Raw genomic sequence first — 61686 nt, forward strand, 5'->3', positions numbered from 1 at the left:
TAGCTCCTCAGGATGATTAGCTTGGAAGAAAATTCATTTGGCAATTTTGTTATCGTCATTAAACTCTATAATCGCCAATAAAGAAAATTGTTCACACCCAGATAGACACACACACTCATCTGATTGATCTTTTCTGCCAAACAAGCATACATAATCCCAAAATTCTTAGTAAATGAATTCTAATCAAAACAAACTACTACGCTCTGCCATAAATTTACAATCAAAACAGTCGATACGATAATTTTGCTCACATCACTGGGCTAAACTCTCCTTTAACAGTAGTAAGACGTTTTGTACACGTCAACGATACACAGTATTTCCACGAAGAAATTTTCGCGTGTAGCAATTGAATTGAAACTTTGCACCCCCAACCCAAGTAATAAATTTAAATCTTACAACCGATGATTATTGAAACCAATTGAGATACAGAACTTCTAGGAAATCAATTCAAAATTTTGTAGAAATGGAGTTCCATTGCACCACACAGCTTGAAAGCAATATCATATACAATAAGGTGATTTCACAAAGATGTTGCCAGACTTACGAGCCACCGTTCTAGTCACCGCCGGAACATTTTAGTCGATCCAGAATGCAAGCGCCTTGGCGTCCACTAAAAAATTATTGAATCAAAGCTTCAAAGCACCTCTTACGGTCACATAAGTCATATGACAAATTGACATCGAGGACAATAACAAGCAAAAGCTCTGGCTATTGTGGTATCTTATAGCAAAGTGAATTGTTAAACAAATGAAGTAAAAGATTTTGTTTTCAATCTATCGTAAACACACAACAGTGGTAAACGGATCGATAATTTACCTTCCGTCCGCGAAAAATTAAAAGAAAGAAGTGGTTTTCTGACTTAAGGAAACGGCTTCCACATCTGGCTGTCAGAGCAACGATACTGCACCAATCAGACAAATCGCATTTTGTATTCAAATTTTGTTGTGTCAATATCAGCTATCATATCGGGGATGCGTCTACCGATCTGTGTAAGAGCATCGAATATATTCGACGGTAATTCGAATATCGCGGAAATTCGTACACAATATTTCATTTATAATTTCATCATATTCATAAGTTCACTGAAACGCCACTTTGCATAATTTATGTTTTAATAATTTAAAACATAATTTACAAAACTTTCAAAGCTTTCATCATCCGATGCTGTTCGTTTCTTCGTTCGCGTTTCCTCTTATTATTTACTTGCAGTCTGTTTCAATGAATCTCATTTTAAAATGGAAAATATAAATTCATCTGTTGGGCATAACAGAAAAACAGATACCTACTCGCTGTCTCGCGGCTCTGCCAAAACGAAATCTTTCCACAAACCCATTTGCATTTGGTTTACGGGGTTTTACGTTATTAGTTTAGTCAGGTTACGTCTTGTTCTGCGGGAAATGAAACTATGAGATGTAAATGCGTGGAAATGAAAAAGAACTTAGTGCTGAAACAGTTACATTAAATGATGTGATATGACAGCGTGAAAGTTTTTTTTTTTTGCTATCTTGAAACAGAAACGGAAGGAATGGTGCCTCAAAGTTATTTACAAGAAGTTTCTACACCAAAATAATTCAATGTTGTTTGAGATTCAAAGGACAATGGAATCGTATTCATATTACGTCATGCAAAAAGGCCGTCCGAATTTCCGATTTTTTATACCCCCACCACTTATCAAAATACACGTCCATTTTTCTGTACCCCAACACCCCTTTGGGTGAAAATAGTTACTTCTTTACCGGAGGAGAAAATAGGGAATTGTTTCAAAAGCAGGTTGGTACCACAAAAGAAAAGCAGGAAGACATTATATTCAAAACCAATGACTGTAAAGGTCCTTTTGAATGTGTCCTTATGATTTCAATGACTTCATACATTGATAGTTAAGCCCCAATATACTTTTGTTGGACAGTAGTCAATGAATAAATTCTCAAGTTACAACTATGGTCATTGCAATGTAGCAATGATATACTTGACTTCAGTTGACTTTTTACCACGGCAAGCGGATACAAGTGTTAAGAAAGCTCGGAAGCGCACAGGATTAGAACCTTGTCTAAAAAGTCTTGAAACTGTTTTGGCCTGACCTAATATGAGACGAAATGCGACTAAAGTAATCACCTGACCTGACAGATTTGAATGAACGGGTAAAGGTTTTGCTTCTAAAATTGCCTGACCCGATGTGAACATTCACGTAAAAATGGTTTTTGGATGCGGTTCCAACTCTAGATCGTGAACGATTTCACATTTTCTTAAATTTTGTAATATTTTTCTGAACTTTTCCGTATTTTCTAATAAAATTCAAATGTATCAAAATAAATTTTTGAGAAAAATAAGGAAAAACTTTCTAAATTTTCCGTCATTTTCCCGAATTTTCCTAAATTTTCCAAAAAAAATATTTTGGAAAAGTTAACGAAAATACTGAAAAATCAAGTAAATGTGTGAAAATTTAAGAAAATATGGGAAAACATTGGTCAGTCCTCATTAAGTAATCCACGCGGCTCTTTCTCTTACTAACAGCTAGTTTTGAGGGTGTCATTTTTTGTACGAGAAAAAGTATTTTTCAGTTTAATCCGAACGACATTGTTGGCTGCGGCACTTTATACCGTATTCGTAATGAAAGAGTTTAAACAATTTTTCGTTTATTTTCATTCACAAAGTTTTTGTTTTCTTTTTATCTATTTTTTTCCGTTAAAATATAAATAGAAACAGTTGCAGAGGGGTACAAAAAAGCAGAGACTCGAGAAAATAAAACGAATCCAGTTATAAAACTTATGCTTTCACATTACTTATGTATGTAATACGAAAAGAGCGAAAATACAAGACATACACCCGAAAAACTAAACAAACAGATCTTTGTGGAATAAATAAAAGCACCGCCTAATGGCAAAGTTTTCGTTTGTGTAACTACTTCAAATAAAACTGACGTTAATAGAATTTATTACAAGTTCTCCTCTCGTTCTCTGGGTGTATTTTTTTCGGGATGTGTAGATAACCAAAATATCTTTTTCATTCGAAATGGCAGAGGCATAAGATATGGGACGTGTTTCTATCCCGACTGTGTGTGTATACACAATTCTATAAAATGATATCTTTCAAACTAACGCTCTATATACATATTTATGTTGTAATGCCAGCGTTGGTGGTGGTTATGTGTTTAGAAAACTTTATTTTATCATTCTTCGATTTAGGGAAAAGCTTTTAAGCTTTTTATATAACTTCCCTTTTGTCTTTTACTTTTTCGATATACATCTCGCACTCGTTTCATCCCGAAAAATAAAACGAAATTGTGCAACATAATAAATTTACCTTCGAGTCACTTAACAACATTCTCTTCAATATTGTATACGTATAATATAGGCGATGGAATGCGCTGTTCCAACGCACTGCTACTAGCATGAACACTCCTTTGACAAATGTCCAATTTGGAGGCTTTTGTGATGAGAGCTACCGCTTAAGATTGATTGTATTGTGTGTTTTAACTCATACAACGAAAACTAGTCATCTATCTTTACGAAAGAAACGCAGTGCCTACTGTGACTTCATCAGCCTCCAAATATTTCTTATGTTCATGCTAGGAGCAGTGCGTTGGCTGTTCTAACTATTATGCTGTAACGAATAAATGTGAAAGATTTAATGAAGTATGAAGAATGAAATATTACGTTTTGTCTTGATTCAACTGAATGGAAAATTATGACAAAATTTCGCCAAAAATTTTTCGGGTTATTTTTTTGTCGTTTTTGTTTTGTCTTCGGAATATAATGTGTCATGACAACATAATTTACTTCACACCGCAATGGGTTTTTGGTGAAAAAGTTTTTAGAGTTAATGCAGACACAAGAAGTTTTTGTGCGGTGAGAAGACGAGTGGTAATAGACACGACGGAACATTTTATTTTGATTCACTCAAATTCATTCAATTGTAGATCCAATGGAAAAACTAGTAGATAGACGTGACAATGGCTCCTTATGCTCGTCGGTGGAAAATTCGAGATTCGAAATTCCGAGTACAGTAACACCCACTACGGTAACTCAACACTTGTACTTTACAACTATTACCCGTTTTCGCTGAGGATCATACAACAACCCCGTTTGTGTGTGTACAGTGTTAACGAAGACTAAAGATCAATTAAATTTAACTCGAGCGTAATGTCAAAACTTATGAATGAAAATAGAACCGAAATTCAAAGTTTGAAATTTCTAAGTATGAATTTGTATGAAAGCCCACTATGGCCGGTGCGGGCCTGAGAACAGCCAAATAGTCCATTAATGGAAATTGTCGGGATCGGGAAGTGATTTATCGTATTCTGTTCTATTGAATTGTTTGTATCGATATCGAAGATATTCTGTATCGTTCGCTTATGTAACGTAGAGTAAGACTATCAGTCTGTAATAAAGTGTCAAACCCAAAAGATCCATCGATAGGGTAAATTAGTACACACGAAGAACGAAAATTCGGAAATATATCATTACCACACACACAACGACAAAATTTTTTAATCACAACACAAAACAAAGCGAAGGGACATTCAAAAAGTAGTGTGGGTTCTTAGCGATTGCATAGTGTATTTTGTGACAAAGGTCTGAAAATTTGGCCATCGGTAAATATGGACTTCGAGAGTCTAATGCGATGTGGAGCCCAAAATTTTAGCCCCTCCACTTCTCCTCACACCTCTTTAAAGTTTACGGTGCAGAGGTACGTTTGATGAATTATTGTGAAGCCATGACTCCTACCATAGCTGTATATAGCTCAAATGAAAGAGTAAAGTCCAAAGTTTTTTTTAACACCCTTTGGTTTTCCAAATTTTCCATTTTCATTGGACTTTTCCGAGCTTTTCCGAAATGTCAGAAAAAAAGTTGAGTTTCAAAATGAGATAACTCGTGAAATTTAATTTTTACAAAGAAACGATGTTCAGAAGGTTTGTTCGTCATGAAATTCTCTACGGAAATAAGGTATCACACTCGTTCCTATCTTTAACGGTGGCGGATTTTCAAAATTTTCACAAAAGTTAAATTTTTATTTTGTTAGGAAACTTGCTGTTATGATACAGAAAGTTGTTTCTGTTGTATATGATGTCCCCAGTCGAGTCCAGAGGGTCCACCAGTCAGAACTCTGGAATTTTGCGACTTTTTAATGCAATTTTTGATTGTGTTATGGATTTGGAAATTTCAAAAGCTCTCCAGCACAAAGCACCCAAAATTTCATGATTCGTCAATAATCCCTGACATCCTAGCTTATTATCCTGATAGGATATAGCTAGGAACAGCGTTGGAAGTGTCACATATTTTTGGTTTCTCAGGGATTTCTTGAAAGAACTACATTTGTCATGTTAAATAAGGAAGAACTACAGACCCGTATATCCTGTATATAGTCCTGGCCTCTTTCTTCCGCTCCCAATTCGAGAACTGAAAGTTTTAAAGGACGTGCCTGAATTTTTTGGGGGTTCCTCTGGTACTTTTAGGATTTCCTAGTTCCTAAAATTCTAACACTCTACATGGTCCAGCATCTTTCCAGTTCTAGAACTCTGGGATTTTAATGGATAACTCAGTTTTTTTGTATTTTCTTCTGGCCTAATGGGATGATGAAGGTAGTAGTTGGTTGATTCCTAAAATTCCATCATTCTCCATGGTTCAGTATCCTCCTGGATTAAGAACTTCAGCATTTACCGGGATCTCAAAGGCCTTTGAAGGTGTTCTTTTCATTTTGGGAAGCTTTAGGGTAATAGAAAGTAAGTTCCCACAATGGAAGAAAAGTCTACCATTTCCTGGTGCTTGATTTTTGCGTTAAACTTCCTCTCTACCTGATTGGATGCGCTACAAATGTATAAGAAATATGATACAACCTTGAACTACACACCGGCACCACCGAATAGGAATACGCTGGAGAGAAAAATATGGTGTTATTCTTCTCCCCATTTCCCATTCATTTTCTCCATCCAATGAAATCACAACATAACAATAAAAATAAATTCAACGAAAAATAATCTTGAAGAAAAGGTAAAAATCTAATCTCAATCTATTGGAAAATACGATTCGGATGTAAACTTTAACGACTTGTTGGCGCCCCAATAAACCAAATATAATATTTTTATGTTGCCTTGTTTTGACGTGGAAGTTTCGAAATATATTTATAACACTGCTAGAGCTGTATATATCGAGTGAGTGGGTGAGGGTGAATATCAGGCGTAAATTATATTGTTTGAAGCAATAAATTTTTATTACATTTTTCACCGAAAATCACAAACTATTCGTCATGGCAGTAATAATCAATGAGTGTTCGCGTCAAGAAGTAAAAAAAAATGAGATGAATTGGTTGACAACAGTTATGTTATTCCTTCGGATAAATTGTGTTGACGTTTTTATGCGATCGACCATAAAAAAAAATTGTTTGAAAAGAATTCACATTTCAGATAAACGATATAAGATGGGGATGAACGTACATACACTTTAACGGGTGATAAAATCCCAATCAATTGCTACTACTACTACACACATTCATATAGGCTACACACTTGTATGCCCTTGCTAAACGTTTTGTTATTGCTGCTAACACTAAAGGTGTGTTTACCACAAGGTATTTTCTTTTATGGATTGTTTGTGATTTAGCAATTTGTAAAATGGTAAAATGGTTTGGTTATGGTTGTACAAAGTGTAATTTGGAAGCGCAGATGAACATTCATGGGGGTTGTTTTGGAATGTGATTTCTGCTGTAAGAAATCTGGGTTGGAGTTGTGTTTAATTGACAAAATCGACTGAATTATTGAAATCAACGAATTTAAATCCTACACCTAGAGGTCACTCCAGGTGAACAAATTTATTATTATACAGGCACGGTAAGGTACACTTACCTTCTTCACTGTTTTTGACAGTGAAAATGCACCTATCGTACACAAACATGTAAAAGATCTTATGTCCTTGCTTGTAAGTTTTTTTTTTCGCTTGTGTGTTTACTTTCCTCGCCTTCGACTCGTTCCGCATAGCTCAAACTTGCCAAAACAACACACTTACAAGTAAGGACGTAATACACTATTTATGCACTTCTGTCAAGTAAACAGCCTCACTATAAGCAACACAAACTCTATAGAGTAACAGTGGTTGAATGAATTTTTCCACTTAATTTCGAAAAACATGCAAGTGGTCCTTTGTATATAGCGTCCGAACAACAAATCCTAAAGTAAAGTGTAAAGTGGTGTTATGAACAAATGTGTTTGTGTTTGTTATGAACCAGTGATCAATTCTTCTTGACGTGTGTGCTGTTGGACCACAAGTTTCGGCAGAAAAAGGTGGTCTTTTAATGCAAATAACACAAACAACAAAAATAACATTTGGTATCCAACAATAGAAGTAGCAGATTTAATCGTCGTGAATCACTGAGATGTAAAAATAGTTTTTGTAAGATCTCACTGGTGTTCGAACATTACCACAAAAAAGTTTAGTTTATCGAAATATGATCGACCCTTTCAGTGGAAAGAACATATCAAATCAAACTACTGTGATAGCCTGAGATTCTATGCGCATATATGTAAGATAACCTATATTGTTACAGTACTTGAGTATATAGGGTGACATTAAGGTAGAGATGAGTGGGCCGCCCGCAAAAACGGCATTGTGGTACGGGCATTATGTGCTTATAGTTCGTTGGAAATGAGATGGGCTCCAAGCCGATTGACGGAATCATGTTCAACAACTACTTAAACCTCTTAATTCTTCTGTAAATACACCCGAGTGTAAACCTGATGCATCTAAACACGACGATATGTGTAAAGAAAGTTTGTGGACTGGGCCTCAGAATTTTATTCCTGGACATCGGTCTGTGGGTGAGCTTTTTATCCTAAGATAGACTGTGGGCAGAAAGTATGTGCTATGCCCACTCATCTCTAATGTAAGATGTTCGTTCCACACTATGTTGTAAAAATATTGACTGGTCATTTGATTAAATCCCTCCTAACTCTGTGTAAACCAGTGTCTTTTGTAGCGAACATTGAATGGAAATATCAAACATTTTCAAACTCATGTAAAATGGGAAGGTCCTAAATTCATTCTGCGGTACTTTCATTTTACTTTCTTCGAATGAAATTTCGAAGCCAAATAAGTAAATGAAAGACGAATGAAAAACCCTTGTAGCATTCAGTCTCAGCATTCATAAAAAAAAATTGAGCGAACAAAGTCTGTGAAAATGTCGGTGAATGGCTTTGCTTGTAAACTTAAAATATTTTTTAATTTTTTCGTTTCTATAAAATTTAATTTTGTTTCTATATTACACAGAGGAATCCTCATCTGAACAAGCAAGGAAGTAAAAAAAATGTGAACACACAGCACATACATCTATATATACGGTACGGTACACAAACATTACGAATAAAAAACACAACATTTTTCAATGTTAAAAGAAACTTTCTAACCACTTCAAATATTGAATGCAATTCAACCACAAAACATAATGTTACATTTCGTTAATTATTTGCTCTGGGCTCTTATATGAATTATTATTTTCCTCTAATGAATTTAAACGGGAAAACTTTCAATAGGGATCGTGCTGGTATAATGACTTTTTTTACGGGGTAAAAATAAAATATTTTTTATTTTTATTTATTGTCATTAATTTACTTGCTTGAATTAACTGAACTCGAATTATTTCTGTGGAATGAAAACAATTTTTGATGAGTTTGAGTTGTAGTTGAAGAGACATTATTATTATCCGGCTATCCTGAGACACTGTTATGTATACTAAACGTACATACACTCACATTCGGAGGAAGGGCTTTTTTATTTGCAACTTAAAAATTCTATGAACCGTCTGAGGAATGAAGTGAATTAGCTACTTAGACTTTATATTAATACTGAGTGAGGAATAGTTATTTACATAACACGGGGTAAAAAGTTGAAAAGTAGGTAGAGTTTTCGTGTGAATTTTGTTAATCCGACGCGAAGCCAAGGTCAACAACCACACGAAAACAAGACTTTTCAACTTTTATCCCGAGTTATGTAATGGATTTTACGTGCTACATGTGTCGAAAACATTTTTTCATGTTTCAAGCACTTCTTTCGACACGCTCAGCATGTAAAATCCATTACATAACTCGTGATAAAATATGAAAAGGAGTTTTCGTGTGAATTAGCCAAAGTCAATTGACACACGAAAACGAGACTTGTAAAATACTATTACATGCTTTTGAAACCTAAACCAAATTTCTTGTTTTCCTTAGGTGTGTAATAAGCTACTTTCCCCGGTAGGGAAAACAAAAGAATATAAAATCCATTACAAAACTCGGGATAAAAGTTGAAAAGTCTCGTAACTATTTCATCCGAGAGTGGCAAGGCCGATATTCGCGAAAATATTTTATCGAATTCTCTCAAATTTTCCCGATTTTTTAAAATTTTCGTGAAAAACTTTTCGCCAAAAATCATGAAAACCGTTGTTATCGACACAAACACATGAATTTGTTTCACAGTCTATCAAAATCAAAACAAAGTGACAGTTGCAAAGGGGAAGAAAACTATTGTACGCCTCATGGGAAAAACAAGACTTGAGAAAATAATAGAGAGTGGAACAAAACGACATAATGTCCAAAAATAGTCCTTGCTTTCCATTCCATATAGCACTATGAACAGCAAGGAAGAGCAAATAGAAGAAAAATGTAGACGACAAATAATTTCATGTGTATTCACTCACAATACTATAGCACATACATACAGAAATCTAGAAAACATCGAGAAAATCTAAAAAAAATTCTCAAAGGCCTGTCTGTGGTCCTAGTGGTAAGTTAAGTAATGTACTATGATGAACAGATAATAGAGAACGTTAGCTTTTAGTTATTTACTGTAAACGCTAATTTCTCCCACAAACATTAAAACGAACGATAATGCACTGTCAGAAAACGGATACCAATGTGAATGCATATATAAACGTACGAATGAAATTTCTACGTATTTGATAATTCGAGAATGGAGTTAGGCCAATATTCTGTTATGGAAATTCTTAGATATGTGAGTAGTCAAAGACATTGGCAGCTGGAAAAATCTACTCACTTTGGCAGCGATATTCAACGATTAACATCAATCGCTTATTCAATAAAATAGCGTATTGACATATGAGGGGAAGCATCGATAAGTTTCCCTTCATATGTCAATAATCTACTATTGTTTTAGTGTCGCAACTTTTAGGGCTCTATACGTATAGGTACGAGTTACAGTCTTTGTTGTCAGAGAGAGAACTATAACTGAAAGTTGAATAATGAATTTAAAATTTGCAACTCTTCCACTAGCTCAACTCCCCCATAGCATTTAGTTTGTAATTAAACAACGCACTGCTCCTAGCCCAATTTGGAGGCATTTGTGACGTGTTTTAACTCATACAATGAAAGCAAGTCATTATCTTTACGAAAGAATTGCAGTGCCTACTGTGACTTCATCAGCCTCTAAACATTTCTTATGTTCATGCTAGGAGCAGTGCGTTGAATTAAAGCAAATCATTTCAATCCATATGGAAGAATTGATGAAGTCGTCGATGATGGTATTTTTTGCCTTTTGCCAAGTCTGAACAATTTTTTATCCGACAGTTGAGAATTTTATAAAATATCTGTTAAATCAAAGGCTCTATACCAGGCAAAATTTGACCGATTTTTAAACGTCGGATTCATTCCTTACATCCGCCGCTTATACAATGACAACAAATGAATGAGGGTGATATGGATTTTTATTGTGCGCGAAATTTTTGAAAACGCAAATAATTTTTTTGGATGTTTCCAAAACTCAAATTATGGATAACATAGAAAATTTGAAAAAATGTCCACACTGTCCTAAGAACTCAAGAAACTTGTATAACGGCAACAGAGGGCTAAAGATACATCACAGTCGAAAGCACAAAGATATCGCTTTCATTGAAAATGTTTCTATTGACGATTTGACCAATACCGGTGATGTTTCGATAGCCAACATCGAGTCGACTCTCGCACGTTTCAATAGGAATATTCGAGTTATCAAGAGAATACCAAAGTCGTCTCGTATTACTGGGGCCTATGAACTGGCAAGATTAATTGATATTTGCGTGATGAATAACAACTTGAAAGCATGGGAAGATTTACTTTGTTTTGCATATCGAGCGTTCCAGATACCAATCCGAAAATCAAAATCAGAATCATTAGCCAGATTGATGAAACAAAACATCAAAAATTTAAACGATCCAAACATTGACGATCACCCAAGTCATAATCCGCAAAGATTATCATTGAGTTCACGAGTAGAAGCTAAAGTTTCTGAAGGCGATGTGCGTGGTGCGGTTAAATTGCTACTGTCTACGGATTCATTGGCTAAGGATGACGAAGTTACATACAATCTGCTGAAAGAAAAACATCCACAACCATCTAGACAATTGATTTTTCCAAAGGAGCCAGACGAAACAACAATAGCAATGACAACTACAGAAGAAATTTTGCTTACACATATATCTTTATTCCATAACGGATCAGCAGCCGGAATTGATGGAATCAGTCCACAACACCTAAAGGACCTAACCGCTACCACCAATGGCGATGCTGGAAAGAAATTAATCGGTTCACTTACTAAATTGACTAATTTAATGCTCTCAGGCAAGGTGAACAAAGACACTTGCACAATCCTATATGGAGCCAGATTGATTGCGTTGACATAAAAAGACAAAGGAATACGACCGATTGCAGTAGGATCGACATATAGAAGACTAACAGCAAGAGTCGCTTGCAAAGAAGTACGAGAACCAACTGGCTCATATCTAAAACCTAAGAAAAACGGTTTTTCGATCAAGGGCGGTTGTGAAGCAGCCGTACATGCTTGCCGAACGTACATCAAAAACAATAAAGGAAGTAGAAATGTAATCCTTAAGATCGATTTCAAAAATGCCTTTAACAGCGTGGAGAGAGACGAAATGTTGAAAAACATCAGATTGAAGTCACCATCAATATATCCGTTCATGTGGCAATGCTACTCATCACCATCAATTCTATTCTTCGGAAACGATCAGATAATGTCAGAAGTTGGAGCACAACAAGGCGACCCTTGTTGACCTTTGGCTTTTTCATTAATAATTCAACCGATTATTGAAAATTTGTTATCAGAGTTAAACATATGGTATTTAGATGATGGCACATTAGGAGGACACCCGGATACAGTTCTGAATGATTTGAAATTAATAATAGAGGAATGTCGTAACATCGGTTTGGAGATCAACCCTTCAAAATGTGAGTTGTTTTTCTGTGGTGATCGGATCGAATCAGTAGTTCAAGATTTCGAAGCAATATCTGCTGGTATCAAAATTGTAACCGATGATTTGGAACTTTTGGGAGCACCAATTTCTGAGGGATCAGAAGGAAAACTTATTTTAAAGAAGCACAATGAGTTGAAAGTGATGTTTGAGCGATTGGACCATCTAAATTGCCACACAGCATATTTCCTACTTAAAACATGCTTCACAGTCCCAAGGTTGACGTATTTGCTTCGTACGAGCTCGTGCTTCCGTCACAATAATCATTTGAAATCGATCGATGACGACGTCAAACAAACATTCGAATCAATAACCAATTGCCGTTTGAACGATGAGAAATGGTCCAAGGTTTCAATGCCGATTCGCTTTGGAGGAATGGGAATTAGAAAATGTGAGGACATTGCACTTCCTGCATTTTTGAGCTCAATTAATTCAGTTATTAATCTCGTCACACTCATGTTGCCAAATATATCCGATGAGACAATGATAGCCGATTATACCGACGCCCTAAATGAATCGCTAGTGTCCGAATCACTTCCAGATGTAAAGATTTATCAAAATGAATGGGATAATTTACTTATGTCAGACAAAATGGAATCATTCAATTTTCAATCGAATAAAGACAAGGCAAGACACCTAGCATCTTTACACAACGAGTCAAATGCATGGCTGTCAGCTCTACCTTCCAAATTCGTTGGCACGTTTTTGGACAACAACACGTTCCGAATCTCTACAGCTCTTCGTATCGGTTCCGATATTTGTAAAACACACAAATGCATTTGTGGTGATATAGTATCAACCGATGGAACACACGGACTAAGCTGTTCAAAAAGGGCAGGCCGTCTACCTCTTCATGCAGATCTGAACACAATCATACAAAAAGCTCTCCATTCGGCTATCATTCCTTCGAGAAAAGAACCATCAGGAATGTTTCGTGATGATGGGAAGAGAGTTGACGGAGTAACCCTTGTGCCATGGAGTCGTGGTCAAATGCTCGTTTGGGATGCTACATGTTCCGACACACTTGCACCATCTTATTTGAATATGTCATCTTCTAAAAGTGGGTCGGTCGCAGAATTAGCAGCAAAAAATAAACATCGAAAATACAAAGGACTACTGGAGCAAAACTTCTTGATCCTTCCATTTGCTGTGGAAACTTTGGGGGTATGGTGTTTAGAGGCGATAGATTTTATCAACAAACTAGGCAAAAAAATATCACAAGCAACGGGAGAAAGAAAATCAAAGACGTATCTAAAACAACGGATAAGTTTAGCCATTCAAAGAAACAATGCTGCGAGTGTAATGGCTACATTCGATACGTCGGAAAATATGAACGAGATATTTTATATTTTGTAAACGCTTTATTTCTTGTAAAAAAAACGTTTTGTAAAAAACTAAATAAAATGAAGCGATTTTTTTGAAAATTTTTTTAATTTTATTTTTTTAATGTATTTCAGGTTTTAGGTATTTATGGTGATATATATTTGATCTTTCATCGACGTTTTACTTATTTTGTTTTAAAAAAAAATAATAATAAATAATTCCACAAAAATTATTTGCGTTTTCAAAAATTTCGCGCACAATGAAAATCCATATCACCCTCATTCATTTGTTGTCATTGTATAAGCGGCGGATGTAAGGAACGAATCCAACGTTTAAAAATCGGTCAACTTTTGCCTGGTAAAAGAGAAAGTTAAAACATCGATTTTTGAAAAAATGTAGCAAATGGACCTCTCTCTGATCGTCAATGGGTCGACACACTGCTCTGACTGTTCCGTCAATGAATCCGAAACAGCGTTTGTAAGGTGATCCCATAGCAGCTATACTACTACATAACTCCTCTATTTTATCCTGAGATAGGAATGTATGATCGAAACTTTTCAGAAGACGTCCTTTTCCTTTCGATATAAAATCGACCATAAAATTGAAAATTCCGCTCAATGCACTGCGCCCTCTCGGGAAAAATTTCATTTGATCGGCATATCTAAGACAAGCATTAATAAGATTGAGACTAATAATGTACAATGAAAAACGAAGTACCTTTTCGGATAAGAGAGACGATGCAGAAGAATACAGAGTGCTTCTTCTCCAGATACCTTAACTCGAGTATCTAAAGAAATTTGGTTTGGAATTCCCAAAGCAGAAATTAATCTCGTAATGTCGTCCTTGTAGAAGCGGAAATGAGTGTGGCAGTACGAGTCACCAAGGTCTGCTAAATTAAATGTTCCAGGCTCTTTTTCCAAGTAATGATACACTCGATTCTTAGTGTTTAAAATAAAATCGGCCACTGCTACATCTTCGTCATCTTCTCCCTCTAACGCAAGAATAATATCGATTGAATCAAGGGCCTTTCTACCACTATCATCTTGAAATGCAAGAATTAGGTCAACTGCGTCCGTGTCCATATTTTTTTTCACTGCGTCTTCAGGTCAAAAATGTATCTTTAATTAAATATTTTAATCAATTGCACTTCGCCGTGTGAAATACGTCAGACGTTTTCAGAAACGTAGCCTCAAAGCCTTCTCATTCATAAATTTGAAATATAGAAACTACTCTTTCGATTGAAAAGGCATCAATGATTCATTGTATTACAAGCAATCGTATTGTTCAATTGTCAAACCGCGTAAACGTGTTGCAATCATTCACAAAATATTCCTACTGTTTATTAAGTGCAAGTTTTGATTGAGAATGAGAAAAAGAAGTGAAGATCAGTTAGTTCGTTTTGTGTGGAGTCGGAATATCGAATACGACTATTTGCTCTTGCTCGAAGTGCAAGAGAAGAATCCTTTTTCGTTTAAAAAGCCAAAAGCAATATGGGAGGATATAGCTGGTGTGCTACGGACGGGTCACCTGAAGATGAAGGTTACGGAGAGGAGTTGCAGAGAAAGGGTGAATGAGCTGTTGAAGAAGCACCGGAAAGACGAGGGCATAATCCTGCGATCGCAAGTCAAATTAAATTCTTCTACTTCGTAACTTTCGTCTACAGCCTTGCATGTCATAGTTCTGGTGCAACCGAGGACACACTAACGGAAGTGAAGAAGCTCTTAATTGCCATTAACGAAATGGCTTCAACACGGCCAGAGGAAACATACTCGTCTTTGTACGGCAAGAGAATTCGTACAGAGGGCGAATCGATCCGAGATGAAGCCCTGAAATGTATTTCCTCCGATTCCGATGACGACGACTATATTCATCGGAAATATTCACGATCATCTGGCGCTAGTGGCTCTACATTGAATCGAGGATCTCGTAATGATGATGAATCAAATGTTATTACAAACGTCAACAGATTTTTCAGCGACCATAACATGTCGCTGGCAGAAGAAGAGGAAATGCTTCGTCAATGTGCATTGGAAATAGAACTGGAAGCGCCGGTATAACTTCTTTGACATTTAAAGTTAGTTTTTAGATCATAATTGTCTGTTCTTAAAGATTATCGACTTGGATGACATTGATAGTACAGGACAGAGTGTACGTGCAAGTGAGCAACAGCCAAATCAGTCTTGGATGGATGTTCCAAGTACTTCAAACGATCATCGGTACTCAGTTCCAATTGAAATTTTGGATGACATTGATAGTACTGTACAGAGTGTACGTGCAAGACATGAACAGGCAAATCAGTCTTGGATGGATGAACCAAGTACTTCACACGATCATCGGTACTCAGTTCCAATTGAAATTTTGGCTGACATTGATAGTACTGGACAGAGTGTACGTGCAAGTGAGCAACAGGCAAATCAGTCTTGGATGGATGTACCAAGTACTTCACACGATCATCGGTACTCAGTTCCACTTGAAATTTCGGATTCGATGGTATTACTCCAGTTCATTTTATTTTTGAATGCCGCAGTTTCTTACGTCGTTCTTACGTCGATTTCGTTTTTTAAGGCCATTGATTTAAGCGACGACTACGGCGAAACGCTCACGACAACAGTAAATTCTTCGAATACGGTGTTAACAGTAGGAAGACAGCCATCGACTACGGTATCGACCGCAGTAAATCGACCATTGTCCACGAAATCGTCCGTTAGAAATCAACCATTGACAGGAGTATCAACCGCAGGAAATCGGCCCTTGACAACTGCTTCGACCACAGGAAATCGACCATGGACTCCTGTATCGACCGCAGGAAATCGACACATGGCTCCTGTATCGATCGCAGGAAATCGGCCATTGACTACTGCTTCGGCCGCAGGAAATCGACCATGGACTCCTGTATCGACCGCAGGAAATCGGCCCTTAACAACTGCTTCGACCACAGGAAATCGGCCCTTGACTACTGCTTTGACCGCAAGAAATCGACCCTTGACTCCTGTATCAACTGGAGGAAGTCAGCCCTTGACAACTGCTTCGACCGCAGGAAATCGGCCCTTGACTACTGCTTTGACCGCAAGAAATCGACCCTTGAATTCTGTATCAACTGGAGGAAGTCAGCCTTTGACTACTGCTTCGACCGCAGGAAATCGTCCCTTGACTCCTGTATCGACCGCAGGCAATCGGCCCTTGAATTCTGTATCAGGCGTGGGTAATGCACCATCAACTGTGGCGTCTCCGAAAAACAATTCACAAAGTAATCGTTTTTCGAATCCAAAAAAGGATCTGGTCGGATATCTTGATAGAAAATCGGAGGTACATGAAAATCATGCTCGTACTGCAAATTGTACATTCTATTTGTTTTCAGAGAGAAATGCTTTATCGGAAGGAGGAGATTCGAATTCGAGAAATGGAGGTTAAAAATAAAGAGAACGAAATCGAAATTCTCCGTCTAAAGACCATTGCAGAAAATGAACAGAAAATAAAAATTCACGAGGCGGAGGTCCAAAATAGAAAGGAAGAGCTTCAAATTCAGCGTCTCAAAGCGGAGGCTGAGGCAGAAGAGCGGAAACAGATGCTCGACTTGTTGACGAAGCTCATCAGCAAAAATAATTAAAATCATTTTCGTTTGCGTTTTTTATCTTTTATCTTCGAGGATTCAAATTCCTTTATGTGATTCCTCTGAATGAAATTAACTGAACTGCACTGTGAACTATAATTGTCATTTTACTATTACAAATTGTTATTGAAGACCCTTAAATACTTGTCTTTCATTTAGAAGAAACATCCTGTTAGACTGAGAACCCACACGCATATCAGTCCCTCATAAGGCTTCGGTCTGACATTTATGTCAAATTGCCGCATTACCAAATACAAAAAACATTTGTTCAACGACTTGTCAGGCACGCTAGACCTTCCAATAAAATTTCTTTTTCTGCATTTAACTCCAATACCTTCATTTTGACACCACTTTGGATTCTCCACGATGTGTGGTTGCCGAAATATACACTAAGGCTACCCTCGTCTTATTAGAAATAATGGACAAAAAAAGATTTTCAATCTATTTCGAAAAACGTCTTTCGCCACCAAAATTTTGAATCTAGTTTGCATTTGAACCTATGCACCACCAAAATTTTGAATTAAAGTCCGAAGTGAACGGTACACATCTGTACGTCTAGACTCATTCACAATTGCTCCTTTTTCTGACAGGTCATTATTGTTGGAAATTATCGTTTGTGTTTGGATATTATTGTTATTGTTTGAATTATCGTTATTGGCTGACGACCTCTATAGAGCCTTTGGTTAAATCGAATAATTTTGTATTCATCATGCTCATCTCAGTACACTTTATCAACATCTAAAACGTAATCGAGCTTACAACTTAATAAGTGACGATTTGTATGACTGTAACTGAATAAACGAAAAATTGAATTTACAAAAAGATAAAAAAAAAACGGAAACCGTCGTCGCAGCTAGATAGTAAAGACTGTCGATGACCCTACTGTATAAGAATACATCATTTATTTAACTTCAGTGAAAAATTAAATTTATTTCGCCAATAGAAAATAAACTTAATGTACGGGAAATGAAATTTCCCTTCAGAAAATTATTCTCACAATTTTCTGATATGATGAGTGCCGCTTCTCTCTCTCCGAACCGATATGATGTTGCTTGCCTTAAACGAAAATTGAAGTGTATTTTCTTATTGAATGGGATGAAATTTTATATACAAAATTTTCTATGCAAACATTTTGATATTTACATTGAAAAAGGTATAGTAAACGCGAAGACGGTGTGTGTTATACACATCGCATTATTAAATTATATAGGGAGTGTGTCATGGAATGTCGCTTTTATTGTAGAAAAGTTAGATGCGAATTTTGTCGGAGAGAAATGTGGATTAATTAATTAGGTTACAATATAAATGAAATGAAGTCAATATAAAATGGGAAGCATTATGAGTGGCCACTTTGATCAGCATACGGAAAGTTTACTCATGAAAATGAAGTGTTTCGTATTTCAATTGGAGTTTTCCCAGTTTTCTGTGAACGACTTACCGAACTAATGCGTAAGACAACGTACAGAACGACATTTAGTTATACATAGCTGCGCTAGCAAAACTCTTAATGTGATAGAATAGTTAAATGCAGGAAACGGGACACACTGTCGAATTAGAGGAAAAATGATATTTCATTGATTTAGCTCCGTTCCACGTATAGGCTGACGATGACAATATAATTCTTATGATTCGCTAATTTGACACGTCCCGTTTCTGCATTTAACTATTGATATAGTTTGTTATACCGATTGTGATTTCACGTTACAATTTAAAGGAATTTTGCGCGAAATTGGAATGGGGCTTTACACAAAATGAACAATTCAAACTTTGTGCGTATTTTGGGAAACAGCTTATGCGGATTTTACGTACTCCTGAATGTAGCTTAAAAAATACCAAGGTAGATATAGTGTAGGTAATGTCATTCAGACACGCGGCCTAGCACATAAGTTCGATTTAAATGACACATTTTATTTCCTTGATGAATATTAGCGGTGAATCTATCGGATCGTCCGAAGTTTACACAGAAAGCATTATAGGAGACTACAAAGTTGGTTTCAGTATACGGAGTTACACACGGAACAACTATTCCTCATAAAGCATATCATGGAAAAGGCTTGGGAATACAATATAAGCATACATGAAACTTTCGTGGGATTAAGTCAGGGGTAGACTGTCAACGATTATGTTCAATCGAGCAGTGCTAGACCAGCAGTAGAAAAGGAAGGAAGGGATATGTCAATAAACATGGAACCATTTTCACGACATCAAAACAGATAGTCATTTTGCAGATGCTGCAGATCTGACAGGACGCGGAACCCTGGCAGTGAAGGAAAGTTTCGTAGAGAGGGAATCAGCAAAGAGGTAGTAAACGGAAGTAAATCAATTATCCCACGCTGGACAGACAACAAGGTTCTAGCATTGGACAAAACGTTCGAAGTGGTGCAGCAATTTAAGTACCTCGGTTTGATCGTCAAGCAATATAGAGGAAGAAATTTAAATGAAAATGTCACAAGGAAATAAGTGTTATTAGGCACTACGACACTTGTTCAAAGAAGTAGTAGATTTGGTGATTATATGGGACATTAATACGTTCTGCTTGTAAAAGTTGTCAACGATTTCGTAACATGTCTTGAGTACATATTAGTGAATGAAGGAATTTAGTGTGTTTGGCCACACGAAATTTGAAATGGGAAAATGGCGCACAGGTTTGGAACGAATCCACAATCTACGTGGCTGCTAGGAATTTCGCGCCGCGTCATTCACAATAATTTACAAAATGACACATTTCGTATAAGGAAAATGTCACTTTGTGGGTTATTGTGAATGACACGGTGCGAAATTCCTCAACACCGCCTTACCTTATCGAGTATTAGCTGTTCGATTTTTTCTTCTAAAATTGTTGAATTGGTATGATGAAACGTTAATGAAAGTCGGAATGCGTTTGAATCAGGGCAGAGTAAAGTAAACCAAGCAAGAGCAGTAGCTTTGACGAGGTACCTAAATGTATGAGTAGGCTTTTGATTTTGGTGCAAAAAGCTTACAAATACATGAAACCAAGGCAGCTATCTGCCTTGATGAAACGAATACGTAAACGATTGTCACGGGATTTAGGTCCCTCCTTCGAATGTATTTGTGTCCTCTGCTCCTGCCTGGTTTATTTTACTCTGCCGTTGTTTGAATCGAATAATCGTAGTCTTCTGACATGTACCAGCAGTCAGACACCTATTGTTCTCTCATTAATAGACTTTTTAATGAATGAGAGAACAATAGGGGTCCGACTACTGGTACATGTCCGGAGACTCGTACGCTTACCCTATCTTACCAAAAACATACTAGCATGGGAATCAGTATAGTGGAAACTGGGCTGGATTCTTCGGAAGAAAGTAAACATCATTTTCGTTTTGCTTCATCAAGATTAATAAAACTTCTTCGTATTACAAGCCAGTTGACTTTGTCATCGTACGCAGTGTGAATTCGATCTTCATTCGGGTCCACGCGTAAATTACTCATCACTTGTTTCGTATTCGAATCTGTTGCCTACATCTCTATCGCTTGACGCTCCAACTTGTTACGTTGATATCCGTCGCGTAACCCTTCACCATGAAAATATTTTTGCAGACGATTTTGCCCTGCTGAGGAAAAATCGAAAATTCTTTGATTATTTAAACACCGTCATCCAGCTGTGATCGTTCTTCTTCAGTGCAAACCAGTTCGTAAATGAACTCAGGATTGTCGTCTTCCAAGTCCGAAATTAAATCGTTTTTCATTCGAAGGAAATTGTTATAAATTGCCATGATCTGCCCTTCCCGGAAGCTTCGGAGCAAATTGAAGTTTTTATGCCAAAAAGAATCCAGGCGTTGTTCGGACAAATGGTTTAGAACGACGTCGAACATTTCCATGAACAAAACAGCCAATGACTGCTTCCAGTAATCGATGCCATTCTTTTCATTATGGTGCAGAAAAATGGTTTTGATGTAGTAACTCTTTAGGTTCGTCAACTGCTTATGGTCACGAATTTTCTTAAAAATTCGAATCAACGGCTTCATGGTATGCGTCCCTCTGAGAAGTTCTCGTTCAATCGATGCATAGGAGCAAATCCATTCTCGATTTTTTTGAGGATTCGCAGTGATGGTAACTTCACGCACCTTTGGCTTTTTCTCTGGAACATCCTTCGTGCTTTTCCTTTTTCGATTCATCGATTTTCTCTTTGGTTCACCGGTTGACCCAGCCTGATCCATTACTTTCGCGTTTATCTTCTGACTGGGAATGGGTTGGTTGTCCATTACTCCAACGGATAACGATGGTTTTTTCGGATTACCGCTCCGAGCGACAGCAGTTTCTACGACCTTGTCTTCTGATTTAATTTGTTTCGTCTTTCTTCTGTACCAACGACGACACTTCGTAGCAGCCGGGTCTGACGTGTCTTCCTTAAAAGACTTTTCCCATTTAGATTTTTGTTCAACATGCACCTTGGCACCCACATTTAGTTTGTCTGATTTGATATCAACAGATGGTTTTTTCAATCTACTGTAACGAGTCTGCGATCGCGACTTACTATTCGGTGAATCAACAACAGTCACCGTTTCGTTGTTCCCATAGATTTTAGTAGATTTTGGATGTTTGTACCGAAGGAAGTGCGGTGGTCTTTTGGCTTTTCCAGGCCTTCCATTCTTACTTTGCGATCCGACGGTTTTTTTCTGAATTTTAATTCCGTCATCCGTATCCAAAGCTGATATTTTGTCGGACTTGTTGGATGCTTTGAGCAACGCTTGATCCATAATATCGTCTTTACTGTCAATCCGTTGTTGGATGGTTACATTGTCGTTCATTTTAATTGGTTTTGGAATAGCATTCCAAACACCGACACTCTTGCGTACATCAGACATCCAGCACTCATCAGAATGAAACTCTAAACATCCCACAAAATCAATAGAGAATGTAGTATCATCCGACTGTACAGTAACGTCTAAAGTCACGGCTGGACCATTAGACGACTGATACACTTCGTAGCTGTTTTTATCAGTTTCGATCACATTGTCATGTTCCGTCAAAGTGCTTCTTACGACAGCTCTAATCCAATCCAGCACCTTGTTCTGAATAAGATATCCTTCGTTGTCGACAAACCCTTCATAATCAACATTGTCGATGACCCATCCGTCTTGTTGGCATGCCTTGCTTATATTAATCATAACATAGCCCGGTCGACTGCGCTCAACACTTGGACTCGGAAACTTTAACACAATCAACAGATCATACTCATCGGGTTGACTAATTTTTAGATCGTCGGGATAACTGCCAGCTGGTACGATAGCTTGGAAAAGTTTGTTGAACATTTCGTTGTTCTCTTTCATTTCCTCGAACAGGAATGCACAAATGTTGTTCAAGTGTTTCGTGTTTGTATCACTTTCGTAATCGTCAAGTCTGATGATTCGTTCACAAATTTTCAGTAAATGAACTTCCATTGATCTGGGATTGATTTCACTCATTTTAATTTTTTTCTTTCTTTTGTATCACTTTCAATAAACAATGAATTGTATGACCGTTGCAGACAAAATGCTATTTCTCAATGAAGAACAAATATTTCAGCATAAAACAAATTCATACGCACACACACAGCACATCGTTATATGGACACGGAATGCGAACATTCTCGAATTTTTGTTTACGATACCTTTGTTAAAAAACGTGAATGGAATAACGTATGTGTGGCGATCATGTGTGGATTTTAGTTGTATGCATATAACAACAAATCCACTATGCATAAGATAATAGTGCGAGATCTTACGTGGAAAAAAATACTTTAAAATTTCTCGATATCATATGCGTGATTGTACTGTGAAAATGTGTGTCAGTCGATTATGATTGTTGTACATGTTGATAAGATGTTTTAAAATTTTGAGGAAGTGTTCAAGTGCACATGTACTTTTGTTGAAAAATTGAGGCACGTAGGTGAGACCCGAATGCATAATCTTCACCTAGGCGGAAGATGATCTTAGTGATTCCGCAGCTACAGTGTGTCAGGGAATATATTCGTAAAATTGAGCTTTTCAAATTATCGAAAATCATAAAAATTCTCAAATTTCAGGAATTTAGGAGTCATATCGATGCTTTTCCGAAAAGCATACATTTGGGCGTTTTCTTTAAACTGGATTTTAATTTGCTTTTGACGATATCTTTCCACCAGACTCCTTTTAAAAAATATAACGACCACGAATGAATAACGACCACGAATGTTTTAGCTTTCAACAGAAAATAGATTTGGTTGCAGTAGTTTGACCGGCTCTGAGAAAACTGAGCGGTTTATGAAACGACTACAACCTAATTTTTATTTAAAAGCAATGGACCATTTGCAAATTTGTAGCCTTCATTTAGGCGGAAAAATAATCGTTTTTTATGATTTCTCAGAACTTAAAATATTTTTTTGGAAAACCAAAATAATTAAAACATGCAAAAATGTGTTACTCTTATAGAAAAAATTAGTTTGTGAGTCAAAACTTGGAGAGACCTGTGCAGATGTGTCCGCCTAAATGTAGGCTACAAATTTGCAAAGAGTCCATTGCTCTTTAAGCAAACACATTCGTGGACGTTATTGCAGTCCCCCATATTTCAAAACGGTTTCTGATGAAAAGATTATCATCAAAAATGAAATACGATACAAGCAAATGTAGGCTTCAACTTTAGCTGAGCATCAATGCCTCTTAAATTCTGAAAAATTTCTGAAATTCTTCTATAAGTCCGCTGCAAATTCAAAATGAAACGCACCACAACCAAATTAAAGGCAGCGTTATATTTGGTCAATTCGCTTGATTTTCATATAAGAATGCGTTACTCTTTAAGAGACACCGGTACTTAGCAAAAATTGTAGCCTACATTTGTGTGCCGCATGTTTCATTTTTGATGATATCTTTTCATCAGAATCTACCACATTCGTGGCCGGAATTCCGGTCGTACATTTTTCAAAAAGGATTCTGGTGGAAAGATATCATCTAAAGTAAACTAAGATCAAGTATTTAAAAATTGCCATAATGTATGTTTTTCAGAAAAGCACTAATGCCTCTTAATTCATTGGTTCATCCATCGATTATGGCGTGAATTTGGGTGGGTGTGAATGGTGTGAATTTTCAAATTGATAAAATCGGTCGACAGGCGCTTGCAAATATTATCTTTACAATGTTTTGGCATTTGCAGTGCCTGCAAGCAGCCAAAATATTAAAAATAGTCTACTTGCAGGCGTCTGATTTTTTGATTTACAAAATATGTCGAGACAGATTAAGAGGCACTGGTACTTAGCTAAAATTGTAGCCTACATTTGTGTGCATTGTATTTCATTTTTGATGATATCTTTTCGTCAGTATTCTTTTTGAAAAATATACTACCGCAATTCCGACCACGAATGTGTAAGTTTTAAGACGAATCTACACTAGGCTGAATTGTAGCCTACATTTCGGGGCAAAATTATTTTTATTTTGACGATAATTTTGGACTTGCGTCCTTTTTCGAAAAAGTACGACCATCGTTTGGTGTTAAAATGTGTTAGTTTTCAGCAAAAGTGTAAATGTTTGTAGTGACGTGACGTAAATCCGAAAAAACTCAAAATATGTGTCAATTTTCGTGAAAAATTGAGTTTTCTCGGACTGAGATTACATAACCACAATCATTTAAATTTTTACTGAAAGCTAACACATTTTAACACCAAACGATGGTCGTACTTTTTCGAAAAAGGATGCAAGTCCGAAATTATAATCAAAATAATAATAATTTTGCCCCGAAATGTAGGCTACAATTTAGTCAGAGTAAAGTTAACCTCGTACACACCAATTTTGCTTAGCCTGAGACGAAAAACTCAGGGGCGCAAATTGCAAAAACCGAATTTCCGCACACAGAAACCAAACAAGACTCCTTTTCACATTTATTTAACTTCAATGAAACATCCTTCGGAGAAACATCCTTTGGAACGACAAACAGAGCTATAGCTCTTCTCTTTCCCGCACATCACATGAAGTGACAAAAAAATAAAAAATAAAAGCTGTTTCGACCGCAAGAACTAGCGGCGGTCAGAGGTCAGAGTGGACTGACCATCTTCAGTTCCTTCCGCTAACCTCTTACACAAGACAACAGCAAAACTTTCCATGAACAAGTGTAGGATAGTTTGCATTGAGACATTGCCATCTGCTGATGGTTTATTTTACTCTGCCGTGATAAATTGGTACTATCAAGACAAAAGATTATATTAGCTTTTCTATGTAACACTAGAGCTAATTTTCGGTCGCCGCCGAATAATGTTAAAACCGGCGTACAGGTCTACTCATTACCATTTTAATTTTGTTTGCTTGTGTTTCAAGATGAGACCTTTGACCAATGACAGCTTTTCGATCTCAGATTGACACATCACTTTCGTGCCGGTCGTAGTAAATAGTGGACAAAAAGCATGTTGAAGTAGAATCGTGAATGTTTTGTAAGAAATCTGCAGCGTGTTGTTATAAGAAGTGAATGTCTATCTATTCGTCGAGAAGGAATAATACAATCTCCGGTGGAAGCGATACGTGTCAAAGTGTAAAACTATCTATTTTTGTGTCCTGCTAACGACGTGTTTATCAAACTCATCGATGTAATGATTTGCTGACACTTTTTTCCTTGAAATTTCAAAGACTGTGCTAAAGTGTTGAGAATATTAAACAGAAATCTTGTAAAATTCATCCTATCATAAGCAACGTTACTTAATTAAAAGTAATAATTTTTGAGGTGTTTGCAATATTTGCAGAGCTGTCATCCTGTGGAGCTCGTGAATCTAGCTCAAATATTTACAAAACCGTCAGCAGAAATGGAAGCGCCAGAAGGAATGGTTGTGGAAAAACGACGAATTGCCAAACCAGCAGTATTCATCCTATTAAGCGTAATGTTTAAACGCTACGCTACGGCTGCAATATTATGTAAGCTCAGTTCGTCCAGATAACCGATAGCTCTGTGACCTAAAAGCTTTCCTTTCATCTAGCAATTCTGGCACTTTTCCTTCATTTCAAACTTGGCTACGATAAGGATATGTCGACAACAATCTTCCACTTATACGAAGTGATGGCATCTTGTTGCGCTATTCTCGGTGCAATCATTGCTGACAGTTGGCTGGGAATCTACAAAACAATAGTTTCGCTGTCGGTGGTATTTGCGGCTGGTTCGCTTATAGCTGCCTTCGGTGTGATTGATGCACTTCACCTTCCCATGCAGTTAGTAACATTTAATGCCAGGGCCGGACTGGCTGCCCCAAAAGTACTTGGGGCTTTGAATGACACAATTTGTAAAAAACTTCTCGTTCTCACGCAAAAATCAAAAACTCTACGGGCATTGTCCGAATGTCCACAGTGCCAGTCCGGGTCTGCTTAATGCCATAATTTATGAACATTCATCGGGTTGAGATTTCTTTAACACAAAAATCCAATTTTCAGCGCGTTAAGTGTTGTGGGCTTGATGCTAATGGCAACTGGAGATGGATGTCTGAAGCCACTAAATATTACGTACGGTGCAAATCAGTATCGGCCAAACGAAGTCAAAAGTATCGCGTTGTACATTGTGATGCACTACTTTATGCACAACAGTGGCAGCATAATATCTCGTCTCGTCACTCCCATTCTCCGTCAAGATGTGAAATGCTTCGGAAACGACGACTGCTTCTCGGTAGCATTCGGTATATCAGGAATTTTCATGATGATGGTAATAGTACTGACGGTTATCGCAAATCGATGTTCGGAAGCAAAGCCGGAGCAACGAACTAGTTTGTTGAAAGTTTTTGGTTGCATTCAGGTAATGCGCGCTAGAGTAAGCGCATCAGTCTCCGGAGATGAGCCAGTTGTTCGGAACCAGTTCTTTCATTAATAAACCTTTTGAAAGTTAGAACAACAGATGTCAAGCCCATCCCAGGAGACTGTTGTCGCCACCTTCGCAAAAGTTGATTGTGAAATTGACGCAAAGTAATTTTCGTTTGTTGCAGCATGCAATCTCCCTGAAAATCAAATCAAAAGCTTCTCCAAATATGCCGGCAAAGGAATACTGGCTGCAGTATTCCGAAGAGAAATACGGAAAGAAACTGGTGTGGGAGACCCGAGTCATACTTCGTGTCATCGTACTCTATCTACCCATCACTCTGTTCTGGGCACTGTTTTATCAACAAGGTTCACGTTGGGTATTCCAAGCCATACGAATGAATGGAGATCTAGGCTTTTACACCATCATTCCCGACCAGTTCAACGTATTCAATCCATTGCTAGTGTTGGTACTGATTCCAATATTCGAGAAAGTTCTGAACCCGCTGCTCAGTAAATTGAGAATCAGGAGCGATCTGCAGAAGACAACTCTGGGCGGTGTATTAGCCGGTATAGCTTTTCTACTATCTGCAGTCGTTGGACACCAAATCGATACTGGAAAATATTTGCATATGGCGTGGCTGCTTCCACAATACACACTAATGGCAATGGGCGAAATACTCGTCACGGTACCAATGAGCAATTTTGCTTTCGCCGTTGCGCCGAGTAGCATGAAAACAATGATTCAATCGTTTAACAATTTGGCGGTGGGTTTGGGAAATCTTGTTGTTGTCATTGTGGTGGGAACGAAATTATTGGATTCCCAGGTTTATGAGTTTATACTGTTTGCGGTGCTGATGTTCGCCAATATGATTGTGTTTGCGTTTTTAGCGAAACGATACAAACCGTTAAAGGAACATGCTGAAGAGGGAGATGCAACAGATCCATTAGTAGAAAACAGACATTAAACAACTTACGAAAACCGAATATTTCACCAATTCTTTCCGAGTTGTATGGGAAATTCGACTTGAATTTCCAATTCCAGTGTCCATTCCCATCCGTTACAATTCCTTATCAGCATATCTCCCAAGCCACTCTAGGCAACACTGGCTTTGTATACACAAATGGTGGGACAGTGAAGCGGCTGCAGCGGAATCACAGACATCATTGAGACTAACGGATGTGTGTTTTGTTCTCAGGCCTCCGAGACCAATCCAACGTGCAACGTGCTATATCACCATTTGTGAACACTCTAAAAGTTTCAAATTGTTGCCTGTGGAGCACCCAAACAAAGAAGAGCACAACAAAACGAAATATTGTTATATACTGGCTACAGGATCGATAGAAAATGCATAGACACTGTCACGGTCAACTTTATTAGAAAGAAAAGCTTCGATTCATCATGGCACAACTGATTAAGCTAACAATTAGTACAAAAGCTGTCAACATCTTTGTAGCAGCAGCTCCATCAGTCGGTGGATTCGTTGGAGTTCCATCTGTAGGTGGATCAGTATTAACTGGATCTAAATCAGCTATCCAGTCATAAAAATCGCTCACAGAATGATAGCTAAGCGAGACACGACTGTTGTTGTTGCTGCACGTTGCATTATTGATCAAAAACCCTGCAATCACTCCCTCATTTCCGCCACAAGTGACCGGGGTGCCAGTCATTGCATAGCATAGGTGATGAAAAATTGTAGGATGAGTGGAACAGAATGCATGTGGATGGGCGCCATTGCATTCTTGTGGTGTCGATACAGTTATCGCATCGCCGCGAATGACAGAATCTGTAGGACCCCATCCGAACAATTGGCATGAGCTGTTTTGATCCAAGCTTCCGAGTGTTCTCGGAATAATTATATCACTAAACGAACCGTTAACCTGCGGAAAGATCTTGGTGGAAAATCTGCAACTCTTTTGAAAAAGACGTTTTTATCACCTACCGATATGATTGCGACGTTGTTCTCGAAGGGATTATCTTGGCGGAACGATGGGTGGACGTAGACCTGAGTTACACTAACTATTGTGTTGTAAATATCAAGAAAATTTTACCATCAAATTGGCTCATTTCGGTTACGAAAAGGCATCTTACAGTTTTGTTTTGCTGGCCAGGCTACGTCAATATATCGTGATTGCACTACAAGATTATCCATAGAGTCAATAGATGCACAGGTTGCAGTTGTTAACACCCGATTCGATGAAATAATTGTTCCAAAACATTGAGGAATTGCCAACGTATTTCGGTCCATTATAATGACTATAAAATTCACTTCGCGACGTTCAGGCAGTTGCGAGCCGATAACTCCTTCAATCCAATCTTGGAAGTCACTAACCGAATGATAATTTAGCCTTGCTGAATCATCACCGTGTGGGCTACAGCCATCGGTGCTCACAAAACCTGATACAATCATATCATTTCCACATGTTACTGGTGATGCTTCTAGCGCACTACAAGTGAGATGCGCCACTGAATCGAAATTCGAACAATAACTTTGTGGATAGTTGACGTTACAATCGACTGGGGATTCAATGAATACCTCATCCCGTCGCGCATCTATTACTCTTCCTCCCCATCCAAATAAACTGCAGGAATTGGTTGTTGACAAATAGCCTCCGAGCTGCCTTGGAACAAAGCCAAGATGAGGATTAGACCGAAAGGTAGTTGTCTGCAAGAACCAATTACACTTTACGTTGTTACTATACGTGCCGTAGCCATCTGGGTCGCTGTGGACAAAATTTATTTATTTTGATTTGCACCTTTTCTAGCGCCCCACCTGATTTCTGAGTCTGGCTACGGCGCTGTTCTTTGAATGTTTTTAAATTTACCATCACAAGAGCTGCATTGTTCGAATAGTGATTGTTTTCGTAGAACGGATGAATAACGATTCTAGTCGTAGTCTCAGAAACTGGCGGTATAATGATTGCAATTTGAGTAGGTGGTCGAACAGATACGCAAGTGGCCGTACAAAGAATATGCTGCTCAGATATTAGTGTTCCCACACATTTTTCGCTTAACTCCCGATTATTTACATGACCTATGGTCACGATAAACCTTTCTATAGGGTCTTGCCCATTCACTGTAACATTGCGTATTAACGCCAGTAATCCGATCACCAACAAAACATTAATTTCAATAGCCATTAGTATACCGCACCTCTTTACTTGAACTGTTTTCGCAATATTGTCGAAACTTGTCTTTATACAGTTTTAGTCCGATACGATAAGCGTCCGGGTTATCACATGATAAATATTGATAAAATGAGAATTTTACCGATGATGCGATGGTTTCACTCATATCAATGACGTTTTTCGTTAAAACTTGTCGACATTTATCAATTTTCGTTGCGATAAGAATCCCTTACCAAGAAGATTTTGATTACACACCGCTGATATCGCGAAACAGAAAAAGCTTTGAGACTTTGAGAAAGCTCATACGAGAATACTCAGAGTCGATATATTCATTTGAATTGATTTGAGTTGATTTTGGAGTGAAATTTCGTTTTTCTTCTTTTATATTTAATCACAGGAATTTTCGCACATTACACTCATAATACAAACACCCGTGAATCATGCGCAAAATTTCGCTGTAGAAGGACACATTTCACTTATTCACCTAACACATCGGCACTGTTGACATTGCATGTGTGGTGTCGATGGACAGCTGAGACTTCCAGCATTTCAGAATTAACCATTTTAATTACAAAAAAAAATTTAATAAGTGGGTTCCAGGTGCCTTCGAAACCTGCAAATTTTACCAAATATGAGAGAAAATCTTCGAGCTACTGTCGGCCTCTCTGTAGTTGGTCTCCAAAAATAATTTTTTGGTCATTGGAAGACGAAATGTTGCTCAGAACTATTTATTAGCTTCATCCCTCAAGTATCCACGCCTCTATGACTAATTGAAAATCACGTTTTTTCAACTTTAGCGTGTCTCTGCCGGCTCACTTGCACTTAGGGTTAAAAAAAAATTGTACAATTGTTATTAAAATTTCAGGCACTATCGATTGAAACCACAACCAGTTTTCCACCACTCTCTCTTTAGACCAGATGGCCTATGCACCAATGTCACCGACGGTACGGATGAAAATCAAAAAAAAATTTTTGGAACGTTGTTCAGGGCTCCGAGCTGACTCATAATATCCAAAAACATCAAAAGTGCATCGAAATACTCAGTTAAAATTCATTCAACCGCATCGTGGTCATCAATACAAACGTAGATATAGTGTGGAGGTAATATCATATATCATATAACCGAATCAGATGGTTGGTGATTTCCGGAGATGCATGTGACACACTGTTTTTCTTAGGCGAGAAAGCAAGCAAAACAGCGTGTTTTGCGGGTTTTTTTGCCTTTCGCGTGCATCTCTTGAAGTTGCCATTCAATATTGATAACCAATAAATACAACCTGTAGATGGTAAGCCTACGACCAGTATTGATTTCCATGTTCCATCTATCAAAGTATTTTTAATCTGTTGATTTCAAATCTTGTACTTCAATTTTTTTCACATCCATTTTACTATATCAAGGACCATTATTGGATTGGATTGGATTGGATTAGATGGGAAGGGGGTTAGCCCAGCACCTAAGCCTCTAGTGGACCTATTGTGCTATTGCACAAGTCACTTGATCATATGAATTGTGATTTTTTTTTCATCATATCTCTCCGGACTCAGATAGTTCAGATAGGACCATTATTACCCAGAGCTTGTCATTATTTTTGTCGTCGTTATCGATAACAGATGATAACATATAGCTATTCAGTGTGGAAATGCAGTTTCCGCCAATGCTTGAATTCCGAAAAGTGCCTCGTTGGAGGAGATCCACGATTTGCATTACCTTTTCTTTGTTTTAATTTTGTCACATTTTATATACGATGTAGAATGATCTGAAATAAATTTTCTCCCAATAGCCATTGTACTCGTAGTCAGCAGAACAGCCTGTTTGCTTCAGTTTTCATAGGATAACTTTAGAAGAACATGTATGTGCTATAATGTCAAATGATAGATATTGACTAGACCAATCATAAAATCTATGGTCTTTGATTGGCTTAGTGGGTCACTAAGTCACTATCAAGAAAACAGCGGATTTCCTTCTTTGTCCCAGTTAAAAAACGCCCAAATGTATGCTTTTTATTATGGCAGCGTGGACTGTATAGAGTAGAAATAACGAAAAACCGGACAAAAATATCAAAACCTTTTTTGCTTTTTTCCAATAAAACTCGCAAATTTACAATTTTCGATTTTTCGCCACGTGAAGTTGGTCCGAAAAGTGGTTTCTCGGGGTCTATGGATCACTACAATTTTCTAGTGGACCCATTTCATTCGGGTCGCAGGAAATCGACCACTTCTGTTGGATATACTAATGCTATATTTCATTAACAGATGCTCAGGGCGAAACTGGTTTTGAAAAACTACTCAAGGCTCAACAAACAACTCATTTGATAAATGCAAAGAAGATTTAAACAAAAATTCATTAGGCCCATCGGGAGTTTCCCCAGTATTGCCATTTCGGTCCTGCTTCAGCAGTAGGAAACTACTAAATTTAGCAATGAAACCATCGATCATTGACGAGCTACGATCAGAAATACAACCGCCTGAAGTAGTTGCAAAATTTGCAACTTTTGCGACTACTTCAAGAGGCTCAGAAGTACCAGTAAGTTTCTATTTACTCTATTCGAGCAACTAAAGTTACACACTTCGTCGCACATATCCCAATGTTTCCTTATCAAATTTTGATATGGTTCCCAAAAGACGCTTTCCCATCAAACGACGTACTTTATCAGAAAAGAATTTTTAAATCCGAGCGAACGGAATCACATAACGAATCACCGTGGTGTATCCACCACCAGTTTTGATCGAGCACGTGGAAAATGAAATCTCTTTTTCGTCTGATTACATTAAATATTCAAATTTCGTTTGGAGAAAAAAAATTATTTTCAACTAAACTGTGGAGACGAATATTATATATTTGTATGGAACACGGTAAAAGATACACCACGTAACATAAAATTAATGAATCACATTCATTTTCGGAAGGTAATTTATTTATCCAACCTTGATGATGAGTGTTTCAGACAGATGTAATTATGTGTAAATTCAAAACGTATAATAATATTTGATGAAATTTTCTTCTTTTAATTTTGAATTTGTAATTTGTTTGCGGTGGAAAATCATACGAAAGAGCGATGTATTATAGTGGATGAAGCGAAAACAATCTCTCTGATCAGCACAGCATAAATACTTTGAATCCACTCATTGGCACTGATTCGAATTAGTTGTGACAGCAAATGAAGTAAAAGATTTTGTGTCAATCTATTGACAACCAATGAAAGTATAAACGTGGTATGGTCTCGTTTCAAACCAACCGTGACGTTCTTTGATCTAAGTCTGTTGTCAACAATGAACGTCAACACAAGGTATGGTCGAATGTCAAACTTTGTATGGAGTGGAGGACATGGCGATTTCATATAAGAAAACTGACCTCTCATCAGAGGAAAATTTTAGAAGAAACCAGAATTCCCACATAAGCCCAATAGTGACATCTTCACTAAAATCAGTAATATCTGAATTCTTCGACACTCAACTGGTGTCTATTGAGACGAAAAAATCATTCAAGAACAGAGGACACGAAGTAGCTGAGTTACAATTTCGAAATTTCAGATTCGTTTGTAAATTTCGTCGTAGAGCGATCTCGCTACAAAAAATCTAACAAAAAGGATACGCGTCGCGACCGATGCGTATCATGTTTGGTATCTTCACAAAGCTTAAGCTTAGGCTAAGCAACTGTACATATTTTGATTTAGAAAAGTTTCGTTGGAAGTGTTCCAGCAGTGCTCAAAGTTCGCCGATGGTAGCAAACAAAAAAATGGTCAAAAATTGGCCATTATAGACAACATCTAAAAAATCAGTTACTAGTGGTGGATAGGGCTTGAAACCCTCTATCCACATCAACAATCTGAAACTTCCACGGTTGCTTCCTTTCGAAGATATCGCCCATTGAAAATCGTGATTTTTCGACTACCTGGGACTACAGCTGCCCAACCAGATGTTCCAATGTGATTTTTTTTTATAAAAAGTCTTAGAATTAGGCCCGCTACCGATTCCAATATAAGTCAGAATGAACCGATGCTCTACCGGCCGTGGACGACACAGCTGCTGGTTCTCAGAAACGGCCCAACCGTTCGGTCTGATTTTTTCCTGTGTGATGTTCTTGTCCATCACTGATTAATAATATGAAAAAAAATTATTGGTGGTCGGAGTTTCCTATTTAATCTGGTTTCAAACCAACCGTGACGTAACTCATTAGATAATTGCACTGGTTGCTATATCTGTGAAAGTGTAATTTAATTTGCGTTGGCTTAATTTTAAAATTTTCAATCCGAGATTGTAATTTCAGACCTCCTCAAAAGCTTTAAAGAATTGTTTTTGTCAACATCTCATCTGGCCATGACGATGATAGCAAGGAAACAACTAACCACATGTGGCTAATCATACCCTCCTGGTGTATGTGAAAGTCTAGCGAATCATAAGCGAAATGAAAGTTAGTGGTTAATTCCCAGGCCCGGACTGGCCATACGGTGAATTCGAATTCGAATTCGAACATTGAAAATTTCCTGATTATTGGTCAGGCAAGAAATTCAACCTGAATCCTGAATGTCAATAGTTTGCATTGTCAGCAATGCCTTGATGGACATACAAAACAACCCAAAAAAAAATAATGTTCACCATGACCCATACGGTAACACTATCTGTACATATCAATCCGCAGAGCGACGATATACTCAAACGAAACTGAGCCTTCAGTCTTTATTAGCGTTGGGTTTACCGGGTTCATTGTGGTAAAATAATCTCACACACATGCCCACCATTAGCCACAGCATTTTTGTGGAAGGCGAAAGGTTCGACGAGAATATGCTTTCCATAATTGAATTTCGACATTCTCTGCAATAAAAATTGTTTACGTAGCCAGGAAATGCCTCAAAGTGAGAGTTAGTGAGAGATAAAAAAAAAAAGTTAGTTTTACCATGTAGGTTTTTATCCAGACGCTGACTGGTAGAGAAAAATCGCATTCGCTTCGAAATATATGTGTACATCTCGTATAACATGTTGTATGCGCAAAATAAAGTTGAATTTTGCACTTTTCACAACCACTTTTTTGTTTAGTTTCGAGAACCGCAATTAGATTTTGCCCGGAAAGGATTTTGTTTTCAGAATTTAAATGAATTGCAATAACGCGAATAGACGAACGTGTTGCAGTAGTTTTTCTGTGAAGCGGGTAATGTTTCGCAAAACGGTGTTATAGTATACGGTGAATCCGATTCCGAATGCTTGTTTTACGAAAACTTCCATACACACGATTCCCCCGTGGATCTGGCAGGAAACAATGTTTATTGAGCAAAGTCTTTTAAGCCACACCACAAATAAAGCTTGTATTCAATTTCAGCTGTGTGTAAGGTCGTTGCATAATTAAAATAGCTGCAAGGTACGCTCGATACAGATTTGTTTGTATTTCAAAATGTGTTCCTATCTGTGCCGGTTAAGATACACACTTGCTAAGCCGGTTAAGAGCAGAAATGTCTGTCAAATTCAAATTTAACCGAATGTTAAAAAGCGTGCAATTTCAAAGCAGTTGTCTCTTATACTGAATGCCATTCACCACATCCACAAACAAATTTCTCAATAGTAAATGAGCTTTGAAATCTTAAACGCTACGACCTACTACACACAGAAATTGTTAATGGAATCATAGCCATCCGTTTGACATACGTATTGAATGAATTATGCTCCCTATGCTTTGACTTTCCGACATCGTACACACTTTCGTAAAATTCGCATGAGAATTTGATATAATGTCGAATAATTATTGTACGTTTCAGCAGAGTCGTATTGAAATACAATCAAGGATTTCCGGATTCACTTTTGTACTAATAACAAACGATTATAACACCTTGTCAGGATGCGAACAATTTATTAATTGGGATAATAGGTGGAGTATTGATGGTTGCGGAGTAGTGACCAAAACAAACTTTCTAACATTGGTTTTGGTTAGGTGAAGTTCAGAAAAATTATCTTGTCCTCATGAGAAAAACAAAATCGGCTCCTCTGGCGATGAGTCCTTAATTCACGTATTCACTCTGTCATTTTCTTCAATATGTTAAACAGGTGGCTCTTCCGTAAGGAACTTGAATGTTTTAACGAGGACATTTTATCATTCTTCAAACTAAAGTATCATATCACTCGTCTTCGGCTAGATCTGTAAACACCACCAGGTGGTGACCACCTCCGTCTAAACGAGAACTGGACTTTTAATCCCTAATTAAAGTAGGAGATTTTTACAGTCGGCGATTTTGAAATATAAGCTTTTCATTTCAAAGTCGGCGACTGTAATTTTTATCAAATTTCTTTAGCATTATCACTAAATCTGTCGAAAAGCGTGTCAAACCGGCATGAGAGCCGCTCACAAATTAACCATATTTAACCAAGCCGAGTTTTTTAAGACTAACAGATCGACAACAGTGACAAAACAAGCCATTACCTCCGGCTAATGGGGTCTTGTATGGAAGAACTAATGAAGTACAAGATTTTCTATCACAGGCTCGAAATCACTTTCAGAAAAAGTAGTAACAGATTCGACGGTTATACAGTAATACATCTGCCGTCTCTAAATAGTTGAAAGGATTTTAATCCCCCAATCGAAAATCAACCGCCGAACCGAATTTTATTGTGAAATTTTCTACATCCAAACTAGTTCGGTCCGACAAACTACAGTCTTCTTTTGAATTCAATTGAATCAAGATTTTCGTATTGAAGTCAAACATTTTCGGTTACAATCACCCCAGAGTCATTAAGTCTATATCCACAACTTTGTGTTATCACCATTCATAGCGGCCTGTTAATACCAACAACTTTTCCATTTTCTAAAAATAAATTTTATTGTGCTTCGTGAGTAACTTTTGCGATAACTTTCTCTTATGTTCGATATCGTGAGGTTTTTGTCTCTTAGATTAAATTAGTTTCAAAAGTTTTCGTAGACACAACGTGCCAGAAATTATAATTTATGAATTACCAATTTTCAATAGGAGGTTTTTGTTTTTAATACTATAAATTCACAACAGATAAAGCGACACATGTTCGTTGCGTTTTAGTTGATTTATGTTGTCGATGTATACCACACCAATATGCTTAGGAACCGAATTTCTTTGAATAACAAATTGTGAAGATTTGGATAAAATTCGAGTGAATTCGTAGAGATTAAATGGAAAATGGTTTTGTGTTACTAGGAATTAATATTATATTCGCTTCACGATTGCCTTTCTGTACCTTAAAGGAGCTTTAAATTACTTGTTTTGAATTCACTGTAACATTACTAAACTAAGAGGAGTTTGGAAAACTCGGACATCGTTCTTCTTTTATTCTTTCATGTGCAAATGATTAAGAGCCGGACCGACTAAATAATTTCAAAACGGATCCATCTTACTGTTTTGCACACGTAAAAAATCTCATTTTCGTATCTAACCTTATTGGTCTAACTAATTTCGTACTCATTTACGATTTGAAAAGCATACGATATTGGAAAAAGCTGGAAAAGCAGTAACAGCTCAGATACTAAAGTGGAATTTTTTACTTGAGCAGAGCAGTAAAGAATTTCTAAACAGAGGCTCATTAATACTACTCCTATTACATACAGCTATATCATCTGTTATTAACAGCGATGAAACAAGCAAGGAGGTCGACTAAACTCATCTTAACCTGTTGCATATTGCAAGCATATGACCAGTATTATTATCTGGTCTATTACTTACATCGATCAAAGTTTTTTTATCTGTTGATTTCAAATCTTGTACTTCAATTTTTTTAACGCGCTTTTTACCATATAAAGGACCATATTACCCAGAGCTTTTCATTATTTTTTTCGTCTTTATCGATAACAGATTAATTGAAATGCCATGTGACAACTTCCAGGAAATGTATGTCTACACACCTGAATACAAGGGGCGGACTGACCGTGTGAAATCGGTCAAGCTCGCTTCGCATCGTATCAATAAAATTCACACGAAAACCAGATTTTTTCAATTTTCTACCCCTTGTCATGTAAATAACTATTGAAGTGGAATGGATCGCTCAGATTCTTTGAAAGGAAATTGTGTAAGTCCAACAAGCGTACCCAGAATCACAGCACTTAATTAGTTTTATCTTAAAATTCATAAAATCCAATTGGCTTTATCTGGGTGTTTACATTCAAACGTAAAATGACTGTAAAACAACCTGTTGTTGAAAAAGTTTTGCTTTGTTTATAAATCAAAGTGCTAAGCAATTTTAATCAGCTAAAAACTGGAAGTAATCGTTTGAATGAATCAGAAACTTTATGAAGCGCGGCAGCAGTTTTCTTTCCATAAAATCGTGCAAAACAAAAAGCCGAGTTGATAACAATGTCATTTGCACTTTCTTTTAAACATTTTGCGGACTAAAACGATTCGCAGTCGAGAATTACTTTTCATTTGCTCATTCAGTTTTGGAATTAGAAAATGTGTTCGCTCATCAAAAACGTAGTTTTAATAATTGCTGTAACACTACTCGCAGTTTATCAAGGTAAGTTATATGTTGAACAATGTAAGGCTTATACACTTTTAAAGACTTTTGTTTTCCAACTCATTAATAATTCAGAAGTATTATAATACGTGCCGGCAGCTGCTCAAAAAAAGTTTGAATTTTCTTTCTGATTTCCGTAAAAAAGGATGAGTTCAGCGATGTTAATTTTGGGTATTTCAATCGAATTTGTACGTCGATAAGTGAATTAAAATGTTAGTGTGATGCCAAGTGGGTTTCTAAGTGAAGGCCGAGTAAAAGTGTTGCATCCGTTCAAATTGAAAAAAACTTAAAAAAAAATCCGACAGTTTCGATGGTTAACATAGTTATGGGGTACCACGACAATGTGTCCTAAATTTCGGTAAGAAAATTTTGTATCTTCGACTTCGCTGGACATCGCTTGATCCTAACTATTCTTCTCATTAAGCCTTCACTGAGTAGATCTGTTAAAATTGAAGATGTGATCTTGTGGTCAGTATTCTGAGACTGTCATAGCGTTTTCTCGCAATGGCAAATCGACTTTTCACTGAAAACTAGGTAACTCTCCCAAAAGCAAACGTAGCGCCAGGGAGAGGAAACAAAGAATTTTTGATTGGGTCACAAAGACGAATCCCTTCTTATTGAGGGTGAAACTACGCGAGCAAACTCTACCCCATTGACGTTCTGTTGGCGCATCTATTGGGGTACTATTTCCTTCTATTGGTCACCAATAGCAAATAGCACTTTTCCCAGAATTTGCTCGCCTAGTTTCCCTATCGCATCTTATGAATCTATCTATCTAATCAATTTAATCTTACTCGTTTTCGCTCGGTTTTTTTTTCGTTTAACATCAATTAAGGTTCTCGACGAATGCTGAGTGTTTTCTTACCCTAAATTAGGGTTCCTAATGCGTATCATCTAAGATCTAAGTTCAGCGTAATTTTCTCTAATTACTTTCTTGCAGTTTCAGCCATCAAATGTTTCAAATGTTCTAACGAAAATGAGTGCGAAAAACCCGATTTTGTCGAATGTAATGCGAAGGAAGTAAAGGAAACGTCGATGGCCTTTTCCTTCCTACCTAAATCTCAATCTCAAGTCGAATCGACAGCGTTTAATTGTGCCGCATACCATGCTACTTTGAGTAAGACAATACAGAAATCACTTCAATGTTACATCGAGTTCCACAAAAGAGGTATAGCGCTTTTACAGTCAAAATGAAACTTATGATAAGAAGAATCGCCTTGGATATCGGGCCAAAGCTTACGAAAACCTTTTAGAACTGGCTCATCTGTTATATATAACGACGACAAGAATAAACGTTGAACTTTGGCAATGATTGGCTTTTATAGCACAATACAAGTTAAAACAAATGAAGTAGTAGATTTTGCATCCAACACTATACCTTGCTAGGAACTTTCAGCAGAAGAGGTAATAGATGCAATGATTATCACAACAAACTCGTCAATGTTTGCATGATTGGATTCAGATGATGAAAACAGGAAACTTTATTTGTAGCCAGTGTTATAGCGTTATACGCATTTACCTCTTTCGTGGAACTCTTTAAGGAACAATTGTAACAAGAAAGGTTTTTTCAGGTAATTCTTCCAGTATAAGTTTGTCAGGATGTTTTTATAAGTAAGTAAATACCCAATTCTAAACACCCTCCACAAAACTTACGCCGCGCTCTCTCACTGTTGAGAATGAGGCATAAATTGTATGTGGGCTTTTTACCCAATTCGAGGAGATCTATGAAGGAGTAGATCAAAAAAAAAATTCATCCTATGCACAACAGTGGCCATGTAATTCCAAAAATAAAATTTTATTTTTAGTACATACAATCCGTGCGAAGACATCCATACGATACCAGCACAAAAATGGACATGCAAATACTGCGATACAAGGGATGGATGCAATCCGGCATCGAAAAATCTGGAAAACGTTTTGCTCATTGGAATATTTTCAATTTTCGTAATTTATCTGCAGAAATTGTATTGAATATTAAATTCAAATTTTTTTTAGAAATTATTTACGAATACGATGGTGAATGGCGGTGACAAACAGTGGATGTCTACACTGCCTACACACCGTTGTGATTTCATGTATTCACAATTTTTTTTTGTAAAATTTCCTAAATAGAGCACATTGTAACCATCCATCATGTTTTGCATAAAAATAAATAAAATTTACAAGAAAAAAGACAGTTGAGAGCGTAGCAGTTAGCTGCGATGTTAGCCCCGTGAGAACCCGATTTAAAATTTTGAGATGAAGCCTGAAGTTTAAATTGAAACACTTCGGAGAAATATCAGTTCTTGTGATGGAAGCTTTCACTACTCATAAGACTCTATTTATGTTTCCTTTTAAAATGTTATCAATGAGCTTAAGTAGTAATAAATAAAATATCCTGAGGCTTGGGCATAAAATTGAAAAGGAATTATCCTGAATTCCATTTTTTCTATTCTTTTTACTAATTTTCTATTACAGCTATTTTCATTCAATTTTTATACTAAGTTTAATTCAGTCACACAGTAAAGACACAACATAATAAAGACACGACATAATAAAGACACGACATAATGAAGATCGATATAGTGTAGACTCGACATAGTATAGACTCGACATAGTATAGACTCGACATAGTATAGACTCGACATAGTATAGCTCGACATAGTATAGACTCGACATAGTATAGACTCGACATAGTATAGACTCGACATAGTATAGACTCGACATAGTATAGACTCGACATAGTATTGACTTCACATAGTATAGACTCGACATAGTATACACTCGACATAATAAAGACACGACATTATATAGACACAACATAATAGAGACACGACATAATAAAGATCCATATAGTGAAGACACCACATAGTGTAGACTCGACATAGTAATGACCCTAACAGTAAGTATGGATTCACGGTCATCCGTTTTCCAGCAGTTTACATAAAAAGTGGAAACTAAGCAATACCAATTTAAACGAAGAGGACACTAAGAAATTCATAACTAAAATCGGAAAACTGTTGCAACAAAAAACTGGAGAAAAGCGCTCGACAAATTTCTTGATACAACAATATTCAATAGAAATTCAGAGAGGAAACTGTGCTACTGTGCATCAATTTTGAAAACGTTTGAAAATGACGATGCTAATGCCGTTTCAAACATATTTGATTTGCCATAAATATAAAAACTAATTAGAATAAGTTCTTTATAAAAAAAAAATTTTAATAAAAAAATCTGTAACTTCTTTTGAAAAAAAAATTTAAACGAAACAATAGGTGCACCATGACGTTTCAAAACGGAAAACTAAATGTGTTGCAGTGGATATGTTGAGAAAGATGTTGTTAGACTGAGCGAAAATAATACTGTGTATTTGGTATTTATAACATAAATGTCGTACAAAACAATAGCGTTATTAGTATTGGAATTTGCTTACTAATTTCCTTTATACCGTCGTCCGGTGCTATTGCACTCTTCATATTGCTTTTGCTTACAATGAAATATTGCACGATTGATATTTCAACACTTTCCCTTAATGAATATTTTAATCCTTCAAAATTTTTCATTATACAATGCAAATATCAGTTCTAACATATTTCATTATATTCACAGAAAATCTGATACCATTCAAAATTTAGAACTACTTTAGATTCCAGTGATTCAGATTCACAAATTTAAACTCAATTTTTCAAAGATCCATTCTGCAATCACTTTCCCTGAATCAAATACAATTTCTACGAATTTACTTCCCGCTTTCAATTTTCAATCGATTCGATTACGCGAATTTTCCATCAATCTACTGCCCCTTAATCGAATACCTCAACAAATGTTGCATATCAATACGTCTCCCATAATGGATATTAAACTCATTTAATCTTCAGTACACTATTAGATGCAACATTACTATCCTCAGTTATCATTCAACAGGATAGCTTCAACACAACAGCCCAATGTCTTTGACCTGCCCACTGTTGATTCGATCAATTGCATTTGACCAATGTTATCTGTATGTCTAGTGTGTCTGGTGTAAAACTCAATGTTCGTTCTCGCCCCATACACTAGATATAGTAGACATTCTCTTGCTTTCTAAAACGATACACCAATGTATTAAATTAATAAATTCCAATTACCTCGACGTCCACACAGTTCTTGTTTTAATCATCAAATTTTTGCATGTGCCAACTAAATTGTTGCTTGTACCAACCAATTTTGCTGCTTGTGCCAACCAATTTGTTGCTTGTACATACAAACCCATTGTTGCTAATTTTTGTGTTGCGTCCGACGACCAACCAATTTTTGGAACAGCACTATTTCACCTCCAACATTTCTATAGCTCAGTGATCATATCTCCTCAGGTTTCTGTTTATCTGTCCAGAACTATCACTTCCGATGCTACACCATGCACTTTGACCAGCGCATTCTACATTACGGTTGGCTATCCTCAATGAAATTTCTGTTTCAGCATCACAAATTTTCCATCCTTTTGTCCCAACCTTCCTGACCATTCCACAGGCCATAGATGACAATTTTTGATTAATTTGTTTTCCATGCCAACAGCCAAATCTCCACGTTGAACAACTGAGCGGCCAAAATCCAATTCACCGTTTGCATTGCCGTATCCTTGATCCTTGCTCGTGATTCATTCATTTGACTAAAACTTCCAAAAATCACGCCAGATTTTAACCCTTTTGTCTGTTGAATCCCTCTCACGCAACATCCATCCTGGACCTTAATGCGAAACTCTGATGACGATTTCCTCAGCATTCTTTTGATCAGCCATTTAGAATTTACGTAAATGATCCATCTCAAAGTTGTTTTTACTGCGTAAAAACCAACGTCTTTGTAGCACACAGCCACTGGTCCGTCAATAGCCTGTTTTTACGGCACATAGCCAACGTTTTGTAGCTTACCGCCACTGGTACGTCACTGACCATTTTTCACTGGAAACTGGTTCTTTGGTTCTTTGCTTGCTTGAGCGACCACATCGGTTCTTCACTTACTTGAGTGACCAGTCAACCTTTTTCCTAAAACATGATATACCATAGGCTTCTAAATTGTCCAACCGTTACATAACTGGCATTTCCTCAAGTTATCTGGACGGATTTTCGTCTTGAGTATAAACTCTTGACCCAGCGCCGTTACTCGCTGTTACCTTTTATTTCGATTGACAATTATTTCAGCATTTGTATTCACATCTCACATTTGATAGACTAAATTTCTCCAATCAGCCGACTTTTACTCTAAACATTTAGTAAACACTTGATTGGTCTGATTTTCTATCGCGTTTTACGTCCGACGACGGGCTCGTACTAGTACTTTTGTCTACGACAATTTTCAGCCTTTTTCATTTAATTTAAAAACTCACTGAAATCCGGAAATCCTTCTACGATTTGAATAATTTCTAGGTCGTATATTTCGCACTTATTTCGATTTACTTTTTAAAAATCTACTTCTCAAGGTGACGTGGCTCATCCCGTCTAAACATTTTCCGTCTTTTGCTGACTACAAATAATTGCACTTTTTTACTATTGCAATAGTCTCGAATGTTTTACACAATTCACTTGTAACCTCATCAATGAATCTAACAATTCGCCTCTATTCACAATTTAGCATTAGATCTGTGATCCATAAATTCACTTTTAATTTCGATTCAACTACCGAATAAAAAAACATCAAATTCCATTGAAGAATTTCAGCGCACAATTAAAACACAAAACACTTTTGTCAAGTCAGCAAAATCAGCGTAACCACGCTCTGGGCCCATAACCCTGTTGCAGTGGATATGTTGAGAAAGATGTTGTTAGACTGAGCGAAAATAATACTGTGTATTTGGTATTTATAACATAAATGTCGTACAAAACAATAGCGTTATTAGTATTGGAATTTGCTTACTAATTTCCTTTATACCGTCGTCCGGTGCTATTGCACTCTTCATATTGCTTTTGCTTACAATGAAATATTGCACGATTGATATTTCAACAAAATGTAATGAAAACGGAGCCCACCTCAATGGACCCACCTTGATTGATTTGAAGGACAAACTTTCATTAATAAAGTATAATTTGGAACATATTTCCCCTCCCACTTGAAACTCATTGTGTCCGTTCTATAAAGTCAACTGTTTCTATCTGGATGCCTAATTCAATTTTCGAAAATATGCCGGCTTACATATAGTTAGTCGTGGTCGTGGTCGTGGTTCGATACAATCCTAAACACGCTGGATGACTTTTACTTAGCACTCTATCCAGCTTCTAATCCAGTGAATCGATTTTTAAGAACCATTTTACTGTCTATGGCATATCCAAGACCCTTCATTTCCGCATAGAAACACTCTAAGATGACACTTCTGATAACCTTATCTTACTCGGTTACTAAACACAAACCCCATAGCCTCAAGTACATCGTACCGGCGATAGAAAACGAATAGAATCGGAAAATCGAAAAACAAAAATCAAAAATGTTTCACCGTTGATTTGGATTTGTAAATGGTATTCCACAAACGTATTATGAGAAAATGATTTCTCAAATAATTATCAATTATCGTCATTCCGACTGTATATATACGCATTCAACAAACGAAATCTACCCTTAAGAGGGAAACGTACTTCAGCGCAAATACGTCCTATCCTATACAATATACACCACGCCATAGCCGAACAAAAAAAAAAATGTATAAAAATGAAAACCGCTCCAAGTCTAGTAGGTTTTTCGGGTATTTATATACACTTACATACCGTCGAAGACGAATAGCAATATCCATCCACCCCAAAAATAATCAAATAAAAGAATTCCTGTCAGGATTAAAACGAAAACGTGACTCGAAAGCCAATAATGCTCTGTCATGTCGGGTTACAAACTCGTTGTGCCTAGCCGAACCAACAGGAAAAAAAATCAACCAAATAGTGGAAAGCTCCCTAGCTCTTCATTCTTATATTCATATCACCGCAAATATCACCATGTATTGCCATTTGTTTTTTTCTTCAGTTTCTTTCGTGTGCTCATCTTTTTCAGTTTCTTCATTTTGCATCCCCCTGTTGGTTAAAAAATATGATAATAAATCTCGTTGAATTGTCTGTCATAAATATTATGCTCGCCGCATTTTATTTGGGAAGAGGCTATAGAGTGTATGGCTTGCTCTGTGTGCGGTAGTATGTTCAAAAATGTTGTTTGTTGTTTATTATTTAAAAATATAATGAATAAGAGGCAATATTTTCGTAAGGGTGGCTTTTCGGTTTGGTTTCTGATTTTTTTTTTTTTTTCATAAATTTATATGTTCCAAGATGATGGATATAGTCGGTCGTATCCACAATAAATGTACTTTCGGAGTAAGGTAAACAAGTACACTTTTTATTTGCTCGAATTGAGTGAGTCGGGAAGCTTTATGTTTTATTTGGTAAACATTTTTATTGTTACAATTCTACGACTGAATCCGTTATGATTAATACGGAATGTTATACGCGATGTGGAAACGGATGGAATGTGTTCGGTTTATGTTTTTATTTTCGTCTATACCACATTACACGACATCTTATTTAACATTTTTATTAAAAACGTGAGGTAATTTTCAATTTTACATCTATTTTGGGTATGTTATAGCGACTCGAGAAGATTTCGGTTTTATGCGTTCGGATGAGTCAATGAAAAGGCAATGAAACGGTCGTTTTACGACTGGATTTATTTGATTGTTCTGCTATTAGATTGAAAGTCGATTGGACGATTCCCATCTACTGGAGCATCATCCTATGGGTACGTTGCACTCAGATTAGCTCAAAAGCTGTTTCAGGGGACCGCTGTGTCATTTGTTTTCGATCATTCTTTTGTATCGAAAGAGTGGTACGTGCGTTTATGTTGGTGAGTTCCAAGTTTCAAAGGGTTAATTAAGACTTTTAACCTTTAACCGTCATCAGTTGCCTGTGAGTGCCAGTATTTTCATTGAAAAAGGTTTACAGTCACGCCGTAAGTGCACTTCAGAATTTGAATTTTAAGTTAACGAGTATCTACCTGAATAAACGAACGAAAAACTTAATGGCGAAGCTTTCATCAGAATGAGACGATTTAACGCTGCACGCGATCTTTCGCTTCAAAAGAGCTTGGAAAAACAGATAAAGGTGTGACAAGAATCTAAGGGATAAATTACCCCATTTTCGTGATTCCCCCAAGCCAGGGACCATTCTTGATAAATTTTGATAGATTTCTCAAAATAGTCCCGAGGTTCGTCTCCTGCACTTGCCGTCTTGCCGAAAGTCATTTTTCATAGTCAATCCGAAAATTGTGCTGTAATTCCAGTTGCAGTAGAACTGTCAAAACTGGTGTCATTCGAAAACTATTGACTCCCCTTCAAACTCCCCATTCTACAAATTTCGTCCACTGTATCAACAAAACACTACAATAACACACGCGAACCAAGGACTCATTTTATTGGCTATGTTGATACATCCGGAAGCGTCACAGTTAATATAAACTAAAGATTTGATAAATCTTTCTTATTTGATTACCCTATTATCAAATGGAAACAAAGTCCTCTATGGCTGATGCCAACGCTCAGAGTAAAAATCGTTTGTAGATTATTCATATCGAATCCTTAGGGCTTTTGATCAAAGCATTTTTAACTGATTGCTGCAAAATCTGTTACTTCATTTGTTTTAACATGTATATGTGGCTATATAAGACCACGCAAGTCAGAGCTCAATGCTCATTCATCGTTTTCGTCAGATTAACCAATTTCAACAATAAATAGTTATTTTCATACTTAGGACCTCCGTTGTATATGAATAATATTATTGGGAAATCTTTTTTTGTCAGCAAAATTATTCTTTTTTCGCAGCAAAATTATTTTTTTTATCAGCAAATTTATTCTTTTAGTTCAGCAAATTTATTGCTATTGTGACCAAATTTAATTCTTCGTCTGCAAATTTATTTTTTTGAAGCAGCAAATTTAATCTTATTTTGTCAGCACATTTATTTTTTTGCAATCTGCAAAATTAAATATTTTTTTAGCTATTTTTTAGCAGCAAATTTATTTATTTCTATCAGCAAAGTTAATACTTTTGTCAACAAATTTATTTATTCGTCATCAGCAAAATTAATTGTTTATTTTAGCTATTTTTTAACAGCAATTCTATTGATTTGCAACAGCAAATTTATTCTACTTTTGTCAGCAGATTTATTTCTTGTCATAAGCAAAATTAATTGTTTATTTTAGCTATTTTTTATCAATTTTTGGTGAAATGGATTTTCATATATTCTTTTCGTCACTAGTGGTGAAATGGACACCAAAACCCAATGCTTATCGAGCAACACCTCTAACCATTCGGCTATTGAGATGTATAATCGCAGTGTAACAATTTTCAAAAGTTCATTTTTCGCAGCTGGTTGCAGAAAACGTTGTATGCAACACGTTGTGAAAGTGGTAGTTTTTGTCACATGCTTCGCTCGCTTCGCACGTTTGATAACATTACATCTAGTGACACAAACTACCACTTTTCGCAACTAGCTGCAGAAATTACTATTTCACGTCTTACGTCAACGTAAATAGTTATTGACACTACACGGACAATTCATTTCTTTTTACGAAATGGATACCAATTTTCATTGCAGTTAAAAAGCGTTTTAACACGCCGAGCGATCCGGCCCATTGCCCCGGAGCGAAGCGGAGGGCCGCAATGCGAGCCGGGCGCCGGAACGGTGTCGGTAACTTAGGAGTTAATTTTTTTCTCTCGCATCGTCTAATAATTAGTCTGTGTAATGAATTAGCCCATAAAGAGCGTTTTAACACGCCGAGCGATCCGTAAACTTAGTTAAAGTGAAATTATTATGAAAGGTGTGCATCCTAGAAATTACGCATAGCGAAATTACGAAGCCCCATTCAAATCGAGGGATAAATGCTTTTTTAGGCACTAGGTGTGTAGATTGTCACTCGATACCGCAGGTCGAGCGTGACAATACACATCGTGTGCCTAAAAGATCTATCACCGAGTTGTGTACAACGTTTTTCGCAATAAAGGCAACGGAAAGTTCTACTTTTCGTCGCTTGTTGAGTTGACGTTTTCGTGTTAGTGGTGTTAGTGATATAATTTTATATGTCCTACTGCGGGACATATGCTGATTGAAGATAGTAATTTTCCTACTTATAAAAAAATAAATTTGCAATTGAAACACTAATAAATTTGCTGACAAAAAGCAATAACTTCGAGGTATTAATTTTGCTGTTCGAAGGCATTAAAAGTGCATATTACAAAACAATAAATTTGCTGACTACAAAGTAATAAATTTGCTGCCAGGGATTTGCTGCAAAAGAATTATTTTTGCTGCTTAAAGTCAGTAATATTGCTGCTCAGAAAGCAATAAAGATGCTGTTCGAGTACTAATAAGTTTGCTGAAAATAAGACTAATTTTGCTGATACAAAACACTAAATTTGCTGATAAAAAAGATTAAATTTGCTGCTAAAAAAAAATAAATTTGCAGAAAAAAAGAATAAATTTGCTGATGAAATAAATAATTTTGCTACTAAAAGAATAAATTTGCTGACAAAAAAATAGATGCCTAATATTATTCTTCGTACCACGGACTATCTAAAAGTCTTTTTTAGCGTATTCGATTTCGAACTTCTCACATGCTAAAAAAGACTTTAAAATGAGTACACAGCTCGTGAATATCATTTTTCCTTTTACAAAGACTATTTGCAGGTGAAATGGCCTGCCAATAGCATCTACGTTCTTTGAGGGCCAAAATAAATTTTTGAAAACTATTTTACGCACTTCAAAAATCTGGGAAAATACGGGCTTTTTACAAGTGACACATTAAGAGAAACGATGAGAAACAGATTTAATACGAATCTATGGCGTTTTTTCGTAATATAGACGGTAGCGAAAAATCTGGAAAATAAGGAAAATTCTGGAGAATAGGAAAAAGTTTTCCCGAAAATAGTCCCTATACTAAATAGGGTGTTTCCTTACACGAATGAAATCGAGAATTTTTATACATTTTTTTGACTGAACGAATTTTCGGATCACCCTGTGTGATCCCAAAGTTGTGCGAACTTTTAATATAGAAGTTTATTGTTTCTACTGATTAAAATTTGTCTAGAATGGCCGTGAATACATGTTCAGTAGATTTGGAACATTTGAATTTCGCGCTTCTTTAAGTATAGACGTCATTTTGTATGTGTTTCACCCATTACACGCCCATAGCAGACGTAATTTGCCTAAATTACACTCGTTTTTGCATAACTGACCACCATCTTGATTAACAGCGCCATCTACAAATTTAGACTTAGTTTTATATTTTTATAGGGTCAAGCGAGGACCAGAGAGTTTAAATCAGTTTATTTTAGTGAAATCGGTCAAGAATTGGATTTTATAAAGCAATTTTAAGTATTCATCGGCATCAGCTCTACAGATCAAACTATGGCGTCGGCGGCTTGCCAACATGTGGCGCTGAATTCATTGTCCCTCAATCTACAATAATCAACAATAAAATTGCTTTTCACATCCAATATGAACCAAATGGCAACTCGCACCCGACTAGTGTGAACATGCATGCATTTTTCACCAACTGTGTATTGGCCTTGAAGTCCGAAATATATTATTATGCCAATTAGCACAAAAATAGAAATGTATTGTATGAAATACCAGTTCAAGTATGATTAGTCTAAGGTTTAAGATGTGTTAGTTTACAAGCTGGAATTCATACTATTCGTGAACCCCAAAACGTCCCTACTTCAGGTACGGCTATAAAAACTTAAGCTTGTTTTACATTTTTTTACACGAAGTTAAAGTTACCGAAAATCGCCATTATATTCCATGCTACACCAAACGGCATGGTTTTGTAAATGAATGTAAATTTTATTCATAAGAGAATGATTGTTCAGTTGCTCAGCATAGTTAAACTTTCCATGAAAACGTCCGGCACAAAGCACTATACTGAAATAATTCAAGTGGCAGTAATCATATAACGAGAGAGGAGCGAAGGCAATAAATTCGGTATAGTCACTTTATGGTAATAAAATGCCATAAAATAATAGCTTTTAAATTTAACAACACATTTTGGCTGTAGTTTTGGGGATTATCTGTTGATGATTGACTCGAAATCTTTTTTTCCATAAATTGTAAATTTAACGAATTTATTAATCCTATCGTCTAGTTTATAAGGACTGCTAATAACTCACTCCAATTTACTGAAAATAATGGATCTGCTCATTTAATTGTGAAATTATTTTCCATATTTCACATAATTACGGTAATTTTATTTGAATTATGGCAAATGGAGGCATGGATGAAAACGAAATGGGTTACTTGAGCCACTGACCGATTTGGACCATTTCAAATGAACGCTTCTTCAAGCAATTCATAGATATTCAGAGTGCTGTCCTCAAGTTCTGTGTAGACGACACCCTATTTTAAGCTCAGACAGCAACTATATCATTAGTGTAATTGTCAATCTACTACTTCTTTCGACCAATAGAATCATTGGATGATGCGAAAGTAATTCGTTACATGAGGTAACAATTTTATGATAAAAGCAAACGCTTTTTGAGCAAGTGTAGAGTCTGTATATCCGAGCTGAAGATGCATTCCACATAAGTTAAGCAATTATTTTTGAAGTATTTTAAAGTTTACATCTTGCTAAATTTCATTTGAATATGGGCTCCACAGATTATTTTTATAACAAAATATCTTAATTGTTCTTCAAAGAGGCAATCGGCATACATTTTAGGAACTTTGCGAATAGAGTAATCATCTACTGCGCCACTGTCTTTTTTCGTTTGCTTTCAATTTAGAAAATTTTAACCACGTCAATTGAACCGAATATTCATTAGAAGGTCCACTGATGCACACAGTTGTATGGAAGAAATTTAGTATCGAAAACTAAACCTTACTTTCTTCACTCAAAAGATCATGAGAAAATGATTAGCCATTAACATCACAAGGACAAAGTCCGAAAGTACTTTTCCGTATTGACTTTTGTATGCTTGCTAAGAAAATCGAAAATACAAGCATACAAGTTTTTTATTACGTTTCATCTGATGACAGTAAGGATGAGAAAATGTCTATTTTCTCCACTCTTTTTGACGGTGGAGAAAATATCTATTTTCTTCACTAAACTGTCAGATTGGTTATTGCTTTGAAAAATTTCCGAGAAAAACCTCGCACAAATGGAAAAAAGTAGAACGTTGTGTGGAAGAAAATAGGAAACTCCAACAAGAGCAACGATTTGCGGTCAGAGCGGAGGATAAAAGGATGCTATCGGTCCAGTAAACTGTCTTTCCTCATTCCTTATTTCATGTATTTCAAATGAATAGTCAGCATAATAAGGACATGATCCTCTAAATCTGAAAAGCAGCAGTTTCAGGAAGCAATTCAAACTGTCAGTGGTTTTAAAGTAGTTCCCGTTTGAGGTGTGCCAGACCCACTATCATATTCATGAATTCCGTTTGATTAATATTAAACTCGAGTTCACGCTTTTGCAACAACATTTCCACCGTATACCGTTGTTGTTTCAACTGCGACCGAAAATATGGATTTCCATTTCGCTTTAAACTTTCATCTTTCAACTTTCATTTTATGCATGAAAAACTATACACACACCATATGTCCGATGCGATATATATGTATAAACTGGGGAATGTCGTCTCTGCTACGATATGCATTTTCGCCGAATAAAAAAGGGAACACAAAAACAAGTCAAAAATTTATCCTCCGATATGGCGATGGGTTGCTTTATATTCCGACAACATAAAATATTAAAAAATGAATTCCACATAAATTAGATATCCAAAAGCACCTATCAAACAGCAAATAAGGTGTAAATGTCGCCAGAAAAGAAGGTAAAATGTGCGGTGAATATTTTATTCATTTTTTTTTGTTGGCGAATATATTTTATGCGACAAAGATTTAGTTTTCGTTTCTTGGAGTGGAGAAAAACGAGTCAAATTATGATTCAGGCTTTGGTATCAAATGGGATAGGTAATCGAGTATATTTTTCTCGTCTTCATATTTTTGTCTGAACACTTGCTCTCGGTACGTGTTGACAACTTATTTTCCGAATTATGAATCGGGTAGGAAATGGACGTTATTTAGGATTCATATTGATACATAGAAACATGATCTAAATTCCGTTATGAGTGGAATGCTTCTTTTCGAAAAAGTTATTTTTGTCCACAAAAGAAATTGGTTTATTGTGGAAATTAATCGTTCGCATATAGATGTTTTGAGAGCCCTATAGTTCAATAACTGTACCTGTACCTAGTCATTTTCTGACCTCAGCTGAACCTTCGGAAGCACATGTCGTGGAAAACGTTGTGTCTACCAATGAATGTGCATATATGGCGAAATCGGTCGATTTATCTTGAACGTCATGTCATTAGTCATGTCAAAATAATATGAAAATGAGAGCGTTTGAATCCGTTTTCAAAATCGTCATTAGACCATACCTAGTAGTTTATATTCATTGGTGTTAGGGTGGCAGGAAAAAAAATGGAAATTGCATTTTCTTGAGTGAATGTTTATGGCCAGAGTTTAGCGATTTTATAACTTTTCCCCTAGTTGAACAAATAACTATTAACTATACAAAAATAGGAGGCCTACGATCGGACTGTGTACATTTGAAAATTTCAGAGTATCAGATCAGGAGCCATTCAAAAATTTAGTACGTTCTTTCGGTACATATACTGTTTTTTCGCTTTGTTCTTCTTTTTTGCAACAATTCTAAGACCATCACTTTTTTCATAAAATGTCCTCATTTGTCCTCTTTTTTCAAAAAAAAAACTTCTTTTTTAAGTAAATTTGACGCGCAGCTCATACCACAGGTATGAATACAATAAAATCTTTAGCACGACAAAATTCCGTTCGCTTCGCTCGCCAGGCCCGGTCTGGTTATACTGGGCGATCGGGCGATGCCCGATGCACCTTTTGCTTTTTGGCCAACAAAGTTTTTTGGTCAGACCAACATAGTTTATTTAGGCGCCTCTGGTTGGACTGGCCAGAGAGGATGGTAAGAGAGTGGTTGAAATGACATTGATCCCATGGACACGGGGCAAGCAATACACTGATTTGGGATGCAGCTTGCACGGACACATTGGCTCCTAATAACCTACGCTAATAACCTATCACAAGACAGGCCGGTAGAGAAGCGGAGGACAAAGCGAAAAGAAAAACTACGAAATACGACCTGTTGATAAACCAAAATTACTGTTTCGTGCCTTTCGCCGTTGAAACGATGGGTCTGTGGAGTGAAGAAGCAACCCAATTCTTTAACGTTTTAACAAAAAAAATAGCAACAACGACACACGAACCGAGGTTGAGATCGTTTCTCCAGCAGCCAGCGTCTCAGCATGGCTATTCAGAGAGGTAATGTGGCGGCGGTTATGGGTACGTTTCGATCATGTGATAAAATGGATGAAATTTTTGATGTTTTGACGTAGCTACTAGCTATGTATGTATTAATGCCAAAAAATTTATAAAGTTGTTCAAATGCTGACTGGTGAAAAAAGATAAATTTCTATGTGCTATCTAATTACTCCATAAAGTCATTTGCTATCGACACTGTCGACAAAAATAAGCAACATGTCCTCACCAAGTTCTGTTATATAGCAAGATGTGTAATGAGAGGCTAATGAAGTAATAGATTCTGTATCGAACTTCAAACGTTATATTAACCAACATAAGAAGCAGATACTGATTGAACTATGATATGGGTTGTAACAAACATTTGTGCCAAATCCATCCGACCAGTTAATTTCAAATAAGCGTGACAACAATTAGCTCACCGTCTCCACGCCAATGTGTCACGAAATGAAAGTCTTTCGATTGAACGAAATCCCATGTTACAGAACAGTTGTTGTTATTCAATTTTCCGAAATTTATTCGAAGTTTTCGTGTTACAGTGATCGGGCTGTAAATTAGAAAATGAAATATCTCTCACTATGGCAATGGCTGGTGGATGTTGTTATTTCCCTATATATTCCACATGGATACAGTGTGTGAGAACAAAATATAATACAAGAAACTTTAAAGTCATGTTCACTGTAAATGGTGTATGTACCGTCGGATCCTCTGTATGCTTTTTGTATTAAAGGAATAGAGGATACCAGTTGTATTCCAGTCACGTGGCGACTTGCGAACTTCGGAAACTTATTTAATCATTAACATCAACAAGAAGTATTACAACGTATGCGAACCCCTAGCATATAACATGTTGTTTGGTATAACACAAATGAGATAACACACTTTTGTAAGATGTTAGATGATGATAGTTTTCGTTCGTTATTATAGACGAATGTGTTGAATGTTCGGATGGAAATAACTTTATATAATTTCGATATGCATATTGAACATGAAATGTTTTGGTTCGGTGCTACGGTCCTTATTTTGCAGCACACATCTTTAACATTCTAGAGTTTGTTGTGTAATTACGAGGCGTGGTAAGTTTTATTTATGAGGCAAACTAGATGGGAACGATTTGTGTGATGTATACGGTGATGCACCGATCTTTAAGGAAACTTTTATGGATTAACTTTTGTGGGTCGAGGACTTCTCTGCATTGTTTTCCATATTGTAAAAACGGCCTCAAACTTAACGAAAGAGAATCGATATGACTCCTGTCGAAGACTGTCTTTAATGATCGCTGACTCATTCAATAGCCGAATAAAATTACTTGAAATATGATCTGACCTGAACCTGATTCGAAAGACTTTAACGGGAACAGACCAGACCAATGAACTGAAACCTGGAATATAGAAAAATACCTGACTTGACCTGTTTCAGGTCATCAAGTCTTTCTACCACTGTCGACCTTTCCTGAGCCAATACTATAGGAAAGTTGATTGACCTGAGACTTCCTTTCCTTCTCAATTATATAACTACTAAGCAATACATTCGATGACTGTTTCGATCTGTGAGAAGTATTAAGTACGTTTTTTGACGTTTTGCCTTAATAATTTTGCCTTCAAAACTATCATTCTCATCAGGCCATGACTACAGTGGTACTTACTACAATGCTACAATTTGCACACGAACCACAGCCTAGACGTGTGCGCCGCCGACGAAAAATAGATCACGCCACCACCGCCGACGGTCATCTGTCGGCGTATCGCATTAGTGCAAAATAAACCAAAAATTCGGTTGATGCCCGAATGTAAAGATACGAATTAGGCAAGAATTGCTATTATCATCTAGAGTTTAAATAAACTAGATCGAAACTTCATAAAACTGTTCAATTGATTATAAAAATTAAATGACTTTTCCTACTTCTCTTCTCTGAAGCTCACGAGATCTGCAACAAGATGAGGATCTGGCATTTCTTAGTGACTTAGGACCTTAATGACTTTCTATTGAAAATCGGGAAATTTTCCTGATGAAAGAAGCAAAGCCGGGGGAGGGGAAATGAGGATCAAAGATCTGAGTTTCTGTTTTTATTTTTTAAGCCTCCTAGTCTTCCAACCTAATCTAATCTACCCCTACTGTAGCGGCTTCATAATCATACTTGGAAATAACACTCGAAAAATTACATAACTTCGAAAGGCACACAAGTCTCTCAGCAAACGAATTGTCCAAGTTCATTTGTATCTTGTACAGTATCGACTTAACAGGGCCAGGTACTTTCAAAAGAGTCATCTGTTGTATGGTAGCAAAAACACTCAAATTTTCTAAGAAAAATTTTGAAAATGTTGCACAATTTGTGTAAGGTCCTGCTTCAAAAATAGCAATTTCCCGTTTTATTAGTAATGAAAATAACAAAATTTACAATTTACATTACGTTATTGCAGATACAAATCTTTGGATAAATTGTTCGTTTTCATAAAAACAACGTTTTCAATCAACACTGCATCTGGATGAAAAACACTAGATTTTCACAAATTTACATGCAGGAATACACACTTCACCATTAAATTCACCGTTCACTACTATTTTACACGCAACTAAACAACAATTAGTACGAAAAACACATTTTCTTCCTGTAGTACCAAAACCGTCACATTCACTCACCAAATTTAGTACCGAAAGAGCAACATTCTCCCCTACTATTTTCTCTCAATTTTCATTCCCGCTTATGTCATTTTCGATCCTATCTTTATTCTTTCCCAAATGTGTCAAGTTGTTGTATGTAGGCGAATGTAATGTTTTTAGTGTTTTGTGACAATGCATTCATAAGGATTGCTTTCAGCATTCATACGGACTGCTTTCGGCATTCATTCGGATGTCTTTCGGCATTCCTACAGATTGCTTATTTTTCGACATTTGTGAGAATACATGCACACGGAACGGACTTCTTTAGGCATTCATACGGATTACTTTCGGCATTAATATGGAATCCTTTTGCACCGGTATGTTGTTCAGTTTTGTTGTTATGTTTTGTTCGGAATGTGACTTTGGTACTCCAGGAAGAAAAATAGTATACAAACCACGGATCAAAAAGGTGTGTTTTAGACCACGGTGGTGAAAACGTCCTTAGTCTCCGCTCCGCTTCGCGTCGCTCCATCCCTGGACGTTTTCACCACCTGGGTCTAAAACACACCTTTTTGATCCTTGGTATGTAACATACTATTTTCTGTTTGATGAAAATAAAGACTGGAAGAAATTTTTAGTTTGTAGAAATTTACTGGGTCCCGTAATGTCAGAATTTTAGTCCCAGCAAACAATGTTTTGAATGTGACTTTGGTTAGTTACTTTCAGTTTTAATTTTCGTCAAACAATTATAAACAGAAAAATGAGTTTTTCTTACTAATTATTGATGAATTAGGTGTAAAATAGTAGTGAATGGTGCATTTAATGGTGAAATTTGTGTTCCGGTATGTAAATTTGTAAAAATCGGATGATTTGTGCTGTTCCGGGTCCAAGTGCACTGTTGATTAAAAGCGTTGTTTTTATGCAAACCAACAATTTATCCAAAGATTTGTATCTGCAATAACGTACTGTAAAGTGTAAATTTTGTTATTTTCATTACTAATAAAACGGGAAATTGCTAGTTTTGAAGCAGGACCTTACACAAATTGTGCAACATTTTATAACATTTGTTTGAAAATTTGAGTGTTTTTGCTAACGTAAAACAGATAACTCTTTAGAAAGTACCAGGCCCTCTTAATTTAACCAATAAATTTCCCGTATATTAGTCTATGATTAGGAGTATCTTGCTGTACGCGAGCCCAGTATGAGGAAATTGTGCAGAAACGCACGTATCAATTAACTTCTATTCTAATAAACGTTCCCTATTCTAGTTAGACTTTGTTAAATTTATTTATTATTCACATCAAAACGTAAGTAACAAACGTAAAAGGAACATTGCTGACATAAGTAGTAATTCTGGTCTTGAATCGTCATTATTAAGTGAATATATGATTTCACAATTAAATTCGATGCCAAAATTAGTGAATTTGGCTGCAAAATTATTGTGTATTACCGCAACAAGCACTCCGAAAAAGCTTGATTTTTCAATAGCACTGATGATTATTCACTCGAAACGTTTGTGTTTGCGGATTACTTAAAACTGTATTCTGTTCATCCATAATAATTATGGTATTATTGAGGAAGCGAAATTTTGTAAAGGTTGTCGTGTTTACAATACTACTGAAATTGTGAAGTGAATGGCAAAATAATCAACTTCTAACTTGAAGTGCTCAACGCCGCCGGCGTGCCGCCGCCGCCGAAATTTTACTCAATCGGCGCGCCGCCGCCTACCTCAAAAAACTAATGAGATTTCAAGTCATCACCAAACTGGCTAGTCTGCCGTGAAGCTACCACAAAGTGAGCTAAGCTCTACTAACTTCTGCCGTTATACGTACAGCCCTTTCAATGCCATATTCAACTATACTTTAAAAGGCAAATTGATCGAACGAAATCATATCAATTTCGCCTTAACACAACAGAAGACCGAAGAGATTTTATGTTTTGTATGATTGAAGGGCAATGACTGACTCTTTACAAATTTTCTTCAAACAACACCAGACGGGCTTTTTCAAGCCAGTCAGGATCTGTGTTTTCGTCTACAGTGACAAAGTTCACTACTATAGCTCTTAGGAACAGCCGGTGTTGAGGAATTTCGCGCCGCGTCATTCACAATAAACCACAAAGTGACATTTTCCTTATACAAAATATGTCATTTTGTCAATTATTGTGAATGACGCGGCGCGAAATTCCTAGCAACCGAACAGCCACTTATTTGCCCATGATTCCCAGCCTCTTGAATTTACCTTGTCTTAAGTTGAAAATTGAATAAACTGCCTTGAATCGAAAAGGCCTATCGAGATGAAATTGGCTATCTGCACAATCAAAACCATTCATATATTCAATTCAACCTATACACGTCAGGATGAATATCCATACCTGAAAACCGTAACCAGATGATGTGCTCACATTAAAGCCAAGTGTTTTGCTCGAAGATTTAATTAATATATTCGAACACAATGGGAAATACGTCGACAATGGCAAGCCCCAAAATCTTTGTAATTATTTCATGTGACGGTAAACAAATCAAACAACTATTTCATATGGAAATTTTGTTATTTTGACCGGCTATTGTTCATCATCGTTGCATATTACCATCATGATATCAGCATTAATATGTCGGCTATAATACGGAATTCTAAATTGTATACATTTAATCAAGGGGTGTGTGTGTGAAAGCATTATTGCGACCCACATATAATAGTCCGATTAATCGATGGAACGATTTATTTCGGACCTATTGTCGACCATTGATCAGTTATCGGAGTTTCGAACTGTCCTTTCGCCGTTTAGATGTTATTATAGGCTCACTTCGGAGTCCGATTGAACAGCGAATAGCAATGTCAAGTGAAATGAGCAGAAAGCCTTTGTCGTTCGAAAACCGGATTCGGATTGAACTAGACGGAATTTTCCAAGAAAAACAATAGCCAAAATAAGCGCTTGGTTGACACGACAAAAACCAAAGTTTTAAGGCTAAAACACACGGTCAACTTATCGTTAATGAGATCGATAATTATGCTGCTTGTTCTATTGTTTGTAAAGCTACAAATTTGATACGATGGAAAGCGCAGTATCATTGTCGATCACAGCAACTCCAAATTTCTCGTGTGGTTTCAGTCTTACAAAATTGATTTTGCGAAGGATTTCGCGAAATTTATCATACTCTCAAGACCGGAGCCCTTCGAGCGTTGTAAATAAAACAAATTTGTAAAAAGCTCTTCATTGTCCTTCGTTCGTAGAAAAATGAAAAGGCCTTTGGGCCTGTAAGCTTTATGGTTTGCTTTACACAATATCATCCGTTTCCGCAAGTTGTAAATCACTAACGCGGTAAGGAAGAAACACACGAGCAATTTTACGTTGATGGTATCGACAGTTACGCTGCGTTCTCTATTTCAATTCGATATTCACCAATCAACGCAAAATTGTTCGTGTGCTTTCGGCCTAACAGTAGACCTATTAGAATCCAATGTGGTGAAATCCATGTCTCGCCCACATTATCCCATAGGGGCTTAGGTTATAAATGACACCTCAGTATTAACCACTCCCGATAGTGAAAGCATTTCAATTCGCGAAATGGCAATGATTTTTCTGGATCGAGCCCTAAACCGATCTAGATCGCTCGACAGATCGGAGGATTGTTCAACGCAGGTTGATTAATGTATGACTCATTGTTGCGTGACTTGTCTGTGCGAGTCAGATCCAATTTTGGTTTTTTCGTTTTGAATAGCCAAATTGTTAAATTCTTGCCAAGGAAGCAATAGAAAACATCAAAAAATCGCCATTAAACTGCCCGACTACTTCCTTTATTACTCACCTCGAAAATGTCGCTTTCACATATTGTTCGGAAATGTATTGTGGTCAGGTGAGCCAAAAGCATTCACTCCAAAATTTTGATTTCGCATATAATACGAACATATATGAACCGAATACATTCAACAGCATCCGAACGACACTATGCCGGGGCAGTGTTGCATATGTTCCATACCCTATGTACGTACGTACATCCATATGTGCCGACATAAATTTGCATAATATAAAATTGGAACACTACACACACAAATTTCGGACTCCACTCGTCGGTCCTCATTATATATATGTTTGATGTGATGGGAATAACAACGATAATATGAAATTCTTGTTGTTATGATGATATATTATATGGCCTGGTGGTTGTTATTGGTGAATTAATATATTAATGCACATAAGCCTTGTTATTCATAAATTGAATAGAACGGTCCATGATTGATAGCCTTCATTAAATATTTTGCTGATCAGAGCGAGAGATTATAATATTAATATTATTATTATGTTTTCATCAGTCGCATCTCGTCATCATTGAATTTGCATTATAGCCAGACTGTATGTGAGTGGAGGAGTTTATTAGCAGCTCCGGTGGTATTTTCTGCATTTTCTGCGAGGATGTTAAATTGGTAAATGACTTTAAAGTTTTTCAACATTCATATAGAAACTATCTAAACAGTTGGCAGTACCTCCACTAGTATATTCAGCGCCTTGGGCAATTCAGATCTCACATACTCATTGCCACCATATTTCGAAGGGCAGATTCCGCCAATAACGGTCTGTTGCGTTACACTTTTTAAGACTGAAAACTCTAGTTTCAAGAAAAAATCGTAGCTTCAGGCATTAGACTGATTCTTCCTCTATTGCCTCAAGTATAAAAAATTTGATCTGAGGTAACTGGTCATACAAAACTATTGCAATTGGCGGAGGTCATTTTTAAACCCATATTCTGCGGCGATCTCCGCTATCAAAATCTTTTCTCCGTCAATAACAGATTTGTTCCATAGTTTTTCACGCTCTATCGTCTCCAGCAAGTTTTATTCGTTTACCATTGAAACTCAGGCGTCCGCTGATAGACGATCTTACATATTCTGACAATTTACCATCAGCGAGCCGCCGAGTTATGTAAGGGGACAATCAAAACTTTCGGCGATGGAAAGAGCCGGAAAAACTGTGGATCAAATCCGTTATTGGCGGAGAAAAAATTTTGATAGCAGAGACAGACCGAGGCTTTAAAGAACCAATTCAAAAAAAAAATATACCTTTAAAAGGCCCGTCATAGGGAAATGACAGGACAGTTTCCCGAAAATGCATGGAAAATTTTATCACAAAAATTCACCGAAAAAATTCAAAGAAACTCACCTCTTATGCTTTCCATTGTATTCGGGCATAGTCTCTTTAGGTCGCCAATGCATATTTGAACTCTAAACACTTTTTACTCGATACAAAAACTTTTTTTTTGTCACGACAAAAACATAGAAAATA

At 36.7% G+C, this 61686-nt stretch overlaps 4 protein-coding genes across 4 annotated transcripts; 2 read left to right on the forward strand and 2 right to left on the reverse strand.

Annotated features, from left to right (window-relative positions):
• Positions 1–20494: 20494 nt before the first annotated feature.
• LOC119078461 lies at positions 20495–22765 on the reverse strand. Its single transcript, XM_037185998.1, has one exon. It carries the CDS (start codon positions 22585–22587, stop codon positions 20764–20766), a length of 1824 nt encoding a protein of 607 aa, XP_037041893.1. The 5' UTR covers positions 22588–22765; the 3' UTR covers positions 20495–20763.
• A 2699-nt stretch (positions 22766–25464) lies between these two features.
• On the forward strand, positions 25465–27870 carry LOC119078467 (solute carrier family 15 member 2-like). The gene is made up of 5 exons (XM_037186020.1): positions 25465–25709; positions 25863–26031; positions 26094–26322; positions 26542–26896; positions 27084–27870. The coding sequence occupies exons 2-5, from the start codon at positions 25923–25925 to the stop codon at positions 27861–27863; spliced, it is 1473 nt and encodes a 490-aa protein (XP_037041915.1). The 5' UTR covers positions 25465–25709; positions 25863–25922; the 3' UTR covers positions 27864–27870.
• A 388-nt stretch (positions 27871–28258) lies between these two features.
• LOC119078468 lies at positions 28259–30088 on the reverse strand. Its single transcript, XM_037186021.1, has 4 exons — positions 29722–30088; positions 28988–29561; positions 28839–28915; positions 28259–28776 (listed from the first exon to the last, which is right to left on the reverse strand). The coding sequence occupies exons 1-4, from the start codon at positions 30034–30036 to the stop codon at positions 28273–28275; spliced, it is 1470 nt and encodes a 489-aa protein (XP_037041916.1). The 5' UTR covers positions 30037–30088; the 3' UTR covers positions 28259–28272.
• Positions 30089–38237: 8149 nt separating this feature from the next.
• On the forward strand, positions 38238–40660 carry LOC119078485. Its single transcript, XM_037186042.1, has 4 exons — positions 38238–38484; positions 39425–39601; positions 40056–40095; positions 40290–40660. The coding sequence occupies exons 1-4, from the start codon at positions 38421–38423 to the stop codon at positions 40453–40455; spliced, it is 447 nt and encodes a 148-aa protein (XP_037041937.1). The 5' UTR covers positions 38238–38420; the 3' UTR covers positions 40456–40660.
• The last annotated feature ends 21026 nt before the right edge of the window (positions 40661–61686 follow it).

The sequence above is a fragment of the Bradysia coprophila genome, unplaced genomic scaffold (assembly GCF_014529535.1).
Source record: "Bradysia coprophila strain Holo2 unplaced genomic scaffold, BU_Bcop_v1 contig_297, whole genome shotgun sequence".
Taxonomy (NCBI): domain Eukaryota; kingdom Metazoa; phylum Arthropoda; class Insecta; order Diptera; family Sciaridae; genus Bradysia; species Bradysia coprophila.

Excerpts from the sequence above, each read along its gene's own strand:
- LOC119078461 (XM_037185998.1), bottom strand. The coding sequence starts at position 22,587 with ATGAGTGAAATCAATCCCAGATCAATGGAAGTTCATTTACTGAAAATT.
- LOC119078467 (XM_037186020.1), top strand. The coding sequence starts at position 25,923 with ATGGAAGCGCCAGAAGGAATGGTTGTGGAAAAACGACGAATTGCCAAA. Across the intron at positions 26,032-26,093 it reads CGCTACGGCTGCAATATTAT|CAATTCTGGCACTTTTCCTT; the intron begins GTAAGCTCAGTT and ends CCTTTCATCTAG. Across the intron at positions 26,897-27,083 it reads AAGTTTTTGGTTGCATTCAG|CATGCAATCTCCCTGAAAAT; the intron begins GTAATGCGCGCT and ends CGTTTGTTGCAG.
- LOC119078468 (XM_037186021.1), bottom strand. The coding sequence starts at position 30,036 with ATGGCTATTGAAATTAATGTTTTGTTGGTGATCGGATTACTGGCGTTA. Across the intron at positions 29,562-29,721 it reads ACAATGCAGCTCTTGTGATG|ACAACTACCTTTCGGTCTAA; the intron begins GTAAATTTAAAA and ends TGGTTCTTGCAG. Across the intron at positions 28,777-28,838 it reads ACAACGTCGCAATCATATCG|GTTAACGGTTCGTTTAGTGA; the intron begins GTAGGTGATAAA and ends ATCTTTCCGCAG.
- LOC119078485 (XM_037186042.1), top strand. The coding sequence starts at position 38,421 with ATGTGTTCGCTCATCAAAAACGTAGTTTTAATAATTGCTGTAACACTA. Across the intron at positions 38,485-39,424 it reads ACTACTCGCAGTTTATCAAG|TTTCAGCCATCAAATGTTTC; the intron begins GTAAGTTATATG and ends ACTTTCTTGCAG. Across the intron at positions 39,602-40,055 it reads CGCATACCATGCTACTTTGA|GTAATTCTTCCAGTATAAGT; the intron begins GTAAGACAATAC and ends AGGTTTTTTCAG.